This window comes from Caenorhabditis remanei, chromosome X (assembly GCF_010183535.1).
Source record: "Caenorhabditis remanei strain PX506 chromosome X, whole genome shotgun sequence".
In the NCBI taxonomy this organism is placed as follows: Eukaryota; Metazoa; Nematoda; class Chromadorea; order Rhabditida; family Rhabditidae; genus Caenorhabditis; species Caenorhabditis remanei.
The window spans coordinates 2252514-2313461 of record NC_071333.1 but is presented as its reverse complement, the minus strand read 5'-3'; the positions used below and the strand labels follow the sequence as shown (position 1 = coordinate 2313461).

The 60948-nt window shown below is 36.1% G+C and overlaps 8 protein-coding genes across 8 annotated transcripts; 5 read left to right on the top strand and 3 right to left on the bottom strand.

Moving 5' to 3' along the window:
• Positions 1-5397: 5397 nt before the first annotated feature.
• On the top strand, positions 5398-6570 carry GCK72_022464 (uncharacterized protein; the record flags this gene model as incomplete). Its single annotated transcript, XM_003096690.2, has 2 exons — positions 5398-5523; positions 6091-6570. The coding sequence occupies 2 exons, from the start codon at positions 5398-5400 to the stop codon at positions 6568-6570; spliced, it is 606 nt and encodes a 201-aa protein (XP_003096738.2).
• Positions 6571-10137: 3567 nt separating this feature from the next.
• On the top strand, positions 10138-12371 carry GCK72_022463 (uncharacterized protein; the record flags this gene model as incomplete). The annotated part of the gene is made up of 7 exons (XM_053734841.1): positions 10138-10217; positions 10273-10440; positions 10503-10655; positions 10699-10922; positions 10968-11156; positions 11204-11833; positions 11881-12371. The coding sequence occupies 7 exons, from the start codon at positions 10138-10140 to the stop codon at positions 12369-12371; spliced, it is 1935 nt and encodes a 644-aa protein (XP_053578407.1).
• Positions 12372-12466: 95 nt separating this feature from the next.
• Positions 12467-12992, bottom strand: GCK72_022462 (uncharacterized protein; the record flags this gene model as incomplete). Its single annotated transcript, XM_053734840.1, has 3 exons — positions 12467-12697; positions 12745-12864; positions 12909-12992. The coding sequence occupies 3 exons, from the start codon at positions 12990-12992 to the stop codon at positions 12467-12469; spliced, it is 435 nt and encodes a 144-aa protein (XP_053578406.1).
• Positions 12993-23668: 10676 nt separating this feature from the next.
• GCK72_022461 (uncharacterized protein) lies at positions 23669-24458 on the top strand (the record flags this gene model as incomplete). The annotated part of the gene is made up of 3 exons (XM_053734839.1): positions 23669-23831; positions 24125-24252; positions 24351-24458. 3 exons carry the CDS (start codon positions 23669-23671, stop codon positions 24456-24458), a joined length of 399 nt encoding a protein of 132 aa, XP_053578405.1.
• Positions 24459-26739: 2281 nt separating this feature from the next.
• Positions 26740-27198, bottom strand: GCK72_022460 (uncharacterized protein; the record flags this gene model as incomplete). The annotated part of the gene is made up of 3 exons (XM_053734838.1): positions 26740-26886; positions 26937-27049; positions 27144-27198. 3 exons carry the CDS (start codon positions 27196-27198, stop codon positions 26740-26742), a joined length of 315 nt encoding a protein of 104 aa, XP_053578404.1.
• Positions 27199-36352: 9154 nt separating this feature from the next.
• GCK72_022459 (uncharacterized protein) lies at positions 36353-37413 on the bottom strand (the record flags this gene model as incomplete). Its single annotated transcript, XM_003099603.2, has 3 exons — positions 36353-36470; positions 36517-37287; positions 37334-37413. 3 exons carry the CDS (start codon positions 37411-37413, stop codon positions 36353-36355), a joined length of 969 nt encoding a protein of 322 aa, XP_003099651.2.
• Positions 37414-42776: 5363 nt separating this feature from the next.
• GCK72_022458 (uncharacterized protein) lies at positions 42777-43114 on the top strand (the record flags this gene model as incomplete). The annotated part of the gene is made up of 3 exons (XM_053734837.1): positions 42777-42873; positions 42927-42980; positions 43029-43114. The coding sequence occupies 3 exons, from the start codon at positions 42777-42779 to the stop codon at positions 43112-43114; spliced, it is 237 nt and encodes a 78-aa protein (XP_053578403.1).
• Positions 43115-49805: 6691 nt separating this feature from the next.
• On the top strand, positions 49806-50069 carry GCK72_022457 (uncharacterized protein; the record flags this gene model as incomplete). Its single annotated transcript, XM_053734836.1, has 1 exon — positions 49806-50069. One exon carries the CDS (start codon positions 49806-49808, stop codon positions 50067-50069), a length of 264 nt encoding a protein of 87 aa, XP_053578402.1.
• Between the last annotated feature and the right edge of the window lie 10879 nt (positions 50070-60948).

Below are 60948 nucleotides of genomic sequence, written 5' to 3'. Positions count from 1 at the left end.
AGTTTTGAATTTTGGCGGGAATTCAAATATCCCGGAATCTTCCAGAACCTTCCAGAAAAAACTTTTGAACTTTGGAGGGAATTCAAAATTTCCCATTTTGGCGGAAATTCAAATATTCCGGAATCTTCCAGAATCTTTTAGAAAAAGTTTTGAATTTTGGCGGGAATTCAAATATCCCGGAATCTTCCAGAACCTTCCAGAAAAAACTTTTGAACTTTGGAGGGAATTCAAAATTTCCCATTTTGGCGGAAATTCAAATATTCCGGAATCTTCCAGAATCTTTTAGAAAAAGTTTTGAATTTTGGCGGGAATTCAAATATTCCGGAATCTTCCAGAAGCTTCCAGATAAAACTTTTGAACTTTGGAGGGAATTCAAAATTTCCCATTTTGGCGGAAATTCAAATATTCCGGAATCTTCCAGAATCTTTTAGAAAAAGTTTTGAATTTTGGCGGGAATTCAAATATCCCGGAATCTTCCAGAACCTTCCAGAAAAAACTTTTGAACTTTGGAGGGAATTCAAAATTTCCCATTTTGGCGGAAATTCAAATATTCCGGAATCTTCCAGAATCTTTTAGAAAAAGTTTTGAATTTTGGCGGGAATTCAAATATTCCGGAATCTTCCAGAATCTTCCAGATAAAACTTTTGAACTTTGGAGGGAATTCAAAATTTCCCATTTTGGCGGAAATTCAAATATTCCGGAATCTTCCAGAATCTTTTAGAAAAAGTTTTGAATTTTGGCGGGAATTCAAATATCCCGGAATCTTCCAGAACCTTCCAGAAAAAACTTTTGAACTTTGGAGGGAATTCAAAATTTTCCATTTTGGCGGGAATTCAAATATTCCGGAATCTTCCAGAATCTTTTAGAAAAAGTTTTGAATTTTGGCGGGAATTCAAATATTCCGGAATCTTCCAGAAGCTTCCAGATAAAACTTTTGAACTTTGGAGGGAATTCAAAATTTCCCATTTTGGCGGAAATTCAAATATTCCGGAATCTTCCAGAATCTTTTAGAAAAAGTTTTGAATTTTGGCGGGAATTCAAATATTCCGGAATCTTCCAGAATCTTCCAGAAAATCTTTTGAACTTTGGAGGGAATTCAAATTTTCCATTTTGGCGGTAATTCAAATATTCCAGAATCTTCCAGAAGCTTCCAGAAAATTTTTGAACTTTGAAGGAAATTCAAATATTCCAGAATCTTTCTAGAAAAAGAGATTCATAAGAAAATTATCATTAATCATCGTCTCAAAAGCATATTTGAGCTCAGAAAAAGGATTCCAGTTCTTGCTTAGGAACTTCATAGATCAACTAAAAATCCAGCGAAATCGCGGCGTAGCCGCGAATTTCCTGCTGGTCACGTACTAAAATACCATATGAACAGGATTTTTACATGCTGTGAGTTATAGAGGAAGAGTATCCATCCAAGTATTTTTGTGAATTATCAATGACGGTTCACACTGTTTACTACCACAGTTAAAAACTTCTTGAAACGTGTTGGCAAGAATAAAAATTGAGACATGTGTTCGACATCTTTTAGTCGATTTTAACTTTTAGCGAAGGGTAGTCCTACGACTTCAATTCCTCTCTTCTCCTCCTAATTTCAATTGATTGAACCGTTTCTCAGTTTTAACAGGGCAATGGTCTTGTACAGTAATTATTACAGAAAAGTCAAGTGACTTGGCGTTGATAGAACGCCTGCAGACATCGTCGAACGAGAACGATTCCAAATGAAAGTCATGCCCTCCCTACACAACGTATATAACTGGAATCTTCAAGACAAGTGCAAAACCATAATCTTACACTACTGCTCTTTTACTGTGCAAAAAATTAAAGCTCTACGCAAGTTCTCAGTTTCACGCGGTCAAAAAATCCACCGCCTCCATGATGTTGCGCATCCGCATGTTACATAATCGACGACGTACATTCTCACCTACTTTTGCAAAATACTTCTTGCTCACACAAATTACAGCTGTAACCTTCCTCTAACAAAATATCCTATATTCGGGGTAATACAGCGAGCTACAGCTGGACAGGAATTCGAAACTTGAAGTCAAGTCGAGAAATGGGTCCAAGTTTATTTTAGCATGAAACAACCGGAGTTTTGGCAGGAGGTTATCCGGAACGTACCCAATAAACAGCAGACTGTTGTGTACCAATATAGTCACTACGTAAGCTATCGGGCATATTTTCTGTCTGAGTAGGAATCACTTGAGTTATGGTCAAAAACTTTCTTGCCAACCTAATATTTTCACTGCTAACGTTGTCCACTTTCTCTCCATATTCGGAATTCCTCTCAATCAGACTGATTAAACATTTTCAAATAATTTAATTTTTTTCCAGCATTTACTGTCTCACTTTTATTCAATCTATAGCGTGTTTTCTGTTTGTTTATCTCTTTGTTCATTTTCCACAAGATTTTCGTTTTAACATTGCTTATATCTAATCGTTTCTAGTTAAACCGTTGTTTGTGTACTTTATTCTTGTTCATTTGTTGTAAAGAGAAAGTATCACTTTGTTCGATTGTTTTATTTTTATTGTTGTCGATCGACATACCACATCTTATGATGGGAAATCTGACGATTTACACCTATTAATCTATTTGAATAACACAATCACCTTCATATTCTGTCAAAAAAGATTATCCGTCATAAAAATGTGGTAATGAATAAAATGTGATGGTGGTGATGTGGTAAAATGTGGTGATTGACTACAATAAAAATGAACCAACTGATTATTTTATATATATATATATGTTATTTACAAAAAGGGATTTTCATTCGGAGGGCGAAGGAAATAATGTAAATTGCAATAGAGGCTCAGTTTCGAAACGGTAACGGAAATTTTGCACTGGCTCCAAATCTGGGTTTTGTTTTTGCTGAACGATCTCGTGAAAAAAGTTTTTTTTCCGTTTTTGTGGCTTCTCAGTGCAAAAATGTGCATTTTGATAACTCAGAAAAACATTTTGTGTTGAAAATCGCGCAAATTTTCCGTTCTAGTGATATATATCCTGACCGACCACTCCATCTCTACCCGGGATTCTTTCCTAGTCAGGTTTTTTTTGCTAAAAATACTTCAACGCTGTCACACTTATTGCGTCTTACTGCTCCAACTCAGATAGCCTATTCCAGTTAGACCTGTTTTCTACACTACCGCTCTAAAGGGTAAACGTTGGCTGTTTTCAGTGGAAAATGACGAAGTTTGACACTGTATTTCGCTGTCACCTGATTGTTCGATAAACTCAATTTTGTATATGCTGAACAGAACATGTCTAGCACATCATTTTTGTAATTGATTATTTTTTGTAGAGCCACTACCATGCAAGTTATAGATTCTCAAAGAGAAAAACTCCAAAATTTCGCTAATATGCTCTGAAAAAAGTCGGTTTCAGAGAGAAATCACTTTGACAACCTGTAACTTTCATGGTAGTGTTCCTACAAAAAAATGGTTGACTAAATCTTGATATTCATGATTTCTTGATAAAAAGAATGCGACACATTGACAATTTTGAGTTGAAAATTGTCAATTTGTGAGTGTGAGACGGCTTTTTTGATTTTATCACGTCACATGTTGTTTAAGGAATGTTTATGTATATCACTTGTAGATCTGCATTTTTGTAGTTGCCAACTTTTTTGTGCGAGCAAATCATAAGAAGTTTTCAATCGTCAAAGGAATTTATCGCAATTGTTGCCGTTTTTCAGTGCTAAGTGGAGAGCTTTTTCGGGCTATTTACATATACTGTCTGTAACTTTTTAGGATGTTCAAGTACAACAAAGTTGCCAACTACAAAAATGACAATGATCGTGTGATCTACACACTTCATCAAAAATCAATATTATGATACCAGCAGGGAAGTTGTTTCACACTCACATAGTTTACAAGTAGTAGCGGATTGGATGTGTTCGTAATATGTATTTATTCAAAATGGCATAACGTTCTTGAGTTATTAGGGAACGTCAGTAATATAGAATTAATTTAAAATGTTTTTTCTCCTTTTTTCGAGAATTTCGAAAGGTCCTCTTGTCCGACGTTTAAGACAAAATCTGACAACTCTAAAACTGAAGAACGTAGATTACTCTAAATATAAAATAAAAGTTTGTCACCTAATTATCACTCAAAGTATTCTTCCATTCGAAATACCCAGCGATGTGTCACTTTGGCCGGCACTCTATTTCTTCAAAGTCTTTTTTTCTCTGAGTCTCTTCTATTTTTCTTTTCCCTTCAACACGCGTCGCAGTCCCCCCCCCCCCTATCCTTCTGTTTACTCTGTTCCCTCCAAAACCATTTGAATTACAAGAACATGGTCTCCTCGCCCCTCTTTCCTCCTCCTTCCCAAAAACCAATGATGTGATAGTGTTTGCTTCCTCTCTTTTTGTCTTTCAATTCCTTCTAAGCACATTTGAATTATGAGTTTATCTCAATCACTCAGTACTTTTTTCACTCTTCTTTAAACTCGTCGATATGTTATTCAATGACTAAAAACAGTTAAATTTCATTTTTTCAACGTTTCGTCTATTTATAGAGTTCACTTACTCTTTTCTAAACTCTTCCTCCCGTAAATTTTGCCGTATTTTCAGTGATTTCGAAAAAAAAATAAAAAAATATATTGAATACACAATAAAAGTATGTTACCTAATCATCACTATCTACTTCATGACGATCATTCAAAGTATTCTCACATTCGAAATTTCAAACGTCACCGTTTCTTTTTCTCTTCTCTAGATGTCCTCCCTTCGATACGCGTTGCAGTGCCCCTCCTTGCAGCCAACTCGCTTTTCTCCCTTTTTTCTCTTCTCATTCAAAAAGGTTGGTTACTGCTGACCCGTTCCCGCCCTAACACATGCGAATCATGAGGTCATTGCAGTATACACAATCTCTCTTGTCACTCTTCTCCGTTCTGAACGTCTTTTGCCTGAGGACAGGTCATACACCAATTCCACCAAGATAGTTGGAAGTATCTTGTCTTCCCACATAGTCATATCGATTCACAAATCCCAAAAATATAATAATTCTCTCATGATTCTCATAATTTTCTAATGTTCGAAAATATTCGAAATTCTATAACTGTAAATTTTTGCTTGTCGGGATAAAAATTTTTGCTTTAAGACCAAAATATAGATAATTAATCGAATTTTAGAGAAAGCTCTCAACAAGTTGAATCTGGGAATTCCATTGAAAACTGACAAAAATCAATAATTGGAGAAGTTTCCAGAAAATTTAAGAAGGTTTCCCCATAGCCTAAGCCCCGCCCACATTTTTTCAAGAGACAATGGCCTGTGGGAAGAATCGAATTCTTCTAATCTTTCAATGACTGTCACTCGTTTTTTTTTAAATCGTTTTCTGTCCCCCTGTCCTTTCTTTTTCCCTGAATCATCCTTCTTTTCCAGAAAAATCGTTTTAATCATGGCCGCCGCCTACCCAGACGCCAAGGATATGAAGATTGTCGACATGGACAAGGAGGGTGACGGAATGAATGAAAAATTGATGAATTCTGGAGGCGATACGAAGAATTCTGAAAAGAAGATGAAGGTTGGTTAGGGTTTCGTTGCTTTTTGAGTGGAAATATGGAAATTTGACGAATGTAGACAGACAAAATTGGTTCGGAACTTGATTTTTGAGATAAAAATGACGTTTTAGAACTATTTTCTCTGTGAAAATAATAATTATTTTTTGAAAAACCTTTAATAGTTTTGAGACAATTTTATCTAAAAAAATGTTCAGTATAAAAAAGTTGCATCATTTTTTCTGAATTTTTTGAAAACGCTATTTTCAAGCAACGGAATACTGTAACTCCGATTATGTGAAAAATCCGTCAGCCAATGTATCAGATTTGAAATTTCTAGTGAAAATTTGAAGTTTTAGTTTTAAAAAAGCTCCAAAAGCTCAATTTTTCTCACCAAGAACAAAATCCCCCATCACTTTCAACCTAAAAATCTTGTTTTCCTCAAATATTTTCAAATTTTCTGACGGTGTTCACCCACAACCGGACCTACAGTAATTCAGAAGCTGAAAATTGAGTTTCTGTGTAATTCGAGAGCGGTGAACTCATTTTTTGAAGTTTCAAATCTTAAAACCCTCATTTTGCCCAATTTTCAGGCTGAAATCGTCGAGAAAAACGAGGAAAATCGTCAGAATTGGCGAAAAGGAGCAGTGAAGCTGGAGTCACAAGTCTCCAAGGACGTATTCGCGGATTCGGATGACGAGGAGGATTCAGAATCACCGATTCCGGAGGCAGCGGATTCAGAAGAAGAGAAGAAGACGCAGGAGCACCTCAAAATCATGAATATCGAATTCATGGACAAAATATTTAAGGTCGCGGCCACATTCCAAAGTACAAAGGATCGGATTGAAATGATTAAAGAGTTAGGTGATAGATATTATGAAGATGTTAAAGTTAGGCACGCCCCCCAAGTCCTCTGTTTCCCCGCCACCCCATTTACCGGTGAAGTAGTGAGTAGAAACATCCAAAAAGCTTATATTGACCCAATGCCCTCACTTAATGTTGTAGAATTCAAGAAAAGAAAAGGCGGAACTATCGATTGTAACTCGACGAAAATTCCAAAAACTGATCAATAAATTATTTATACTTCGTTTTTTCTTGTTCTCTTTCAATTTTAAGATTTTTCCAGTTCTTTCGTTGGATTTAGCTCGTTCTAAGCTTCCAAAAAATTACCCACAAGCCTATATTCCGAGCAGTTTGGGTCTCGACACAAAAACTACAGTAACCCAGGCGGTTTTCGTGATGGGACCCAATGTGATATCAGAACATATTGTAGTGGGTACTCTTCTGAAAGCTCTTTGCTAAGTTCAAAAAAAGTAATTAGGCACAAAAATCCATTGGATGACGGTAGTTTTCGTCAAAATTGATATTCGAAAAATTTCGAAATTCTATAACTTTCTTGGTTTTTCGTCTGTTGTTGAATTTTTCCGGGAAATAATCGGAACGCAGTTATATACCCAAAAAAATGGAAAAATCTTGTCCCAGACGCACTTTGGGGGGAGAAGCCGGCACGATTTACGCGGATAACTGTAGTTTTTGCGACAAGACCCAATTTTTCCAGACTTGCAAGATTCCGGGCCGGCCCGCCGGCCCGGCCCGGCCCGGCCCGGCCCGATCGGGCCGGATTTGAATTTTTGAACTTTTTTCACTACAATTTTTTGTCCAAAAATTTATTTTCTGAAAATTTTTCATATTTTTCCTGAAGTATATTTTTCAAAAACCTTCGAAACCTACAAAAAATTGTTTTTAAGAAATATTTTTCAAAAAAAATCTGGAAATTTTCGAAAAGAAAATTTGAATTTTTTTCAGTACTGAACTTCCGGGCCCACCGGGCCGGGCCGGGCCGGGCCGGGCCCTGGAAATTTTCATTCCGGCCCGGCCCGGCCCGTTGCAAGTCTGAATTTTTCTACATTTTTGTAATGAGATTCAAGTTTAGCTTTTTTTCAGCTTTCAGAAAAGTACCCACCAGCATAGGCTCCGATCATTTTGGGTTTCGACGCAAAAACCGCCTGGGTTACTGTAGTTTTCGCGGCGTCGAGGCCCAAACTGATCGGAATCTATGCTTGTGGGTACTTTTCTGAAAGCTGAGAGCGAGCTGAATTTGATTCTTAACTTCAAACTGAGAGATTCTAAAAAATGCACGATTTTAACTGAACAAAACTTATTAAACCTGAAAACAAGTAGCATTTTTACTTCTGAAAATTTGACAGTTGTTAGTTAAAAGTTTCTTTGGGTTGGGTTAGAGAGTCAGCCCTTAAGACTAAATCTGTGAACTATAAAACTGAAGAACGTAGATCACTCTCAATATACAATGAACGTATGTTACCTAATAATCACTCAATGTTCTTACATTTTATAATACCCAGCGATGTGTCACTTTGGCGGGCACTCTATTTCTTCACAGTTTTTTTTCTCTGAGTCTCTTCTATTTTTCTTTTCTCTTCGACACGCGTTGCAGTGCCCCCATACTTCTGTTTACTCTGTTCCCTCCTGAACCATACGAATCACAAGTAAATGGTCTCCTCGCCCCTCTTTCCTTCTTTTTCTTCACAAAAACTAATGATGTGATAGAGTCTGCTTCCTCTCTCCTCTTTTTTGTCTTTCAATTCCGATCTGATAGTGAGCATGTTTGAATTCATCTCAATCCCTCTGTACTTTTTCAGATCTTCAAAAAACTCGTCGATAATTTTTTTAACAGTGGAACTTGTTATTCTTTTTTTAAACGGCTGGTATGTTTATAGAGTTCGATGACTTTTTCTCATCTTCTGTTCAGTAGATTTTACCGGATTTTCATTGATTTTTTGATGTTTTTCATTATAATTAACGAAAAAACTTTATGAAAAGCAGAAATAGGAAACGGTGAAAATATGTGTTGGCACAAAAATTCCCTGCGTTTCTAGCTGCCAACTCTTCAGTTATAATTTTGAGACATACTACGAAAAAACTATGAAAATGAAAAACCTTCTCCGAATACATAATAAAAGCATGCCCCTGAATAATCACTATCTATTTCATGAAAATCATTGAAAGCATTTGCAAAATCACCATTTCGAACATTCTCACCCACTCTCTGGCGGGCACAATGTTTCTTCAATGTCTCTCTTTCTTTTTTCTCTTCTCTAGTTTTCCCCCTCAAACACGCGTCGCAGTGCCCCCCCCCCCCCCCTCTTTCCTCTTTCTTCCCCCTTTTTTCTCTTCTTTTTTTTTAAAAGTTGGTCACTGTCCACCCGTTCCTTTTTTATTTTAAATCATAAGCTTACTGCGATCTCCGTTTTTTCACCCAGAAATGTGCGGAAATAAAAATTTCGGAAATTTCGGAAATCGGAACTTTTCCGAATTTCATTTTCGGAAATTTCGGAAATTTTCAGAATTATTATTACTCCGGAAATATCGAAAACTCGGTTTTTCAAAATTTTCATAATCAACATCCAATAAATGTGCAGTAAAAACTAAACATTTTGTGAATTGTGACTCAGGTGGGACGTTTTGGCACCGTTCACATATTATGGGAATAAAAAAGTTCCGACATTTTTTACCGACGCGCAAAAGTCCCGCCACTGATCTCCGGGAACGCCCACTTATCAAAATACTACTTTTTAAATTGTTTTTTTTTTCTGTCAAATTTTATTGAAAAAGTAGTATTTTTAAAATTTTGCCCGCGAAATCAGTGTAAATAGAACTGAAACCGTGCCCAGAAATTGCAAGATGATAAGGTTCCCGGAGATCAGTAGCGGGACTTTTGCGCGTCGGAAAAAATGTCGGAACTTTTTTATTCCGATAATAGGATTTAGAGCAATTTCTTTCGATTCCGCACAAATTCTTATTTTTATCATTATGAAAATATATGGAATTTTGGAAATTTCGGAAAAACGTTTTTCCGGAAAAATTTCTCGGAAATCGGAAATTTCCGAAAGTTCCGAAAATAAAATTCGGAAATGTTCCGAGGGAAAACAGTCCCGAAAAAAGTCGGAAATTTCGGAACTTTCGGAATTTCCAGTTTCCGTTCCGCGCATCCCTGTCTTCACCCAACCCTGCACCTTTTCTCTAGAAAAGGAATGTTCTTGAAATATGTTTGTGATACATTCGAATCACTTCAATCTGGCATTTTTCAAATGGATCTTTGTCTTTTTAAGAAAGCTGATGTGTTTCTGAATCATGATTTTAAGAGATTTTCGGCTCTACCGTCCGATCGAGGTTCTTTGAAATTATCGAGGTCCTTTGAAATTATCGAGGTCCTTTGAAAATAACGAGGTCCTTTGAAATTATCGAGGTCCTTTGAAAATATCAAGGGCCTTTGAAAATATCGAGGTCCTTTGAAAATATCGAGGTCCCTTCAAAGTACAGGGGTCCTTTGAAAATATCGAGGTCCTTTGAATGTTATTTGCAAAATTTTTTTCTGTACACAGTTTTTTTTTTGAGTTGAATTTCGTTATTACATCTTCTGTACTGAAATCATTAATTTCAAACATTCAATCATCAATTTGAATGAAACGGGCCAGATGGTCGCTGGGAGTGGCAGATGGTCAAACGGCAAAATGCAACAGCGAAAGAATGAAGCAGATGTTAAATTTTCGATTCATAGCAGATGGTGATCAAGTATAAAAGCGCTGGCACAGCGGGTGAAAAATCATTGTGAAGGCAAAATGATTTTCTGTTTCATTCTGATTTTTCTTCTTCCGCATCAATTGCTTACTGTAGAGTGGAGCAATGGAACTCTTTCCAGGTAATTTTATCTGCTTTGTAAACCGTTTTGTAGAAAGTCTTTGCTTTTATTACAGATGGAAAAGAGTTCAGAAGTCGAGAGTTACAATTGTAGACCCAAGTTTGGTCACAGGACCAAACAGTCTTCTCAATCTAGCGGAGTTGACTACTAGAAACTTAGAAGAGTACATCGGAGAAATGGATCATCCAACAACTACAGAGAAAGCCCTTGAGTTTGTGGCGACGTGAGTTTAATTATCACACTATTCATTATGTCTCGCAAAATATTTTTCAATTTTTATTCCAGGTATGGATTGCTCGCAAACGAACGCGAGTGTGAACAGGACTGGTGTAGCCAGTACATGTCTCTGGTCAAGGATTCCAGTAAAAAAAATGATATGCTAGTCTGGCGCTGCTCAACATGCAAAAGCGACGGGATGTCCAGTAAAGTATCGATCAGGTGATACTTTTGTTGTTTTATTAACATTATTACTTCCTTTCAGAGAAAACTCATTTTTCGAAGGTCTCCGTATTCCGCTCCAAAAAGTATTGTACATCGCAGCTGATTGGATCGAAAATCCGACAAAAACAGCGAAGGACTCCGCTGCGTACTTCGAAACATCTGAAAACACCATTTCTGATTACCACGAATGGTTTCGGGACATGACACAGCAGTGGTGGGAAAGAGAAGCAGGAATGAACAAAAACATTATGCTCGGAGGACCAGGTTTGTGTTTACGAAAAGCAATGAACAACTTAATTTTGTGTTAAGGAACTATTGTTGAAATAGACGAAAGTGCTATGTATAAGGCTAAATACCATCGGGGCCATATGCTGCGCCGGCCTACAATATGGATATTTGGAATGCTCGAAAGAGGAACTGGAAAAGCCGCCATGTTCGTGGTACCAAGAAGAAATCGTCGAACTCTGTTTCCTTTGATCCAAGCACATGTCCGCCCACGTAAGTTGACTGAATAATAACGTGAGGGACGCAACTATTTGTTTCAGAAACTCTGATCGTCTCAGACGGGTGGAAAGCATACGGTGGTCTGAAGACACTACAACAAAAATATGATCACAAATGGGTGAATCATAAAGTTAACTTTGTGGATCCCATGGACCGTCGCGTTCACACGCAAGGAATCGAGTCGACTTGGAATGCATTCAAAAAGTCGGTGAAAAACTTTTATGGCGTGAAAAAATTCCAACTACAAGGACATCTTTTTTCGTACATGTTCCGGAGATTCCACAATAGAAAATACTTGCTCAATCGTCTGCTCATAGAGATGGCTGCATATCGTAAACAAGTAAACCCCATCAACTTCCCGCCTACCACTCCTTCCCCAAGACCTGATTGTGTTTGTGAAGACGAAGAAGACGAGGAGGAGAGTGATGAAGAAGAAGAAGAAGAAGAAGAAGAAGAAGAAGAAGAAGAGGACACAGGGACAAGAGACGCAAATGATGGTCAAGAAGATAAGAGAGATGAATTCGAAGAAGACTCCGATAACGAATCAATGCAATATAATCGACATGGAAACAATGATGATCCTTCGGACGATGAGACTGATAACACGCAAGAAGTACAAAGTCCGAATAGAAACAATTTTTTTGTTGATTCAAACAATGCACAAGCTCCAGGTATTTAAAAAATGCATTGAATTGAAGTTATTTGTTTCATTTTTTAGATGTGGAAACCTCTACCATAACCATTCGAACAACTTGGAGACAAGCGTTGTTAAATCAACAAGAAGAGTTGACAACTTCATCAGCTGTCACAAGAAAGAAAAAAACCACAAAAAAATCCACAAGCCGAACGACTAAATCAAAAAAAACTACTCGTGCACCTTCCTTTACTACGACAATGTCGACAACGCAAAAGGAGAAAACAAGACGAACCCGATCAACCACTACGACAACTGTCCCTGAGAATAATTCAAAAACTAGAGGGAGACCAGTACGTACTTCGTCCACTGCAAAACCAATCACTACTCCCACGTTCTCAACGAAAAAACAGAAGTCAACTACTACACCGAAAACCACTACCGTTGCCCCCAAAACGACTTCCGCTACAAGGAGACGGACAACTACAAAGCAGAAGGACACTCAAGTGACGGAACCTCCAACGAAAAAGCGTCAAACTCGCCCTCCTCAAAAACCTACAAAGAAAACTAATTAATTTTCAATTTCATTTCATAACTTCTATCATTTTCATTTTTAACTGAATTAACATTTATTCTTTCTCTTAATCGAATAAAAATTGCACTACAATCTTTATTTGTTCTCACTTTCATCCGCTCTCTCATCTTTTTCTTCTCTCTCTTCTTTTTCCGTTTCCTCCGTCTCCTGCTGCTGGTATTCGGCTGCTTTTATTGTCTCCTCTCCCTTCTCCTCAAATATGGAAACCGAGCGCATCGAACAGTCACCTTTGATGGTTAGAAAGTTCGCTGATGTTACTGGGTACCGGTACTCATACATTTTCAGCCACTCATCATTAATTGTAACCTAAAAAGCTTCATACATTGGAAAGGTTACAATCAGATTTATCTTACCAAAAAACCAGTATAATCGAATTTCACATCGATCAAAACCAAAGATTGAATTTCAAAAGGAAGCCTACTTCTTTCTTCATGATCCCACTTGTCCCTGATTAGGGAATTGAAGACAATAGCCTGAACTTTGAAAATTTAAACTGGTAAATTATTGTGTTACTTACATCCTCGTTGGGACGGATCGATATGTGAAGCGGGATAACCTCACTCAAAATCATACTTGGCTGGAGAATCACTGGTATGAGCATACGCTCGTTGTGTAGATAATTGACAGTAGACAAAAAGATGAAAAAGTAGAGGAACATCAGACAATATTTGACGCATTTCCACACAGTAACACGTCATCAAAGCGTCATCACCGCTGTGCCCTAAAAATCAAGCGTATAATGTCGGTCCGACCAGGGAGTCATTCAAATGAGAGATAACTTTGTGAGTGATAAAAAATCACTTGGGGCAAATTTTGAGATACTATCTCCATTTTACTACGGTAGTATCTATCATATTCTTCCTACTGGTGCAATTAATTTTTTATTTTTTCTTGATATTTCTTGAAGTTTTTACGTAATCACTAATAAGAGTTTCACGTAATCACCAATAAGTTTTTAAGCCATCATTGAAATTTTAAAACTACAGAAATATGAAATGGAGGAAAAATTAGTACTTTTATTCCGCTTGACCAAAAATTTCAACCTTTTTTTATACGTTTGACACTAAAATAGCAACTTTCAAGATTTTTCAAGTAAAAATTTCTGAAAATAACCAAATCTCATGGACGTGTTTTTTGGAATTTTCTAAAAAAAATTTCACAAATTTTATAAGCAAAACCAAAGACAAACATGAGTTTACATTGAATTTCTATTCAAAACTCTATTCCTTTTCTAGATCATGGTCAAAATGTGTTTAGAATCGCAATTAACTCACATTCTTGATGGCAAAACTGAAACACGAATGCTTCAGGAATAGTCCAAGCTTCTGACGAGTTTTACCAATTCATCAAAAACAAATACTAAAACAGTTTAGTAGAATAATAACATAATAAATACAGAATACTAGAGAAATAGACAAGAATTCATTAAAAATCAATTTAAATTCCTAACCAGAAAGGAATTTGTTAGTTGTGAGTTGGAAGGCGAGGAAAACGGCCGGCTGGGGACGAATGTTTTCTGATTTTCTAATCATCTCTTCAACGCACTCACTCTCTCAATGTTTGCGGAGCACAAATTGTTATCTATCAATCGACAGCTGTTATCTACTCGCTAGAGGGGTAGGAATGCGGAGTTTAGTTGTGTTAATGACAACAATTGTATTACACTCACGAAGAGGAGAGCAAATTTTGAAGAAGATAGAAACCAGAGTTGTACGGAATGAGATTTTTATTTCCGGAATCCGGAATCCGGAACCGGAATGAGATTTTAGATTTTCCGGAATACGGAATCCGGAACCGGAATCAAATTTTCGAAATGCAGAATCCGGAATCCGGAACCGGAATGACGAAAAAACCCGGAATTCCGGAATTTCTCGGAATCCGGAATCCGGAATGGTCCGATAAATTTGCAAGGCCAAGTCATTTTTTCGAGTGTTTTTAATGATATATAAAGTTTAAAACCACTTTTGAGGTTCAAAACCGAAAAAGAAGTAATGCAGTTGTCTTTAAAACTCAAAAAAAAAATTTAAAATTTAAACTTCAGGATTCCGGAAAAAAATTCAAAAAACCGGAATCCGGAATCCGGAATCGGAATGAAAATTTTCATTTTCCGGAATCCAGAATCCGGAACCGGAATGAACATTTTCATTTTCCGGAATCCGGAACCGGAACCGGAATGTCAAAAAAAACCCGGAATTCCGGAATCCGGATTCCGGACAACTATGATAGAAACAATGATTAGTGGGGAGGAATGCATTTTTTTTCTTTTTTCAGATAGAAGTGGTTTTATTCCCTTCACTCTCACTAAAAATTTGCCTTTCATAGAAAAAATTATATAGTTTGACGTCACAAAACGAATTGACAAATAAAGAATATTTCATGTTTTGGATTTAGAAACAACAAATCGGATATAAAGAAACATTGCATTATATCAAACATCGAAGAAAAACCAACAAAACAATGTTGAGTCAAAGAACAGAAATTACTTTTACATAGTTGAACCATCCTACTCAGATAATGATGATGCTGAATGTTCAAAAAAATCGCTTCGATTAAAAAATCAGTCAGAAGCTCCCTCTGCAAGCACCATGATTCACCCATTCCAAGACAGTTCAAGGTGCACTATAAAAATACGTTCAAAAGTGGATGAAGCTATAAAAATGTTGTCAACTACACAAATATTCTACAAAAATCACATTTTTTGTGTTTTTTTAGCACATTTTTGTAGTTGACCACATTTTCCTTGCTCCGCCTACTTTTAAGATACGCGCGTTTAAAAATTGGAAAGTGAGAGTATCACACACCCTATCCGTCCACTAATACGCCTTCAACCGATCTGACGCGTTTCTCGGCACCGCGCACGAGAAAGGCGCTAATACTAGAGCTGATTCTGTCAAAAATCAAGATTTAGGAAGACAAATGGAAAAGGTTAAAATGGTCATTAGTAGACTTCTATCAACTAGAAAACGTCTGACAACACGAAATAATGCCCCAGAACCCCGCTACTGGGACGCTCTGAAGCTAGATACAGCAGACTTGAACGAAACTCAAAATTTACGTGATTCTTAAGTTATTTGTACAATATCCAATGATAATATAGTCCTCGCAAAGTTTTCTTGTCATCTGTGGACAAAAAACGCAAAAAATTGAGACCGGGACAATAGGCATTAATTCTAGTAAAAACTAAGAGAAAAAAGGGAATTCTTCAGAATTTTTTGCTAAATAATATTTATTCCTTTCAAAAATATCTTCTTACAAAAAACGACACTGTTTTAAAGCCGCGAAATATGTTTTCGCTGACTTTTATTTTAAAAATTCGTAGAAAATTTCTTTTAAAGACAATTTCTTTCTTCAAATCTAACCACCAGCGAGGTTTTTGTACTTAAAATATCACATTAAGCAAAATATTGAAAAATCGAATATTGAAAAATCCATGAGAAACCATGTTTTTATCGAAGAAATCTGAAACCTCAGTGGAAAACTTTTAAAAACGCGTAGTGCGCCAAGCCGCGCACTGACGCGTTTCTCAAGCGGTGGGAGGCAGAAAAGTTTGGCGTATTAGTGGACGGATATACCGTGTATCATTGTTTTTCCTTTTATTTCACAATCTGTTTCACGATTCGGCCCCTTTTATGAATGTCGACTGCCAACAACTTCTCCACGGGTCTCTTTCTCCACCGAATGGCTGAGAAAAGTGAGACAGCAGAACACACGCGTCCGATTTTAATCGGCCGCGCGCGTGTGTGTGTGTACCGAAAGAGTGTGTGTGTATTGGAGAGAGAGTCAGAAAAGCATAGTAGTGCCTTCCCTCCTCGATCGTTTTCCCCCTCAATTTCATTCTTTTTCGTTACGATGACTCTCTTTTGGTTGAGTGTCTATTTTTTTAATTGATTTTTATTAAATTCTAATTATTTTCTATTATTTTGCTTGTATGCTGGTTTTTTGGTCTGAATACGGTGAGTAGCACGATATTTCATAATATACAACATAACAACACGATAATCAATAGGTGGAATAACGTTTTGACTGCATGAAATCATAAATATTTCATGAAAAAAGTGAACATTGAAAATAAAATGTTGTTTACTTCTGCTATGGGAGTCTGTGGAAATAAGTTTCCAAGATTTCGGGTTTCATTTAAAACTGAGAAATCGAATGCGCCTTTATTTTTATTTTTCGAAAATTTATCAAGATTTTTATACCAAAATTCTTAATGCATAACTACCTTTTGATTGAATTTTGAAGTATAATCAAAAATTCCGACATTTTTGGAAAAAATTCGAAACATTTCAAAATTTCCTTTTTTTAAACCCAAATCGATTACGGCCAGGCCTGCCCATAACCAATTTGGTTTATACCAGACTTGCAAAATTCCGGGCCGGCCCGGTTTCGGCCCGGATTCGAATTTTTGAACTTTTTTCACTACAATTTTTTGTCCAAAAATTGATTTTCTGAATATCTTTCATATTTTTCCTCAAGTATATTTTTCAAAAACCTTCGAAACTTACAAAAAATTGTTTTTAAGAAATATTTTTCAAAAAAAATCGGGAAATTTTCGAAAAAATATTTTAACTTTTTTCAGTACTGAACTTCCGGGCCGACCGGGCCGAGCCCTAGAAATTTTCATTCCGGTCCGGCCCGTTGCAAGTCTGGTTTATACGTGCAAAAAATTAGAAGCGTTTTTCGAAATAAGACTTTTTGTACGGGCACGAGCTAGCAAGTTGCATAACGAAAGATATCATATTTTGTTTTTTTCTGTTGAAATTATCTAAAATTGAGAGTGTGTCATCGTGACTTATCAAACTAGATGGTAATTGTTGTATGGATCGCACCGATCAAAAGCAGATCTTCATTTTTGTAGTTGACGACTTTTTAACAGGAACACTTTCTAGCTAGTAACACAGAGACACAGTAATTTTTCGCTTTATGTCTTATTTCAGCACAAAATAGGACGATTGTGAAGAACTGCTTTTGATCTGTTTGATGCATTTGAAGTTTACACGGTATCTCGCTTATACGGTGCATTCTAGAAAAAAAATTGTGCAATCTCAAGTTTACTGTCTATCAACAAACTATATTAGTTTCAGAATCGGAAATACTTGCGTCTGCGGATCAAAAATCCACCATTTGAATGCAGAGCGTCAGCCCGAATATGATGACCGAGAAAGAACAAAAAAGATAAAGTAAGTTTTGTTTTATCACAAGCCAGTAAGTCTCCACTTGTGTAGAAACACTTATGAGCACTAGAAAACAAAAACAATTTTTTTCAAGTCACGTTCCATATCCTTTCCTTGTGGACACCGAATTGTACCTTATCGTCATCATTCCCATTTTTCAGATCGGTCTACCGTTAATGCACTTCCATCAGCCTACACGATCGGTAGCTCGGAGGAATGGAATTATATCGAGCTGTGGAGAGTTACCTGAGTGCTTACACAAAGGAAGTATTCAAAAAAATAGAGGAACTTGTCGGCGAGGATCTCCTCAAATCCTGTAGAGTGGGAGCCATTCCTCTTCTCAGTGAAAGTGCTTGATGGGATATTTAGTGATCTGAATCGTGATTGCATCATACGGGAGCGAGACGAGGGAAACTTGCATATTCATACCATCTACTCTTTATTTTTAGAACTTTATGTATTTTTACCAATAAATTTGAAAAAATTCATTTCGGGTGTCCTTTTTCTAAAATTTGAACGGTTGGAACCGGGCACTCTTCTCTCCAAAGTCGTTTGAGCTTCTAGACCCACCTCCGTGTGACACTGCAGTTGCGACCTGCACGCGCGCAATTCTAGTCGCTGTTTTGTTAGTCATGCTTTCAAAATAATGAATTTTGGCACACCTAGGCTCTGACGGAGATACGTTAGTGATTTATTAACAGAATAATAATACTATATTTATTCTAATTTATGTAACTCTTCCCCTCTCAAAAACCATCAGATGAAGAAAAATTAGAAGAATGAAAAAAACACACATCAACAATTGGAAATAAATGAAATATCATGAAAATGAAATTAATCGAATAAGTATGCCATAAGTGTTTTTGAATGAATTGAAACAACCGTTTAGACATGAGCGCTTTGAGATTTATTCATTTATTTATTCAATTCAATTATTGAACACGATCACAAGTATTACGCAAAAAAGATTCCGTGGTCAAATTTCAAAGTGTTGGAAAAAAAAGAGAAAAAAGAAAAGGCTGGAATATTCTATGGTTTTGGCATAATCGTCATTGGAATACAATTGAAAAATAGCATGACGAAACTTGATTGATGAAATATTATAAAAAGATAGAATATTCCGAAGAGAGGAACAAAGTCAGTAGACGTCGGCATTCACTGAAAAATTAATTATCTCTTCAGATTTTACCATTTTTTAAAGACAATAATCTAGAGAGAAATTCAATTGCTCGCCGAAACTTCTTTCAACTCACCTCATAGAACTCATAGAAGCAGAAACAAAGAATCCAGTAACAGCGACCAACGTGATAATAGAAGTGGGAATAACCAAACCCATTCATCATTTGGAAAAAAGTTGTTCATAAGATTTTCAGAAGTTAGACAAACAAAATATAGAAGGTGGGGAATATTTGATAATCTATATGACTTTGCAATGGTATGGCAGAAAATATGTAGTAGTTGCATTCCTCCTGCACAGCATTGCGAGGCGTAGGGATCGCGGAAATGCGCTCCGTCGCACAACGGTTGGCACCGTGCCAAAAAGACTTCGCTGAGTGACAAGGATTTTTACGTTCATTTGTCGTACCTTTAATATCAACCGCGACGCGTACGCAACGCGACCCCGAAAATTCGAATCCGTTGCGTTCCTTACACCTCGTACTGCTGTGTTCCTATACTAACTGACCCGGTGTACCCTGTGACCCGACACTTCACGGGTTTGTATAGCTGTGTCTCACTTGCTTATGTTCTAGTGTCATTTTTGGATTTTGTAATGATTAATCTAGCGTGAAATTTCAACACTAACCATTAGTTACTCCGCATATTTCATCAAATACTCCAATACTAGTCGATGCTTCATTTTTCCATCCTTTCAGACATTCTTTGACTAGTGGATGTCAAAAAAACTGTAATTTTGGTGAAATTCGGCGGAATTGTTGATAAAAAAACGCGAGAAAAAAGGGGAAAATGTAAAACGACGCCGACGGAGAGAAAAAAAAACAAAAAAAAACGAATTGAAAATGCTGAAAATCGGAAGAAAAAACCGAAAATCACGTTAAAATAATGCAAATTGATAAGAAAAATTTCCTACTCAGAAATTATATCAAAAAAATTTTAGAAGAAACAGCAAAAAATTAGAGAAAAACGAAGAAAAAATGAAGTCGGAAGAAGAAAAAATTATGAAAAATAGTTTTGCTAAATAAAGCGCTAGCGGAATAACGGAGTGTCGTTGCAAAAATACTTTTTGTTCAATTTTTTGATTAAAAATGTCAAAAATAGATAAAAAATTTCACATTACAAAGTTTCGAAACAATTTTAAATATGGAAAAAATTTGAAAAATTCAGATCTCACCGCACTGATTTGTAATTTTGTCGGAAATCAAGTTCAAGTCTATAGTTTGTAAATAACTTCAGAAAACAACTTTCGATTCGGTCGCTCGACGCTAACCAAAGAGAATGAACAAAAATGAAATTTTTAACTGCAGGAAGATGCGTTTTTTGGGTTTTCTGAAAAAAAGAGAGGCAATTGAAAAGAAAATTGATGATGGTAAAACTCATACTTGTCAAATGACCGGCCGGGCCTAAAAGCTTCAGGCCGGAAAAGGTCATTGAAACCAAAAAAAACAAAAACCAAAGACCCTTCTAACACAAATTATTGATTGTTTCGAAATAATTCCTTCCTGTTGAGTCATTGTGTTCCCTTCGATTTCACAATCTGTTTAACCGCTCGGCCCCCTTTTCATGAATGTCGACTGCCAACATCCCGACTGCCCTTCTCCACAGGCATCTCTTTCGTCCGAGTAGACGAAAACAGTGATACGGCAGAGAACAACCGTCCGAATAAATATGGAAAGAGTGTGTGTATTGGAGAGAGTGCTAGAGAAGCAGAGTAGTGGCTTCCTTCCACTACCGCTTTCTTTTCTCTCCAATTCATTCGTTACGATGACGCTCTTCTGGTTGAGCAGTCTACTTTTTTATTGATTTTTATTGAAGTCTAATTATTTCCTATAATTTTGCTTGTATGGTGGTGTCGTGGGCAGAATAAGGTGAGTAGCTTGATATTTCATAACATACAACGTAACATCACGATAATCAATAAGTGGCATAGCGTTTTGAGTGCATTGAATTTGTGATATTTTATTATAAAAGTTTTACAAAGTTGTGAATTGGGTGCGGCCCGGCCCGGATTTAAGAAAAAGTATCTTTTTATTCCAATTTCTTGATGCAAAACTAGCTTTTGGTTGAATTCTGAACTGTTGTCAAAAATACCACAATTTTAGAAAAACATTCAAAAAAAATCAAAATTTCGTTCGAAATTTAGTCCAAAATATTTTTCGAACTTCAACCCCGGGTAAAGAAAAATGTCGATTTTGGCCATGCCCGGCTCATGACAATTTTGGTTTATACGTGCAAATAATCAGCGTTGTTCGAAATAAGACTTTTAGAATGGACACTTCCTTGTAAGTAGGTATCAACAGATTAATTTCTGTCTTAAATGTCTCATTTTAGTACAAAAAAGATCAATTTGAGCAGTATACCTAATCATCCCTCAGATTTCCCCACTTTCCTCATTTCCAGCTAGCGATCTCACTCAAACGACGAAACGGATGCTCAAGGTTTGTGTCGATGGGACGTCATTTGAAGACATGAGGGAATTCGTCTAGCAAGCTCAAGGGAATCTTGTGAATATGTGTAAGATTTTAGAGAAGCGTTTGAAAATATTGACGGTTTGTTCTAAAGTACATATTTTAGTGGTCATCAAGCAGCGAACGGATGAAGAGGCACGCAGCCTTGTCAACACTGCAGTCAGCAACAAAATGATTGTGGAAGACGAGAAAACGACAAACTGCGGGAGAAAAATACAGGTTTATTCCCTTCTTCATATTTTATTTTACACGAATTACACATTTTCCAGATCTTCTCAAAAAATGTGAAGTCCTCGAAATGGAAAAAAAGCAAAAGCCGTCAAACAACTTCATGAGATGTTTCTGGAACACATGCTCAGGAGAATGGAGGATGAACCAGCTTCCATGAAAAGAAAGTGGGTGACTACTTTTGTGTAAAGGTATTGGAAACTGACTGCTCAAAGTGAAGCAAAATAGTTGGAATAGATATTGAATTGTACTCAAATATACAAATAAGAGAATTTTCTCACTAAAACTGTAAAATATTATTTCAGATTGCGGAGCATTTCTGCACAACATCTCCCCATAATTTTATGATTTATTTTATTTTAATTCTGAATAAAATTTAAAATGTTAAATTTCAAGTGTCTTTTATTTTAATTTGTACGGTTGGCACTGTGTGTTCTTCGGAACTAAAATTTTCAGAAAGGAACTCGGACGCGCGTGCAAAATTTGAAGAATGGGAGAACGTCCAAAATGAGAAAAGTGTCTCGTTTCTCAGCGTCTCACCATCTCGCTGACTATAAATTATATTTTTTAAAGACGCATATCTTAACAGTGGTAAGCGTTATAGAAATATTGTCAATTACAAAAATATTCTACAAAAAATTTAGCACATTTTTGTAGTTGACCACTTTTTCATAGCTCCGCTCATTTTCAAGATACGAGCGTTCGAAATTTGGGAAATGGGAAAACGTACGAAAAGAGAAAAGTGTCTCCTTTCTCAGCGTCTCACCATCTCGCTGACTATAAATTATATTTTTTAAAGACGCATATCTTAACAGTGGTAAGCGTTATAAAAATATTGTCAATTACAAAAATATTCTACAAAAAAGTTAGCACATTTTTGTAGTTGATCACTTTTTGAGAGCTCCGCTCATTTTCAAGATACGCGCGTTCGAAATTTGGGAAATGGGAAAACGTACGGAAAGAGAAAAGTGTCTCGTTTCTCTGCGTCTCTTTTTCTTGCTGTCTCTTAATCACTATCTTTCGTTTTTTTTCTGATAATTTTTCATATTTTTTTGAAGTATATACCTTAAAAACCTTTAAAACCATTAAAATCCAATCATAATTATTTTTTTCAGTAACAAAATTCAAAGAATTCCTGATGACTCATTGTGTTGCCTTCTATTTCACAATCCCCTCTTCCCCTTCGGCCCCCTTTTCATGAATGTCGACTCTAATAACACAGCCGGCAATCTCCACGGGTCTCTTACTCCACCGCATAAAATAGAGTAGTCAGACGGGAAAAAACACGCGTCCGAATAAAACCAGAAAAAAAGTGTGTGTATTAGAAAGAGCGTTAGAGAAGCAGAGAAAGCTGTTTCCTTTTCGACCGCATGTTTTCCTCTCCACTTCATTCTTTACGATGACGCTCTTCTGGTTGAGCAGTCTACAATTTTATTGATTTTTATTGATTTCTAATTATTTTCTATTATTTTGCTTTTATGTTGGTATTGGTGTCTGAATAAAGTGAGTGGCTTGATATTTCAAAGGATATAACGTAACATCACGACAATCAATAAGAAGAATAGCGTTTTGAGTGTACAAAAGTAGTGATATTTAATTTAAAAAATTGAACTTTAAATTTTGTTCATTTCTGCTATGACAGTCTATGAAAAAAGTTTCCAAGATTTCGGGTTCTTTTAGGGCAGAAATTGAGAATTCGAAATTGCTTTTATTAACATTTTTCAAATTTTATCGAGATGGTTTATTCCAAACTTGTCGAATTTGTTAATGCCTAACTAGTGTTTAATTGAATTCGGAAGTATGATCAAAAGTTTTTAGACATTTTTGGAAAAAAATTCAAAAAAGTTTTAAAATTTTGTTCAAAATTAAAAAAAAGAACTTCAAGCCCTGGGTTGAAATCAATTTTAGACCCGGCCCATGCCAGATTTGGTTCATACGTGCAAAAATCAACAGTGTTGTTCAAAATAAGACTTTTTGTACGGGCACCAGCTAGCAAGTTACATATCGGTACAGAAAAGATATCATATTTTGGTTTTTTTTTGTGTTGAAAACCTTGAAAATTTAAAATAGCTTCAAACGAATTAAAAAAAAGAATTTGAAAACGCTTTATCTAATAATACAGATCATTCACGTTGTCTAGTCCACCCCCAACAATATTTTACAGGAAAAAGAAGGTGCCGAAATGAAGATGTGACGTTGTACGCCTTTTGAAAGCCTTGCCAACAGAACTAATGGGTTACTGCTTGGCTGAGCTCATAATAGAACAGAGTTATTTGATAGAGGATGAAGAAAAAGAAGAACTGGTAAAGAAGCAGAAGAAAGTCAAGCGATCTCACCCAATTTCGGATGGTATGGAACCGGTAAAGCAGAAGAATCTCAATTTGGAAGATCAACGTTAGTTGATTAGAATATGTACTTTTCTTAATACAATTTTGTTCCAGAAGCTGTGGATTGAAGATCCTGAATTGGCAGCGGGTCGTGCTAGAACCCCTCGACCATGACGGTAACTTTTTCAGTTAGAGGGCATAGACTATAACTTTTTTTGATTTACAGAAACTAATGAAGAAGAAGATTCAGACTCACCTCACTCAAGTTGAATAAGAAGACGAAGAAGAATTGGTGGATCCAGGAGTTGATCATGAAGGTAAGAGAAGTTGGAGAGATGAAGTAAATCCTTTTTTTTTTAGAAATTGTTCCGTATTTGAGTGATGAGAGCATGGAGCCAGAGGAAGAGTCAGCGTCAACTTGCTTGTCTGTCACAACACCAATTTTCTCGGATTCTCGAGTTCAAGAAAAAATGATGGAAGCAGCAGATGTTAGAAATTTTTTTGTTATAATCACAACTTTGTTAAAATAATTTTTTAAAGCGAATGAATGGTTTTTTAAAATATAAAATATCATTTTTGAATTCAGCTCAACAATACGATTCAAATTACTTGGTTTCATGCAATTTGGGTCTCACTACCAAAACTACAGTACCCTGTGGAGCCGCTAGCTGCCAGCCGCTTAGAAGGGGAATAAGAGAGCAGCGAGAAAAAAAAAAGGATTTACTTCATCTCTCCAACTTCTCTTACCTTCATGATCAACTCCTGGATCCACCAATTCTTCTTCGTCTTCTTATTCAACTTGAGTGAGGTGAGTCTGAATCTTCTTCTTCATTAGTTTCTGTAAATCAAAAAAAGTTATAGTCTATGCCCTCTAACTGAAAAAGTTACCGTCATGGTCGAGGGGTTCTAGCACGACCCGCTGCCAATTCAGGATCTTCAATCCACAGCTTCTGGAACAAAATTGTATTAAGAAAAGTACATATTCTAATCAACTAACGTTGATCTTCCAAATTGAGATTCTTCTGCTTTACCGGTTCCATACCATCCGAAATTGGGTGAGATCGCTTGACTTTCTTCTGCTTCTTTACCAGTTCTTCTTTTTCTTCATCCTCTATCAAATAACTCTGTTCTATTATGAGCTCAGCCAAGCAGTAACCCATTAGTTCTGTTGGCAAGGCTTTCAAAAGGCGTACAACGTCACATCTTCATTTCGGCACCTTCTTTTTCCTGTAAAATATTGTTGGGGGTGGACTAGACAACGTGAATGATCTGTATTATTAGATAAAGCGTTTTCAAATTCTTTTTTTTAATTCGTTTGAAGCTATTTTAAATTTTCAAGGTTTTCAACACAAAAAAAACCAAAATATGATATCTTTTCTGTACCGATATGTAACTTGCTAGCTGGTGCCCGTCCAAAGAGTCTTATTTTGAACAACACTGTTGATTTTTGCACGTATGAACCAAATCTGGCATGGGCCGGGTCTAAAATTGATTTCAACCCAGGGCTTGAAGTTCTTTTTTTTAATTTTGAACAAAATTTTAAAACTTTTTTGAATTTTTTTCCAAAAATGTCTAAAAACTTTTGATCATACTTCCGAATTCAATTAAACACTAGTTAGGCATTAACAAATTCGACAAGTTTGGAATAAACCATCTCGATAAAATTTGAAAAATGTTAATAAAAGCAATTTCGAATTCTCAATTTCTGCCCTAAAAGAACCCGAAATCTTGGAAACTTTTTTCATAGACTGTCATAGCAGAAATGAACAAAATTTAAAGTTCAATTTTTTAAATTAAATATCACTACTTTTGTACACTCAAAACGCTATTCTTCTTATTGATTGTCGTGATGTTACGTTATATCCTTTGAAATATCAAGCCACTCACTTTATTCAGACACCAATACCAACATAAAAGCAAAATAATAGAAAATAATTAGAAATCAATAAAAATCAATAAAATTGTAGACTGCTCAACCAGAAGAGCGTCATCGTAACGAATGAAGTGGAGAGGAAAACATGCGGTCGAAAAGGAAACAGCTTTCTCTGCTTCTCTAACGCTCTTTCTAATACACACACTTTTTTTCTGGTTTTATTCGGACGCGTGTTTTTTCCCGTCTGACTACTCTATTTTATGCGGTGGAGTAAGAGACCCGTGGAGATTGCCGGCTGTGTTATTAGAGTCGACATTCATGAAAAGGGGGCCGAAGGGGAAGAGGGGATTGTGAAATAGAAGGCAACACAATGAGTCATCAGGAATTCTTTGAATTTTGTTACTGAAAAAAATAATTATGATTGGATTTTAATGGTTTTAAAGGTTTTTAAGGTATATACTTCAAAAAAATATGAAAAATTATCAGAAAAAAAACGAAAGATAGTGATTAAGAGACAGCAAGAAAAAGAGACGCAGAGAAACGAGACACTTTTCTCTTTTCGTACGTTTTCCCATTTCCCAAATTTCGAACGCTCGTATCTTGAAAATGAGCGGAGCTATGAAAAAGTGGTCAACTACAAAAATGTGCTAAATTTTTTGTAGAATATTTTTGTAATTGACAATATTTCTATAACGCTTACCACTGTTAAGATATGCGTCTTTAAAAAATATAATTTATAGTCAGCGAGATGGTGAGACGCTGAGAAACGAGACACTTTTCTCATTTTGGACGTTCTCCCATTCTTCAAATTTTGCACGCGCGTCCGAGTTCCTTTCTGAAAATTTTAGTTCCGAAGAACACACAGTGCCAACCGTACAAATTAAAATAAAAGACACTTGAAATTTAACATTTTAAATTTTATTCAGAATTAAAATAAAATAAATCATAAAATTATGGGGAGATGTTGTGCAGAAATGCTCCGCAATCTGAAATAATATTTTACAGTTTTAGTGAGAAAATTCTCTTATTTGTATATTTGAGTACAATTCAATATCTATTCCAACTATTTTGCTTCACTTTGAGCAGTCAGTTTCCAATACCTTTACACAAAAGTAGTCACCCACTTTCTTTTCATGGAAGCTGGTTCATCCTCCATTCTCCTGAGCATGTGTTCCAGAAACATCTCATGACGTTGTTTGACGGCTTTTGCTTTTTTCCATTTCGAGGACTTCACATTTTTTGAGAAGATCTGGAAAATGTGTAATTCGTGTAAAATAAAATATGAAGAAGGGAATAAACCTGTATTTTTCTCCCGCAGTTTGTCGTTTTCTCGTCTTCCACAATCATTTTGTTGCTGACTGCAGTGTTGACAAGGCTGCGTGCCTCTTCATCCGTTTGCTGTTTGAAGACCACTAAAATATGTACTTTAGAACAAACCGTCAATATTTTCAAACGCTTCTCTAAAATCTTACGCATATTCACAAAATTCCCTTAAGCTTGCTAGACGAATTCCCTCATGTCTTCGAATGATGTCCCATCGACACAAATCTTGAGCATCCATTTCGTCGTTTGAGTGAGATGGCTAGCTGGAAATGAGGAAAGTGGGGAAATCTGAGGGATGATTAGGTATACAGCTCAAATCGATCTTTTTTGTACTAAAATAAGCCATTTAATACAGAAATTAATCTGTTGATACCTACGTACAAGGAAGTGTCCATTCTAAAAGTCTTATTTCGAACAACGCTGCCGATTATTTGCACGTATAAACCAAAATTGTCATGAGCCGGGCATGGCCAAAATCGACATTTTTCTTTACCCGGGGTTGAAGTTCGAAAAATATTTTGGACTAAATTTCGAACGAAATTTTGATTTTTTTTTGAATGTTTTTCTAAAATTGTGGTATTTTTGACAACAGTTTAGAATTCAATCAAAAGCTAGTTTTGCATCAAGAAATTGGAATAAAATATACTTTTTCTTAAATCCGGGCCGGGCCGGGCCGGACCCAATTCCCAACTTTGTAAAACTTTTATAATAAAATATCACTATTTTCAATGCACTCAAAAACGCTATGCCACTTATTGATTATCGTGATGTTACGTTGTATGTTATGAAATATCAAGCTACTCACCTTATTCTGCCCACGACACCACCATACAAGCAAAATTATAGGAAATAATTAGACTTCAATAAAAATCAATAAAAAAGTAGACTGCTCAACCAGAAGAGCGTCATCGTAACGAATGAATTGGAGAGAAAAGAAAGCGGTAGTGGAAGGAAGCCACTACTCTGCTTCTCTAGCACTCTCTCCAATACACACACTCTTTCCATATTTATTCGGACGGTTGTTCTCTGCCGTATCACTGTTTTCGTCTACTCGGACGAAAGAGATGCCTGTGGAGAAGGGCAGTCGGGATGTTGGCAGTCGACATTCATGAAAAGGGGGCCGAGCGGTTAAACAGATTGTGAAATCGAAGGGAACACAATGACTCAACAGGAAGGAATTATTTCGAAACAATCAATAATTTGTGTTAGAAGGGTCTTTGGTTTTTGTTTTTTTTGGTTTCAATGACCTTTTCCGGCCTGAAGCTTTTAGGCCCGGCCGGTCATTTGACAAGTATGAGTTTTACCATCATCAATTTTCTTTTCAATTGCCTCTCTTTTTTTCAGAAAACCCAAAAAACTCATCTTCCTGCAGTTAAAAATTTCATTTTTGTTCATTCTCTTTGGTTAGCGTCGAGCGACCGAATCGAAAGTTGTTTTCTGAAGTTATTTACAAACTATAGACTTGAACTTGATTTCCGACAAAATTACAAATCAGTGCGGTGAGATCTGAATTTTTCAAATTTTTTCCATATTTAAAATTGTTTCGAAACTTTGTAATGTGAAATTTTTTATCTATTTTTGACATTTTTAATCAAAAAATTGAACAAAAAGTATTTTTGCAACGACACTCCGTTATTCCGCTAGCGCTTTATTTAGCAAAACTATTTTTCATAATTTTTTCTTCTTCCGACTTCATTTTTTCTTCGTTTTTCTCTAATTTTTTGCTGTTTCTTCTAAAAATTTTTTGATATAATTTCTGAGTAGGAAATTTTTCTTATCAATTTGCATTATTTTAACGTGATTTTCGGTTTTTTCTTCCGATTTTCAGCATTTTCAATTCGTTTTTTTTGTTTTTTTTCTCTCCGTCGGCGTCGTTTTACATTTTCCCCTTTTTTCTCGCGTTTTTTTATCAACAATTCCGCCGAATTTCACCAAAATTACAGTTTTTTTGACATCCACTAGTCAAAGAATGTCTGAAAGGATGGAAAAATGAAGCATCGACTAGTATTGGAGTATTTGATGAAATATGCGGAGTAACTAATGGTTAGTGTTGAAATTTCACGCTAGATTAATCATTACAAAATCCAAAAATGACACTAGAACATAAGCAAGTGAGACACAGCTATACAAACCCGTGAAGTGTCGGGTCACAGGGTACACCGGGTCAGTTAGTATAGGAACACAGCAGTACGAGGTGTAAGGAACGCAACGGATTCGAATTTTCGGGGTCGCGTTGCGTACGCGTCGCGGTTGATATTAAAGGTACGACAAATGAACGTAAAAATCCTTGTCACTCAGCGAAGTCTTTTTGGCACGGTGCCAACCGTTGTGCGACGGAGCGCATTTCCGCGATCCCTACGCCTCGCAATGCTGTGCAGGAGGAATGCAACTACTACATATTTTCTGCCATACCATTGCAAAGTCATATAGATTATCAAATATTCCCCACCTTCTATATTTTGTTTGTCTAACTTCTGAAAATCTTATGAACAACTTTTTTCCAAATGATGAATGGGTTTGGTTATTCCCACTTCTATTATCACGTTGGTCGCTGTTACTGGATTCTTTGTTTCTGCTTCTATGAGTTCTATGAGGTGAGTTGAAAGAAGTTTCGGCGAGCAATTGAATTTCTCTCTAGATTATTGTCTTTAAAAAATGGTAAAATCTGAAGAGATAATTAATTTTTCAGTGAATGCCGACGTCTACTGACTTTGTTCCTCTCTTCGGAATATTCTATCTTTTTATAATATTTCATCAATCAAGTTTCGTCATGCTATTTTTCAATTGTATTCCAATGACGATTATGCCAAAACCATAGAATATTCCAGCCTTTTCTTTTTTCTCTTTTTTTTCCAACACTTTGAAATTTGACCACGGAATCTTTTTTGCGTAATACTTGTGATCGTGTTCAATAATTGAATTGAATAAATAAATGAATAAATCTCAAAGCGCTCATGTCTAAACGGTTGTTTCAATTCATTCAAAAACACTTATGGCATACTTATTCGATTAATTTCATTTTCATGATATTTCATTTATTTCCAATTGTTGATGTGTGTTTTTTTCATTCTTCTAATTTTTCTTCATCTGATGGTTTTTGAGAGGGGAAGAGTTACATAAATTAGAATAAATATAGTATTATTATTCTGTTAATAAATCACTAACGTATCTCCGTCAGAGCCTAGGTGTGCCAAAATTCATTATTTTGAAAGCATGACTAACAAAACAGCGACTAGAATTGCGCGCGTGCAGGTCGCAACTGCAGTGTCACACGGAGGTGGGTCTAGAAGCTCAAACGACTTTGGAGAGAAGAGTGCCCGGTTCCAACCGTTCAAATTTTAGAAAAAGGACACCCGAAATGAATTTTTTCAAATTTATTGGTAAAAATACATAAAGTTCTAAAAATAAAGAGTAGATGGTATGAATATGCAAGTTTCCCTCGTCTCGCTCCCGTATGATGCAATCACGATTCAGATCACTAAATATCCCATCAAGCACTTTCACTGAGAAGAGGAATGGCTCCCACTCTACAGGATTTGAGGAGATCCTCGCCGACAAGTTCCTCTATTTTTTTGAATACTTCCTTTGTGTAAGCACTCAGGTAACTCTTCACAGCTCGATATAATTCCATTCCTCCGAGCTTCCGATCGTGTAGGCTGATGGAAGTGCATTAACGGTAGACCGATCTGAAAAATGGGAATGATGACGATAAGGTACAATTCGGTGTCCACAAGGAAAGGATATGGAACGTGACTTGAAAAAAATTGTTTTTGTTTTCTAGTGCTCATAAGTGTTTCTACACAAGTGGAGACTTACTGGCTTGTGATAAAACAAAACTTACTTTATCTTTTTTGTTCTTTCTCGGTCATCATATTCGGGCTGACGCTCTGCATTCAAATGGTGGATTTTTGATCCGCAGACGCAAGTATCTCCGATTCTGAAACTAATATAGTTTGTTGATAGACAGTAAACTTGAGATTGCACAATTTTTTTTCTAGAATGCACCGTATAAGCGAGATACCGTGTAAACTTCAAATGCATCAAACAGATCAAAAGCAGTTCTTCACAATCGTCCTATTTTGTGCTGAAATAAGACATAAAGCGAAAAATTACTGTGTCTCTGTGTAACTAGCTAGCTAGGAAGTACCCCTATTAAAAAGTCGTCAACTACAAAAATGAAGATCTGCTTCTGATCCGTGCGATCCATACAACATTTACCATCTAGTTCGATGAGTCACGATGACACACTCTCAATTTTAGATACTTTCAACAGAAAAAGCAAAACATGATATCTTTCGATATGCAACTTGCTAGCTGGTGCCGGTACAAAAAGTCTTATTTTGAACAACATTTCTAATGTTTTGCACGTATAAACGAAATTAGTGATGGGGAAAAAGGGCATGGCCGAAATTGAATTTTTAGCCGGGGTTCAAAAAAAAAACGAAATTTTGAACGAAATTTCGAAACTTTTGGAATTTTTTCCAAAAATGTCGTAATATTTGATTAAACTTCCGAATTCAATCAAAAGTTAGAAATGGATTAAAAATTTTGGTATAAAAAATCTTGATAAATTTTCGAAAAATGAAAATAAAAGCGCATTCGAGTTCTCAGTTTTGAATGAAACCCGAAATCTCGGAAACTTATTTCCACAGACTCCCATAGCAGAAGTAAACAAAATTTTGTTATCAATGTTCACTTTTTTCATGAAATATTCCTAATTTTATGCAGTCAAACGGTATTCCACTTATTGATTTTCGTGGTGTTACGTTTTATAAAATATCAAGCTGCTCACCTTATTCAGACCACAAAACCAGCGTACAAGCGAAATAATAGAAAATAATTAGAATTTAATAAAAATCAAGAGACCCGTGGAGAAGTTGTCGACAGTCGACAATCATAAAAGGGGCCAAATCGTTAAGCATTTTGTGGAATAAAAGAAAGAAACACAATGATACTCTCACTTTCCAAATTTTAAACGTGCGTATCTTAAAAGTAGGCGGAGCTAAGAAAATGTGGTCAACTACAAAAATGTGCGAATGTTTTTGTAGTATATTTTTGTAGTTGACAACATTTTCATAACTCCACCCATTTTTGAGATATGAGTCTTTAAATTGGTAGTTTGCAGGCAGTTTCGGCCTGGATTCCGAAAAAACACGCTTTTCACAGCCTTTTCCGGCCCGGCAAGGCCCGGCTTCAAAAAATGGGCAAATTTTTTCAATTTTGTTTTGACATTTTTAAAATTTTTCATAGCAAATGAAATATTTTTGATGGAAACCAATGTAGTGATACCTGAGATTTTTCGAAAATTTTTCCATATTTTGAAATTTTTCGAAATCTTGTTTTTTGAAAGTTTTTTTAACGTTTGTGATATTTCAATATCTTTTTTAATATTCAATCTCGATAATCGAAAAATTGAAAAAAAAAATTTTTAATTTTGAAACGACACTCCGTTATTCCGCCAGCGCTTTGTTTAGCAAAAATTTTTTTCTTTGTTTTTTTTTGTGGAATCGTTTTTTTTTTCATTTCTCGCGAATTTTTTGCTTTTTTTTTATTTTTCCAGTATTATTTGGAAGTAAAAAATTTTATCTAACCATTTTGCATCAGTTTAAAGTGAATTTTGACTTTTAATTCACAGTTTATGTATTTTCGATTGGTTTTTCCGTTTTCCGCCTTCTATTTTCTCCGCTGGTGCTCTGTTCACATTTTTTTTTCTCGCAGTTTAGTTTCACCGAATATCATTTTTTTTAATTTTCAGAAAATGTAAGTCACTTCTCTGTGAAAATCGCATGTTGCAAAGAATTCTCGACAGAAAAATGCAGGTGAGTCGAAAATCATATTATTTTAGAAATAATTGCACTTCTTTCAAATTTTCAGGCAACTCATCGACTGATAATCGATTATTTGTTAGAAACAACAATCATTGGGCCCAGCAATCCGGACATTACCACTGGTTTGATCTTGTAAGAGGTAAACGGGAAATATAAGATAAAACTGATTCAAAATAGATAAAAGTAGCTGGTAAAACAAAAAGCATAACAAAGTTCAAAGCTTTTTCAAAACAAATTTGCAAAAAATTGCGTGGAGACGAGAGACGGAGAGTTTTTTCTTGCGCTGGTACAAACTTCCACAGTTTTGATATATTCTCGCTAATTTTCCATTTCTTTTTGATAAATTGTTATTGATAAATAGCATAAGGAAATTAAAAACGGCGAACATTTTTGTCGGCGAGAGATGATCGACTAATAGCATGAATTTGACAATTTAACACAAGTAGTCGGGTTGGGAAAGTGAGATGCGCTAGATAAATATACATAGTTAGAGTAATTGGGCTTAAAAGCTACCAGTGTTTTAGGCTATGAACTGCATTAAGAGGAGATATAGACGATGCGTGTGAGGAAAAGTAACAGTGTTAGGCTGGAGTGTTTTGAACTCACGTAGTTTGGAAATTTTTTTTGAATTGGCGAGCTTGTACGTCACCGAATATTTATTATAATAGCATTGTACAATAGCAGAACATGCCATCAGTTTCTTGTTAGAGAATTGGCATTACGCAAAGAAGAAACGCGTCACTTTATTATTTTCTGTCATTATTCAATTTGTTTCGTTTTATTTTTTAGTTTTGTTTGTTTTTCAAATTTCCCTGCACCTGTATTCGGTTTCAATTTTATTCTTTGAAGCAGAGCTTAATGGAATTTTTCCCTTTGCATTCCATCTTCCTTTTTAAAAACTTTACATCCGCCTTCGGCTTACGGCTTCCGTTGAAAATGTTTTGTTATTTCCGACTTCCGTGTAAAATGTTCAGAAAATGTTCCCATTTCCAACGAAATTTTCAGGCTGAACTTTGATGGTTTTTGGTGAAATGTTGTATGAAAACAACTCCAAGATTCGTTTTCTGTGATGGTCAGAAAAAATGTTCTTCCAATCTGTCTTTTTCAAAATTAAGTTCCGATTTCCGCTTTCAGAATCCATTTTCCGACTTCCGTTTTCAAAAAATTACATCTGTCTTCCGACTTTTGACTTCCTTTTTGAAAATTTTAGTTCCGATTTCCTTCTTCTGACTTCCGCACTAGTTTAAAACATTTTCTCACATACTGTACTATCCAAAAAACCATATCTCAAAATTGGTTTCTTGAATTTCTGGTAGATCCTTCTCTTGCCTCTGTAATGATCCATTTGCATTTTTTTCGACAAATTGATTGGAAAACACTCATAGCAGCCTGTCCTCCGCGTTCAAAACCGGCCACTGAGAAAATAGTTCAGTACATCTCGAATAATGAAAAAAATTTTATATTGTGAATTGACTGTTGTTAAAAATCCCTGAAATTTGCTGACACATCTCTGAAAATAACTAGATGAGGGCTCATTTGAACTCGAAAAAGTTATTCTGCCAATTAACTCCTCTCTTGTTTCAGAGAGAATCACCACGACGAGATAGAGCTCGAAATGGCCGGAGTACTCAAAACTCCATAGAAGGAGTCTGGGTGTTTCACGGGATGACGGTCGATGGAGCTTTGAAAAGAGGGAATGGTGAAGATGGCCAGTGGCTGTGTTCACTGGACAAATTTACAGCCATTCGGTGAAAACAATTCGACAAGAGACGAAAAATAAGGCTGCAGTCACTGGATCAATCGTCAATGGGATCAAAGACGATGTGTTTACCGCAAGCAGCCCTAAACTGAGGAATAAATTCTTCAAGACATTGTGGAAAACAATTGAGACCACTATGAATGGCCAGTGACAGCACTCACTGGCCAAATCTACAACAACGGGAGCATTGACGATGATGTGAAGAAGTACTCTTAGGAGCTGACATTCAGCGACATCACACACCCCAGCAAATGGGGTGTGTGTTGGAAGAAAAAGATAATGATAAGGAGGACGTGATAAGAAGATGGCCAGCGGCTGCTTTCGCTGGCCTAATTTTGAGCCATGAAATCACCACAGAAATTGATTCGCCCAAAAAAAGAAGAAATATGAAAAGACGCGAAACAGGCGGCACAGGAGTGGAATCAGCAACGAAAAAGAAAAACGATAACGATAAGGAGAACGTGAAAAGAAGCCAAGAGAATGAAAACAACATAAGGTGAGTTTCCTATCACTTTTGTACAAGGGTAGAGATGTGTCAGCAAAATATTGGATCTGAAAATCAATATCTTCTGTGAGACTGGCTGATGTGAGTCTTTTTTAATCGGCGCATTTGGATCGTCCCAGATAAATATGTAGAGAATTAACACATAACCGATTTTGCGATTTGGATAGTAAGCCCTGTGAGAAAATGTGTACAGTAATCACGATTGCAATCAAACGTAACCAGAAATAATTCATTCTACTAACAACGGCACTGGCTTTAAGTATTGGTCTTGAGAGACGACAAAATGTTTTGCTCTCATATTTCAACATGGAGTTCTATAAGTCAAAGCATCACCCGCGAAAGTTTTCGGACCCCACGGATCCTTCTTAGAGAGGATCCTTCCACATAAAAAGATCATAACTTGCTAGAGAGTGTCCGTACAAAAAACATTTCAACTACAAAAATAATTCTCTACTTTTGTTCTGTTTTGGTTTATACACTTACATTGTGTGGCAATCGGTGATACCATGACACACTCTCAAAGGTGGACATTCTCAAGTGAAAAAGACGGAATATCAGAGTTGCAACGGGCCGGGCCGGGCCAAAATCAGAATTTTTCCGGCCCAAATTTTTTTTTCAAAAAGTACTACAGTAGCAAGCATAAATGAGCACTCTTTCGTAGTTTCATATGTAACTCTGTTGAATCGTGACCGTTTTGCATAAACGTTTTTTCTTGAAAGAAAGCCAAAACATTCAGCAATAAGAAAGTATGTTTTTTGAAAAAATTTCCCTAACTGATTTTTTTGATAATCGAATTTTCCTGATCTTGAGTTGAAAATCCGAAAAACTACTTTTTATTTTTCTCTTGGAGAGATTGAGTTTTTTGTTTCAAAACGTTGGAAAACACTCAAATAGTCTCGTGCTAAAGCTCCAGAAGTCAAAAGTAGTGTTCGGGGAAATAATCATAACTTATCAAAAAATGCTCTAAATTGATTAATATATGTACCAAAATACGTGTTTTAAGTTTTTCTACAAACCACCATCAAAAAGTTACAATAAAAAAATAATTTTTCAAATTTTTTAACTCAAAATGTTTTTTGCTGACTATAAAACGTAGATGCCCTTCAAAAACTGTATGCTTGAGCTGTACTGTATCTTTAACTTTCAAGCCGCACAAGTGTGGTCTATTGTACCTTGTCACTATATCTAATTTCATTTTTTCTAATATGTATCGAACGTGAACGGCTCACAATTTTTGTTTTATTAACTTAAATATTAGTTATTATTGAGATCAATTTTGATACATGTGCATACCAAACGTTTACAAAACAAGAAGCTCAACAGTGCCGTCTTTGCCGTTGAAGTGAATTTTGGAGACGACTCCATCATCTCGTCGGATGTCGATTGTTCTATATATGGTTCTGTGTTTACCGAGAATACTGTAAGCATTACTATTAGGAAAGTACAGTACCTAAGGAAACTTACTCTTTCGAGAAGACATTTGGATCGACATTATTTTGGAGGGATTGCAGTCCGAATGCCGTAAAGTTACTGCTAAGTGCATTACTCTTGATTAATAAGTACTCGAGGTTTGGATATTCTCCTAGTTTCCAGCTTTCTAAGAACCACTTCATATCGTCGTCTGTTAGAGTAGACTGTTTAAGGATAATAACTGTACACTTTTTCATAACACTTAAATGAGTTGGAGTGATCCAATACGAGTGGCTAATCAGAACTGATTTGGTGTTATATGGAATAGCCTGAGACCTAGAAAATCTGTACCTCAGTTCCAAGTCTTCGGTGATTCGAAGACTTCTGAATATTTTCATTACATCTTCATCGGTCAATGAATCTGCATCAATCTCTAATGTTTCGATATCCGACTGACGGGTGATTATAAAATCAATAATTGAGTTGTGGATCTCTGCTGGCATCCACAACGATTTAAAAGAATTAATGGGGCAGCCAAAAACTTTTGTGACGTAAAACAGTACATTTTTCAATCCGATATGTGTGTTATCCCAAAAACTAGTTATCTTGTGCTCCGATTCATATGCAACATCTGCAATGATTCCCATAAACTTTCGCTTTCCTCGAAACTTGTATCCCGTTTTGAGATGGATACAGTTTACACGAAACACGTAATTGTTGATTTCGATGCAGCCAGATGAAGAATTAATGCGACTCTTAAACTTTTTTGTTCCGGCTAGAGGTACGATGGATGTCATTTTATGGGAGCATTGAGATAATTCGAATCTGAAAATAAAGTCATTGTGATGATGAAGCGTCTTATAAAACTTACAACTCGATTGGGTTTAAAAACTGCAGAACATTTTGAAGAGGCAAGGTAGGAAGGTGGAGGATTTTGAACGGTTGGGCCATTGTGATGGAAGGAGAGAATCAATAAAATGAACGGGTACTCACAGTGTCGGGAAGACTGAACAACGTTGTACACGTCCTCAGAAGACCCCAGGAGGAGACGGTCTGTGTAAATAGATCATTAAATATATAACCTTAAGAGAAGATGGTCCGGAGGAATGTACAAATGACGGTGTCTCAGCTAGTGTGTTTAACGTCGTTACTTTCCCACAAACCTCTTGGGAATTCCTATTAACCAAAACAGTGATGTGTACGCTCTCCTCTTCACACCCGTCCTCCCGTTCATCTTATTGATTCTCTCCATTCATTCCACTTCACAATGGACCAACGACCGTTCAAACTTCTCCACCTTCCTACCTTGGCTCTTAAAAATGTTCTTCAATTTTAGAATCCAATCGAGTTGTAAGTTTTATAAGACGATTCATCATCTCAATGACTATATTTTCAGACTCGAATTATTTCAATGCTCCCTGAAAGCTACATCCATCATATAATACCTTCAGCCGGCGCGAAAAAGTTTAAGTGTCGCATCAAAAGTTTATCTGACTACATTGCAATCAACAATTACATGTTTCGTGTAGAACATAACATTCTTAATTCGAAGCTTCTTGGGAACCGGAAGTTTATGGGAACCATTTCAGATGTTGCATATCAGAGTTGCGCGGAAGTGATTTTTTTCAAAAACGAAAGTCGGAAGTCGGAAGTAAAATTTTGAAAACGGAAGTCGGTAGTGAAAAATGCCCGGAAGTCGGAAGTCGGAAGTAGATTGCTTCGCAGAGATTTAAAAACTCCAAAAGAAAATATCATGAAATTTACAAAAATCAGTGAGAAACTAGTTTTTGGCTCCAAATCTGGAAGTCGGAAGTCGGAATTCCGCGCAACTCTGTTGAATATAAATCGGAACACGAGATGATCAGTTTTTGGAATAGCAAACGTAACGGATTAAAGAATGTACTGTTTCAAGTCACAAAAGTCACCGGCCAGTCGGAAATTGGAAAATTAGATTTGCTGGAGATTTTTTGACTGATGAGGATGTAATGAAGATATTCGGCAGTCTTCGAATCACCGAAGAGTTGGAACTGAGGTACAGATTCTCTCGGTCTCAGGATATTCCATATAACACCAAATCAATTCTGATTTGGAACTTGTATTGGATTACTCCAACTCATTTAAGTGTTATGAGAAAGTGTACAGTTATTATCCTTATCCGATTCACTCTAACAGACGACGATGCGAAGTGGTTTTTAGAAAGCTGGAAACTAGGAGAGTATCCAAACCTTGAGTACCTTTCAATCCACAGTAGCTCAATTAGCATTAACTTTACGGTCTTCGATCTGCCATCTCTTCATAATCCTGTCGATCCTCATTCCTTTAAGAAGCTGTAAGTTTCCATAGTTACTTTACAGTAGGCACCTAATAGTCATATTTACAGTATTCTCGGTGAACCCGGAAAAGTATATGGAGCCATCGATATTCAGCGAGCCGATGGAGCTGCCACCAAAATTCACTTTGACGTCAAAGACAGAATTGTTGACCTTCTCGTATTGTAATTTGACTACAGGGCGTTTCGAAACCACACTGGCTTCTATACGTCCCAGAACCTTGTATTTGTTATCTGTTTGCGACAGATTGTATACTGCTTCGTTCATAATAATTAATAAAAACTATATCGTTTCAACTAACCTGCCAAGTTGTGCTCCTGTTTCTGTTTTGTCTACACACTCAGAATCAGCGCGTTTCTAGCTTTCAGAAAAGTGAACGAGGTGATGGAGTACTTGTAACAATATTAAAGATTATGATCTACGATTCCTTGTTTGCAATAACTCTTCAAAATAATATTTTCGAACTTTTTGGAATTCTGAGATAATGAGGTAGGGCAACGTTGCTTCAATTCCGTCATGTGTGCTTTTTTGGTCATTTTCGACACACTCATCAGGAACCGTATTTGTATTCCCAAGGATCATCTGGTCCTGGGATCTTTCTCAAGTGATGACGTGTAGGCGTTGTTGTTGGCGAAGGGTTTCGTTATTAGTTTTTTTTCGGAATCATAACTCTTAAGCAAACCTTTTTTCATTTCATTTCTTGCTTTTTGGTACCATTCTGAAAACATTTCAGAGCAAAAAAAACATTTTTAGATTACAAGTGCCTCTTTTCAGAACAGTCGTTCTCCGAAAAGGCAACTTTGGTGTTCCGATTTTTACCAAAACCCAAAAATGAAATGAAAAACAGTTTTGACACCAGTGGTGTCGAACCCTGGTTGTCAGATTGGTACCAAAATGTCAAAAACAAAAAACAGAAAAATTTTGGCACGAGTGGGAATCGAACAGATACATCTGGAATATTTCAGAAAGTTCTAGAAGTTTATAGACTTTTCTATAAGTTTACTCCAAAAAATTTGAGCCAGTTTGGCCGCAATTTCCAGTAATTCCCAAGAGTTTCCAGAATGTTCCAGAAAATGCCAAACTTTTCCAGAACCTTCCAGAAACTTCCAGAAAAACTTTTGAACTTTGGAGGGAATTCAAAATTTTCCATTTTGGCTGGAATTCAAATATTCCGGAACCTTCCAGAAGCTTCCAGAAAAACTTTTGAATTTTGGAGGGAATTCAAATATCCCGGAATCTTCCAGAAGCTTCCAAAAAATCTTTTGAATTTTGGAGGGAATTCAAATATTCCAGAATCTTTTAGAAGCTTCCAGAAAAACTTTTGAATTTTGGAGGGAATTCAAATATCCCGGAATCTTCCAGAAGCTTCCAAAAAATATTTTGAATTTTGGAGGGAATTCAAATATTCCAGAATCTTTCAGAAGCTTCCAGAAAAACTTTTCAATTTTCGGAACGTTCCTGACTTTTGAGTCTCCGGGAGCGTCGCTGCAATTAATCTCAAATGTAAAGTTTTCATTTTGCAAGGAATTGAAGCAAAATTAGCCAGAATTAATTTTTTCCCGACTCAACTTTATTTTCCAAAATTAATTCAGTCTTAGTCCAATAACGTTTTTGAGTTAAATTTTTCAAAAAATTCAAAGATTTATTCTCGAACTGAGGGCGCGACACCGACTTCACAGTGGGTAAAGAATTTTTGTGGAAGAGCCGCGATCAGGAATATCTACATGAAGATGGTCAGAAATGTTTGTTACCGTACTTTATGTTGACCAGCAAGGGGCGCAATTAACAAAAAATCATGTAAAGATGAAAGGAAGAGTTATCGTTTCGAGGAAACGTCCAGAAATACTTTTTTGAGAAGTTGGTGTTTTAGCGTTACTGCAGTGTTGGATAAAGTTAAAACGGAGTGAAAAGGTTATATTCATGAGAAAGTGTTTGATTTTGTGAAAACGTTTCGCCGTTTTTCGATCTATTCTCAAAGTTAAGGGAAAAAAGTTTCGAGGAATTTCAGCCGTAACATCCTCAAGAAAAATAGAAGAAAAAAAGATTCATAAAAAAATTATCATTTATCATCGTCTCAAAAGCATATTTGAGTTCAGAAAAAGGATTCCTCCAGTTCCTGCTTAGGAATTTCACAAGTAAACTAAATCCAGCAAAAATCGCGGCGTAACTGCGAATTTCCTGATGGTTCTTATCTGTGTCGGTTCCGGTTAGACACGGTCAGTTACGCTGCGTGAGGTCTATACTTATCCGGGCTGAGGGATACTTCAGTAGACGCGGGTTTGAATCCTCCCGATCTAGAATACATCCAAAATTTTATAAAATATCCAAAAACAGGATCATTTCTTTTCGTATACCAGAATTTCATGAAGATATCCAAAAACGGGATAATTTCTTTTCAATTAACTTCCCCCACTAAGACAACTGACCTTCTTCACGGGCCTCTCTTCCCCCGAATGGAAGAGAACTAGCGTCTGATCAAATCCGAAAAGTGTGTGTGTATTGGATAGAGCGTTAGAGAAGCAGAGTAGTCTCTTCCCTTTTTGATCGCTCTTTCTATTTCTCAATCTGTTTCACTAATCGGCCCCTCTTTCATGAATGTCGACTGCCAACAACACAACTGACCTTCTCCACGGGCCTCTATCTCCACCGTGCGGAAAAAAAACAGTGAGACGCAGAGAACACGCGTCGGAAAGAATGCGCATGATTTGAGAGAGTGTTAGAGAATCAGAAAAACGCCTTCCTTCCTCGATCGCTTTCTTTCCTTTCCATTTCATATACGATGTTACGATGACTTTCTTCCGGTTGAATGGTCTATTTTTTGTAATTGATTTTCAATGAATTCTAATTATTTTCTATTATTTTGCTTGTTTGCTGGTATCGTCAGCTGAATAAGGTGAGTAGTTCGGTATTTCATAACATGCAACACGACAGCACAAAAATCAATATTTGGAATAACGTTTGGGCAGCATTTTAGTATAAAATTGAACATCGACATGGAAAAAGTTTTCTTGTCGAATTTCGGCTCGGCACGGATATAAGAAAACTTATTAATTTTTTGACAAAGTGTTTCGAATTAAAAGACATTTTACATTTTAAAAATCCAATATTTTAAAACAATATCTAGCTTTTGATTGAATTCCTAAGTATAGTCAAAAATTCGCCTTTTTTTCAAATAAATTCGAAAATTTTCAAAATTTCGTTCAAATTTTTTTTTGAATTTCAAACACCCGGGCCAAGACAAATGTCAATTTTGGTCATGTCCGGCAAAGACAAGTTTGGTTTATACGCCAAACAGTTAGCAGCTTGGTTCGAAATAAGACTTTTCGTACGTGCACTCAGAATCCGGAATCCGAAATTCCGGAATTCCGGGTTTTTCTCGTCATTCCAGTTCCGATTCTGGATTTCGGAAAAAGAATATTTTCATCCCGGTTCCGGATTCCGGATTCCGGTTTTTTTGAGTTTCCTATTGCCGGAATCGGGAAGTTGAATTTTTAAAATTTTTTGAGTTAAAAAGATGAATATAGTACTTCTTTTTCAGTTTTGATTCTTAAAAGAAGTTTTAAACTTTATTTATTATAAAAAAGTTTGAAAAAAGACTTGGTCGTGCAAATTCATTGAATCATTCCGAATTCCGGATTCCGAAATTCCGGAATTCCGGATTTTTTTGTCATTCCGGTTCCGGATTCCGTATTCCGGAATATTAAAAATCTCATTTCGGTTCCGGATTCCGGATTCCGAAAATCGAAAAAATCTCATTCCGTACAACTATGGTACACTCCTAAGCAAGTAACGTGTAAACAAAGTAATTTCTTTCTCAAATTTATCATTTCCATACAAAAAAAAACGGATATTGAGCTGTCTACCTAATCATTCCTCTGATTCCGTCACTTTCCAAATTTTCAGCTATCCAAGACTCCCTTGTTTGGAACAAACTGTGGAAACTGCAAGGATTACAGTAAGTCACTCTTCAACTCAGATCGGTCTATGACGTCATTAATTTCAGTCGAAAAGTATCACCACGAATTGGATGCCATAGTGGGCGAAGCAATGACCAACTTTCGAAGCTTGATAAGAATGGAATGTGAGTTTTGTGAATATCGACGTTACACTATTTTCATACTGATAATGTTTCAGATGCAGGAATCTATAACACGGATAAAACAGAGGAGGAACGAATGGTTCACATGAGTTAGTTACTTGGCCCTAATCCAGTTCAATCAAAACTTTCATTTTTAGAAGAACTCTGCCAGGAAGTTCAGCAGCATATTGCCACGAAGAAAGATAATATGCTCAGCAAGTTGCGAGAACAGAAAGACTCTTAGAAAAAGAGAGGTGAGCAATTTGTTAAACTAAAACGCCTCTAAAACATTGCTGTTTCAGAAAGAGAGATTCTGGAGCAGGAAAAGACATGGATGGATCAATATTTGGAAGCAACGGATGGTGATTTGGACGTAGAAAAAAGGTATTTGAAGCTGACGAAAAACTAAATATCAAACTCATTGATGTTTTTAGATGAATCCATCCAAACTCTGGTGAGACAGTTGAGAGCTGAAAGCGAGAAGCTGAAAGATGAGTTGGCACAAAAAAGTGAGTTTTGTTTTAATGTTAGAAAATAAGAAAATAAATTGTGTTACAGACAGGATAAAAAGTAGACACGGATTCGAGAAAGGCGTTCTGGAAGATTCTGAAGAGAACGTCGAGGAAATGAGTCGAGAGAAGTGCAACGATGCGTACAAAGCCAGTAAGTCTTGACTTGTGTAAGGTTCTGAAACTTTTGAAAGTAAATTCTAGAGTTAAGAAAATGAACTCGCCGAAATGCATACATTACAATGTGACAATGTCATATCTAACCTCAATACTCTCTTAATAATTTTAAGTATATAAAACTTCGTTTATTCCAACAAATTCGAAAAATGTTGTCACTCATAAGCTCAAAGAGAAAAAAGTAGTTTTTTCCGCTGGTTGATTGCAAATTCTTATGAAATACATAGAACAAAACATACTATACGAATTTTCTCACTAAAACTATAAAAAAATTTTCAGATCGCGGGACAATTCTACACATGATCTCCTCATAAATGTATATTTAATTTTAATTTTAACTATCATAAAAAATTTAAAATAATTAAATTTCATGTGTTTTTTTATTTGTACGGTTGACACCGTGTGCTTTTCGAAACTAAAATGTTCAAAAAGGAAGTAGGACGCGCGCCAAAAATGGGAGGGTAAGAGAGCGTGCAAAACGAGAAAGGTATCTCGTTTCTCTGCGTCTCTCCTTTTTTCTTTACCCTCGCTGTCTGTACACTACCATCGTTAAAGGCGCATATCTCAAAAGTGGGTAGAGCTATAAAAATGTTGTCAACTACAAAAATAATCAACATAAAATTTGACACATTTTTGTAGTTGAGCACTTTTTGATAGCTCCGCCCACTATTAAAATACGCTGGTTCAAATATTGGAGGGTGAGAGAGCATGCTAAAAGAAGAGAGGGTATCGTTTCTCTGCGTCTCCGAAGTGTCTCGTTTCTCTCCGGCTCGGATTTGAATTTTCGAACTTTTTTCGCTATAACTTTGTTGTTTGAAAATTTTCCTTATTTTTTTAAGTGCATTTTTCAAAAACTTTCAAAAAATCAGTCATTAGAACTTTTTTTCTAAAAAAAAACGGAATTTTTTCGAAAAAAAAGTTTTTTTTGTCAGTGTCGGAGAAATTTTGATTTCTGATCAGTAAATTGTAACCAAAACAGTCTCAAAAACCAAGGAAGTCCTGTTGAGTCATTGTGTTCCTTTCTATTTCACAATTTGTTTCACGAATCGGCCCCCTTTTTATTAACGTCGACTGTGCACAACACAACTGACCTTCTCCACGGGCATCTATCTCCACCGAGAGTGGATGAGAACAGTGAGACGCAGAGAACAAACGTCCCAATAAATACGGTAAGAATGTGTGTGATTGGAGAGAGCGTTAGAGAAGCAGAGTAGTGCCTTCCATTTTCAAACGCTTACGTTCCCCTCCACATCATTCTTCATCGACGTGTTTCTGGTTGCATGTCTTCATTGATTTTTAATGAATTCTAATTATTTTCTATTATTCTGCTTGTATGCTGGCATTGTGGGATGAATAAGGTGAGCGGCTCGATGTTTCATTAGGTACAACATAACATAATCAATATTAGGTGTAGCGTTTTGTTAAACATTTTTGGACCATGCGGTGTTCTCTCAAAAATTCGTCATATTTAAACTAATACCATGCACCGTTTTTATTTCAGATGCTTCGCTCAAGAAAAGCTCAAGAAGTCTCCACGGTTCCTAGCCAGGTGAGTATTTATTTCACAAGTAGTTGAATTCTCAGTTTCTATTACCACAGCATCAATAAATTACAGAAGAAGTCTGCTTGTCGTCCGTCAACCTCTACTCACCATTTTTCGGAAGAACTATCCGACCAAACTGAGGTTCAATCTCCAGTGAGTAGAAAAAGGGCAACGCATTCAATAAATTTTGATTTTCAGAAAGTTCGAAAGAATTCTCGAATTCAACCTGCTTCTTCGTCCACAACGCTGAAGTTCAGACGGAATATATCGCCGTCTCAATCAAAATATGTTGAAACCTTTGAATCTTTTGATTCTGAAAGCTAGGAGGATAGCGGAGCCGATTCAAATTATGAAGAACCTCTACCAAAGGTATTTTTCTTTTTCAAGTCATACGCTTTGGAAAATAATTTTTTTAGAAAAAGAACCTGATCAGAAAGAGGACAAATCTCAGAAAAGAGTCGGAATAGAAAGGAGACTCCCAAAAAATGAAGAAAAAGAAGTCGGATAAGCCTAAGAAGAAGCGAACCAGAGCACGTGATCCTCCAGTTGAGAGAACAGAGCACCAAAAAAAAGTTGCTCTCAAAACTATGGAAAAATCTATGAAGAAACGGATCGACCAACATTAGCACTAAAAAAAAATTAGCTGAAATTCTTCTCACAACGCCGAAAAGAGTAAGTATTGGAAAAAGTTATTAAAATTATCGAATATTTTTCAGATTAATCGATTTCTGAATTATCGACGAAACAAAGAACTAAACAAAAAAAAAATTGTTAAAGTCAACAAAGAAGTTAGTAAAAAACTAGAAGAAGAGTTCAAAATTAACCCAAATCCAACGACGGACAGGAAACGAGAAATCACGCAGGCCAATTCGTTGGAACTACAAACAGTGAGTTTGAAATTATGATTAGTTCATTGAACAACTGACCTCAATACCCTCTTGATAGTTCTCAATACCCTCTTGAAGTATGGTAAACTTCGTTCACCCTAACAAATTAAAAGAATGTTTTGTTACTTATAAGCGCACAATGAAAAAAAAAGTTTTTCCTCTGGTTGACATCGAATTGTAATCAGAGTTGAGCGGAATTCCGCCTTCCGCCTTCCGTCACTTTTTTCTTTCCGCTTTCCGCTTCCCGCCAAAAAAATGTTATTCCGTTTTCCGCCTTCAGCCTTCCGCTATTTTAAGATTTTTCCGCCTTCCGCCTAGCGGATATCATCTTGAAAACTTTGCTCGCCTACTCCAATGTACTGATATTTTTTGTGTTTTTTTGGCAGCAAAACTATCAGTTTTTAACGAAAAAAGCAAAACTTAACACAAACTTAACCATTTTAAGGGCTTTTTACAACAAAATAAGAATAAAATAATAATAATTTATTCATCTTTTGTTGTGCAAGAGAAAAAAAAGAAATGGGCGAAATCTATAAGAACATACAACAAGAAGGGGTGAATAAATATGTAAGATGAACTATAAGACCCGCAAAGAGTCCAGCGCTCAAATTTTTGGAAAAATGGCCTGTAATGGCAGCTGGCGGAGTCGAGACGCAAAAGTTTGTTCGGTTACGGTTTTAGGGAAGTAGGGTACGATTTTATCCCAGGTCGAAAAGTGTTTATGTAGGAATGAATTGTTTTTCTTACCGCAAAGTACTATTCTATATGGGAACCGGGGGGATAGCGCGGGTTTTACATATAAGGCAAGATTTGGGAAATGACACTGGTGGGTTACAATTTTAAAGTAGGTTTTGAGAATTAGAAGGATGCGTCTATGGTACATGGACATTTGGGATGAGATTTCTAAGCGTCGTTCATAAGGGGAAAGATGTGCATTGGATGAGGTGGGTTGGAAGGATATGTTACATCTGTGGAATACTTGACGAGAGAAGAAACGGAGGGGAGATTCAAGTTGAGATGTACTGAGAGAGTTTGAAGGGTGAAATAGTTCGCAAGCGTATTCGAGTGTTGGACGAATGAAGGAATTAAAGAGCTTGAAGTAGAACTTTATATTGTTTGAACGGAAGCTATTCAAAATTCTTCTGCAATTGAATTTAGCGCTGTTTACTATTTTTGCAATGTGAGCTTCAAACTTTAAATCACAATCGACAAGAAGACCAAGATCTCTGGCAGTATTGGCAGACGCCAGTTTAGCGTTCCCAATGAAATAATCTTTATGGGGGTTGCTTACACCAAGGTGCAAGACAACAGTTTTATTTTCCGCTAGTTGAAGTTTCCACTGATCGCACCAGTCAGAGATAACGTTGAGCGTTTCCTGGAGACTGGCGGGGTTTTCGCTGTAGATCTTAAGATCATCAGCAAATGCGATGGAATACACATCTGAGGGAAGGGACTGAATCAGATCATTGATATAAATCAAGAACAGGAATGGACCCGTTACCGTACCTTGAAGAACACCCGAGACGTTATTAAAACTATTATCTGAAATGTAGTCGTCTATTTTGACTCGAGATTCGCGGTTGGACAAAAAGGATCTTTTTCTTAAAAATGACATTTTATTCCGCCTTCTCCCTTTTGGCACTTTTTTCATTCCGCTTTCCGCCATCCGCCAAAACATTTTTGCATCCGCTTATCCGCCATTTCAAAAACTGCATTCCGCTCAACTCTGATTGTATTGAAATAGAACAAAACAAGTTTATAGAATTTTCTGACTAAAACTGTAAAATATTTTTTCAGATTGTGGAACAATTCTACACAAGATCTCCTCATTATTTTATAGTTTATTTTATTTTAACCAACTTAATAAATTTAAAAATTTAATTTCATGTGTTTTTTTTTGATACCCTGTGCTCTCCGAAACTAAAATGTTCTAAAAGGAAGTATTGTGCGCGTCAAAAATGGGAGGGTAAGAGAGCGTGCGAAAAAAGAAAGGTATCTCGTTTCTCTGCGTCTCTCCCTCTTGCTGCCTGCAAACTACCATCTTTAAAGGCGCATATCTCAAAAGTCGGTGGAGCTATAAAATTGTTGTCAACTACAAAAACAATCCATTAAAAATTTGACACATTTTTGTAGTTGACCACTTTTTGATAGCTCCGCGCACTTTGGAGATAGGCTTGTTTGAGTATTGAAACGTCTATTATTTACCTACAAAAACAAATTTCATGAAGTTTTCGTTTCGAAAAAATCGGAAAATTTTCGAAAAAAGGTTTTTTTTTCAGTATTGAACTTCTGGGTCGGAGAAATTCTAACCTCTGATTCTAAAATTGAAAACAATGTATCAAAACAGTAACAAAAGCACAGGGTCATAGAATGTCCATATGAAGCAACTGCGCTCCAAAAAATTAGAGTTAAATTATCGCGAAATTCAAAAAAAAATTATTTAATTTTTTATGTATTAAAAATTTCTATTTTTCTCTTTTTCGATGAATTAGATATTTTCTGTGCGATGTATTCACGAAAATAGCGAGAAAATGAAAGAAAAGTCAGCTTCATTCGAAAAATTTCACTCCCTATCGTTCGTCTTACTGTGTCCACGTTATGAGTCACGCATGCGGGCCGCATTATGCTGATCGGCGACTCAATTAGCATTCTGCCAAGTTGTGTGCAAACACGCTTCACTGCGCTTCCGGTTTCGCGGGAAAATTATTTGAATTTATATGGACAAAATTTGACCCTGTGAAAAGCAAACAAAGTCCTGCTGGATCATTGTGTGTCCTTCTATTTCTCTATCTTTGTCACAATCTGGCGCCGTTTTCATGAATGTCATCAAATGACTGCCATTAACACCACTGACTTTCCTCACGGGCCTCTCTCCCCCCGAATGGAAGAGAACTAGCGTCTGATCAAATACGGAAAGTGTGTGTGTATTGTAGAGAGCGTTAGAGAAGCAGAAAAACGCCTTCCCTCCTTGATCGCTCTCTTTCCTTTTCCATTTCTTATTTAAATCCACCATCGACGTGTTTCTGGTTACATGTCTTTACTGATTTTTGATGAATTCTAATTATTTTCTGTTATTCTGCTTGTCTGTTGGCATTCTGGTCTAAACAAGGTGAGTAGCTCGATATTTCATAATATTCAACGTAACATCACGATAATCAATAACTGGAATAGGGTTTTGAGTACATAGCAACTAGGAAAATTTCATTGAAAAAGTTTAACCAGCTTTTGATCAAATTTTGAATTGTAGTCAAAAAGTAGACATTTTTTAAGAATTCAAAAATTTAGAACTAAATTTTTTAAATTTCAAACCGAGAAACATTTTGATTTTGGCCATGCCTGACCCATGATAATTTTGATTTATATGTACAGTACAGTGCATTAAGATAAAGAAATTGACCATTTTCAATAGAAAGTTACCAACTTTGAGAGGGTGTTAGGGTATCACTGATTTTCTCACAAAGTAAATAATGTCTAAACCATACAAAACAAAGATAATGCTTCATTTTTGTAGTTGACTTCTTTTTTATACAAGCACTATCTAGCAAGTTACGTATAGACAAAGTTATTTTTGAGTAATTTTCGAGCTGTCCCCTCAAAATGACTATCACTCTCTAAAAAGTGTACGTAGAAAAAAGTTGTCAACTAGAAAAATGAAGCGCTACTTCTGTTCTGTATGGTGTATATATAATTTACATTGAGGGACAATCAGTGATACTGTCAATGTTGAACATTTTCAACTGCAAAACGCCAAATTGTATATCTTACTCCACGGTACTGTAATTCTCTACTGTATCTAATAATTTTCCGATTTAATTTCAAATGGCGGATACTGAGGAGAAGAGTGCGTTGTACACTGCTCTCAATGTAAAAGGATTCCTCAACGCAAAAAACCCGTCGACGAAAGACCAGCTGAGGATCGAGAAAAAGTTTTGGCCTTCCGCAAACAGCAGAAGGCAAGACTCATCGATGAGACGTCGTCAAGAAGGACATCGGAACCAACGAATGGATTCTGGAGATGACGGGAAACAATTATATTTGGAGTCGGAAGTCAAGGACAGATCAGAAATGGAGAGTGAAACATAATTTTATAATTTATTATATCTTAACCAACTGAATAAATTAAAAAAATTAAATTTCATGTGTCTTTTTTTCTTTAATTTGTATGGTGGCAACGTGTGCTCTTCGGAACTAAACTTTCTAAAAAGGAAGTCGCGCGTTTTAAATGGGAGGGTAAGAAAACGTGCGAAAAAAAAGTGTCTCGTTTCTCCGTGTCTCACCCTCTTGCTGCCTCCAAACAATCATTTTTAAAGACGCATATCTCAAAAGTGGGTGGAACTATAAAAATGTTGAGTGCAGTCCTCGCACATGGAACTCCAATTCCTATACCTAATGAAGTTAATAAGAATATTATGAATATCAGGAATTTTAAGAATTTTGAGGAAAAGGCATGTTCGGAGGACGCCAGTGCAGTCCTCGCTCATGGGACTCCGATTCCTATTCCTAATAAAGTTAATAAGAATTTTATGAATATTAAGAATTTTAATAATTTTCAGGAAAACGCATGTTCGGAGGACGCGAGTGCATTCCTCGCTCATGGGACTCCAATTCCTATACCTAATAAAGTTAATAAGAATTTTATGAATATTAAGAATTTTAATAATTTTCAGGAAAACGCATGTTCGGAGGACGCGAGTGCATTCCTCGCTCATGGGACTCCAATTCCTATACCTAATAAAACTAATAAGAATTTTATGAATATTAAGAATTTTAATAATTTTCAGGAAAACGCATGTTCGGAGGACGCGAGTGCATTCCTCGCTCATGGGACTCCAATTCCTATACCTAATAAAGTTAATAAGAATTTTATGAATATTAAGAATTTTAATAATTTTCAGGAAAACGCATGTTCGGAGGACGCGAGTGCATTCCTCGCTCATGGGACTCCAATTCCTATACCTAATAAAGTTAATAAGAATTTTATGAATATTAAGAATTTTAAGAATTTTCAGGAAAAGGCATGTTCGGAGGACGCGAGTGCAGTCCTCGCTCATGGGACTCCAATTCCTATACCTAATAAAGTTAATAAGAATTTTATGAATATTAAGAATTTTAATAATTTTCAGGAAAAGGCATGTTCGGAGGACGCGAGTGCAGTCCTCGCTCATGGGACTCCAATTCCTATACCTAATAAAGTTAATAAGAATTTTTAGAATATTAAGAATTTTAAGAATTTTGAGGAAAAGGCATGTTCGGAGGACGCGAGTGCAGTCCTCGCTCATGGGACTCCAATTCCTATACCTAATAAAGTTAATAAGAATTTTATGAATATTAAGAATTTTAAGAATTTTCAGGAAAAGGCATGTTCGGAGGACGCGAGTGCATTCCTCGCTTATGGGACTCCAATTCCTATACCTAATAAAGTTAATAAGAATTTTTAGAACTTTAAGAATGTTAAGAATTACCAGGAAAAGGCATGTTCGGAGGACGCGAGTGCATTCCTCGCTCATGGGACTCCAATTCCTATACCTAATAAAGTTAATAAGAATTTTTAGAATATTAAGAATTTTAAGAATTTTGAGGAAAAGGCATGTTCGGAGGACGCGAGTGCATTCCTCGCTCATGGGACTCCAATTCCTATACCTAATAAAGTTAATAAGAATTTTATGAATATTAAGAATTTTAATAATTTTCAGGAAAAGGCATGTTCGGAGGACGCGAGTGCATTCCTTGCTCATGGGACTCCAATTCCTATACCTAATAAAGTTAATAAGAATTTTTAGAACTTTAAGAATGTTAAGAATTACCAGGAAAAGGCATGTTCGGAGGACGCGAGTGCAGTCCTCGCTCATGGGACTCCAATTCCTATACCTAATAAAGTTAATAAGAATTTTTAGAATATTAAGAATTTTAAGAATTTTGAGGAAAAGGCATGTTCGGAGGACGCGAGTGCAGTCCTCGCTCATGGGACTCCAATTCCTATACCTAATAAAGTTAATAAGAATTTTATGAATATTAAGAATTTTAAGAATTTTCAGGAAAAGGCATGTTCGGAGGACGCGAGTGCATTCCTCGCTTATGGGACTCCAATTCCTATACCTAATAAAGTTAATAAGAATTTTTAGAACTTTAAGAATGTTAAGAATTACCAGGAAAAGGCATGTTCGGAGGACGCGAGTGCATTCCTCGCTCATGGGACTCCAATTCCTATACCTAATAAAGTTAATAAGAATTTTTAGAATATTAAGAATTTTAAGAATTTTGAGGAAAAGGCATGTTCGGAGGACGCGAGTGCATTCCTCGCTCATGGGACTCCAATTCCTATACCTAATAAAGTTAATAAGAATTTTATGAATATTAAGAATTTTAATAATTTTCAGGAAAAGGCATGTTCGGAGGACGCGAGTGCATTCCTTGCTCATGGGACTCCAATTCCTATACCTAATAAAGTTAATAAGAATTTTTAGAACTTTAAGAATGTTAAGAATTTTGAGGAAAAGGCATGTTCGGAGGACGCGAGTGCATTCCTTGCTCATGGGACTCCAATTCCTATACCTAATAAAGTTAATAAGAATTTTTAGAACTTTAAGAATGTTAAGAATTACCAGGAAAAGGCATGTTCGGAGGACGCGAGTGCATTCCTCGCTCATGGGACTCCAATTCCTATACCTAATAAAGTTAATAAGAATTTTTAGAACTTTAAGAATGTTAAGAATTACCAGGAAAAGGCATGTTCGGAGGACGCGAGTGCATTCCTCGCTCATGGGACTCCAATTCCTATACCTAATAAAGTTAACAAGAATTTTTAGAACTTTAAGAATTTTAAGAATTTTCAGGAAAAGGCATGTTCGGAGGACGCGAGTGCAGTCCTCGCTCATGGGACTCCAATTCCTATACCTAATAAAGTTAATAAGAATTTTATGAATATTAAGAATTTTAAGAATTTTCAGGAAAAGGCATGTTCGGAGGACGCGAGTGCATTCCTCGCTCATGGGACTCCAATTCCTATACCTAATAAAGTTAATAAGAATTTTATGAATATTAAGAATTTTAAGAATTTTCAGGAAAAGGCATGTTCGGAGGACGCGAGTGCATTCCTCGCTTATGGGACTCCAATTCCTATACCTAATAAAGTTAATAAGAATTTTTAGAATATTAAGAATTTTAATAATTTTCAGGAAAAGGCATGTTCGGAGGACGCGAGTGCAGTCCTCGCTCATGGGACTCCAATTCCTATACCTAATAAAGTTAATAAGAATTTTTAGAATATTAAGAATTTTAAGAATTTTGAGGAAAAGGCATGTTCGGAGGACGCGAGTGCATTCCTTGCTCATGGGACTCCAATTCCTATACCTAATAAAGTTAATAAGAATTTTATGAATATTAAGAATTTTAAGAATTTTGAGGAAAAGGCATGTTCGGAGGACGCGAGTGCATTCCTCGCTCATGGGACTCCAATTCCTATACCTAATAAAGTTAATAAGAATTTTATGAATATTAAGAATTTTAAGAATTTTCAGGAAAAGGCATGTTCGGAGGACGCGAGTGCATTCCTTGCTCATGGGACTCCAATTCCTATACCTAATAAAGTTAATAAGAATTTTTAGAACTTTAAGAATGTTAAGAATTTTGAGGAAAAGGCATGTTCGGAGGACGCGAGTGCATTCCTTGCTCATGGGACTCCAATTCCTATACCTAATAAAGTTAATAAGAATTTTTAGAACTTTAAGAATGTTAAGAATTACCAGGAAAAGGCATGTTCGGAGGACGCGAGTGCATTCCTCGCTCATGGGACTCCAATTCCTATACCTAATAAAGTTAATAAGAATTTTTAGAACTTTAAGAATGTTAAGAATTTTGAGGAAAAGGCATGTTCGGAGGACGCGAGTGCATTCCTCGCTCATGGGACTCCAATTCCTATACCTAATAAAGTTAATAAGAATTTTTAGAACTTTAAGAATGTTAAGAATTACCAGGAAAAGGCATGTTCGGAGGACGCGAGTGCATTCCTCGCTCATGGGACTCCAATTCCTATACCTAATAAAGTTAAAAAGAATTTTTAGAATATTAAGAATTTTAAGAATTTTGAGGAAAAGGCATGTTCGGAGGACGCGAGTGCATTCCTCGCTCATGGGACTCCAATTCCTATACCTAATAAAGTTAATAAGAATTTTATGAATATTAAGAATTTTAAGAATTTTGAGGAAAAGGCATGTTCGGAGGACGCGAGTGCATTCCTTGCTCATGGGACTCCAATTCCTATACCTAATAAAGTTAATAAGAATTTTTAGAACTTTAAGAATGTTAAGAATTTTGAGGAAAAGGCATGTTCGGAGGACGCGAGTGCATTCCTCGCTCATGGGACTCCAATTCCTATACCTAATAAAGTTAATAAGAATTTTTAGAACTTTAAGAATGTTAAGAATTACCAGGAAAAGGCATGTTCGGAGGACGCGAGTGCATTCCTCGCTCATGGGACTCCAATTCCTATACCTAATAAAGTTAAAAAGAATTTTTAGAATATTAAGAATTTTAAGAATTTTGAGGAAAAGGCATGTTCGGAGGACGCGAGTGCATTCCTCGCTCATGGGACTCCAATTCCTATACCTAATAAAGTTAATAAGAATTTTATGAATATTAAGAATTTTAAGAATTTTCAGGAAAAGGCATGTTCGGAGGACGCGAGTGCATTCCTTGCTCATGGGACTCCAATTCCTATACCTAATAAAGTTAATAAGAATTTTTAGAACTTTAAGAATGTTAAGAATTTTGAGGAAAAGGCATGTTCGGAGGACGCGAGTGCATTCCTCGCTCATGGGACTCCAATTCCTATACCTAATAAAGTTAATAAGAATTTTTAGAACTTTAAGAATTTTAAGAATTTTGAGGAAAAGGCATGTTCGGAGGACGCGAGTGCATTCCTTGCTCATGGGACTCCAATTCCTATACCTAATAAAGTTAATAAGAATTTTATGAATATTAAGAATTTTAAGAATTTTCAGGAAAAGGCATGTTCGGAGGACGCGAGTGCATTCCTTGCTCATGGGACTCCAATTCCTATACCTAATAAAGTTAATAAGAATTTTTAGAACTTTAAGAATGTTAAGAATTTTGAGGAAAAGGCATGTTCGGAGGACGCGAGTGCATTCCTCGCTCATGGGACTCCAATTCCTATACCTAATAAAGTTAATAAGAATTTTTAGAACTTTAAGAATGTTAAGAATTACCAGGAAAAGGCATGTTCGGAGGACGCGAGTGCATTCCTCGCTCATGGGACTCCAATTCCTATACCTAATAAAGTTAAAAAGAATTTTTAGAATATTAAGAATTTTAAGAATTTTGAGGAAAAGGCATGTTCGGAGGACGCGAGTGCATTCCTCGCTCATGGGACTCCAATTCCTATACCTAATAAAGTTAATAAGAATTTTATGAATATTAAGAATTTTAAGAATTTTCAGGAAAAGGCATGTTCGGAGGACGCGAGTGCATTCCTTGCTCATGGGACTCCAATTCCTATACCTAATAAAGTTAATAAGAATTTTTAGAACTTTAAGAATGTTAAGAATTTTGAGGAAAAGGCATGTTCGGAGGACGCGAGTGCATTCCTTGCTCATGGGACTCCAATTCCTATACCTAATAAAGTTAATAAGAATTTTTAGAACTTTAAGAATTTTAAGAATTTTGAGGAAAAGGCATGTTCGGAGGACGCGAGTGCATTCCTTGCTCATGGGACTCCAATTCCTATACCTAATAAAGTTAATAAGAATTTTATGAATATTAAGAATTTTAAGAATTTTCAGGAAAAGGCATGTTCGGAGGACGCGAGTGCATTCCTTGCTCATGGGACTCCAATTCCTATACCTAATAAAGTTAATAAGAATTTTTAGAACTTTAAGAATTTTAAGAATTTTGAGGAAAAGGCATGTTCGGAGGACGCGAGTGCATTCCTTGCTCATGGGACTCCAATTCCTATACCTAATAAAGTTAATAAGAATTTTTAGAACTTTAAGAATTTTAAGAATTTTGAGGAAAAGGCATGTTCGGAGGACGCGAGTGCATTCCTTGCTCATGGGACTCCAATTCCTATACCTAATAAAGTTAATAAGAATTTTTAGAACTTTAAGAATGTTAAGAATTTTGAGGAAAAGGCATGTTCGGAGGACGCGAGTGCATTCCTTGCTCATGGGACTCCAATTCCTATACCTAATAAAGTTAATAAGAATTTTTAGAACTTTAAGAATTTTAAGAATTTTGAGGAAAAGGCATGTTCGGAGGACGCGAGTGCATTCCTTGCTCATGGGACTCCAATTCCTATACCTAATAAAGTTAATAAGAATTTTATGAATATTAAGAATTTTAAGAATTTTGAGGAAAAGGCATGTTCGGAGGACGCGAGTGCATTCCTTGCTCATGGGACTCCAATTCCTATACCTAATAAAGTTAATAAGAATTTTTAGAACTTTAAGAATTTTAAGAATTTTGAGGAAAAGGCATGTTCGGAGGACGCGAGTGCATTCCTTGCTCATGGGACTCCAATTCCTATACCTAATAAAGTTAATAAGAATTTTTAGAACTTTAAGAATTTTAAGAATTTTGAGGAAAAGGCATGTTCGGAGGACGCGAGTGCATTCCTTGCTCATGGGACTCAAATTCCTATACCTAATAAAGTTAATAAGAATTTTATGAATATTAAGAATTTTAAGAATTTTGAGGAAAAGGCATGTTCGGAGGACGCGAGTGCATTCCTCGCTCATGGGACTCCAATTCCTATACCTAATAAAGTTAATAAGAATTTTATGAATATTAAGAATTTTAAGAATTTTGAGGAAAAGGCATGTTCGGAGGACGCGAGTGCATTCCTCGCTCATGGGACTCCAATTCCTATACCTAATAAAGTTAATAAGAATTTTATGAATATTAAGAATTTTAAGAATTTTGAGGAAAAGGCATGTTCGGAGGACGCGAGTGCATTCCTCGCTCATGGGACTCCAATTCCTATACCTAATAAAGTTAATAAGAATTTTATGAATATTAAGAATTTTAAGAATTTTCAGGAAAAGGCATGTTCGGAGGACGCGAGTGCATTCCTCGCTCATGGGACTCCAATTCCTATACCTAATAAAACTAATAAGAATTTTTAGAACTTTAAGAATTTCAAGAATTTTGAGGAAAAGGCATGTTCGGAGGACGCGAGTGCATTCCTCGCTCATGGGACTCCAATTCCTATACCTAATAAAGTTAATAAGAATTTTATGAATATTAAGAATTTTAAGAATTTTGAGGAAAAGGCATGTTCGGAGGACGCGAGTGCATTCCTCGCTCATGGGACTCCAATTCCTATACCTAATAAAGTTAATAAGAATTTTATGAATATTAAGAATTTTAAGAATTTTCAGGAAAAGGCATGTTCGGAGGACGCGAGTGCATTCCTCGCTCATGGGACTCCAATTCCTATACCTAATAAAGTTAATAAGAATTTTATGAATATTAAGAATTTTAATAATTTTCAGGAAAACGCATGTTCGGAGGACGCGAGTGCATTCCTCGCTCATGGGACTCCAATTCCTATACCTAATAAAGTTAATAAGAATTTTTAGAACTTTAAGAATTTCAAGAATTTTGAGGAAAAGGCATGTTCGGAGGACGCGAGTGCAGTCCTCGCTCATGGGACTCCAATTCCTATACCTAATAAAGTTAATAAGAATTTTTAGAATATTAAGAATTTTAAGAATTTTGAGGAAAAGGCATGTTCGGAGGACGCGAGTGCATTCCTCGCTCATGGGACTCCAATTCCTATACCTAATAAAGTTAATAAGAATTTTATGAATATTAAGAATTTTAAGAATTTTCAGGAAAAGGCATGTTCGGAGGACGCGAGTGCAGTCCTCGCTCATGGGACTCCAATTCCTATACCAAATAAAGTTAATAAGAATTTTTAGAACTTTAAGAATTTCAAGAATTTTGAGGAAAAGGCATGTTCGGAGGACGCGAGTGCAGTCCTCGCTCATGGGACTCAAATTCCTATACCTAATAAAGTTAATAAGAATTTTTAGAATATTAAGAATTTTAAGAATTTTGAGGAAAAGGCATGTTCGGAGGACGCGAGTGCATTCCTCGCTCATGGGACTCAAATTCCTATACCTAATAAAGTTAATAAGAATTTTTAGAATATTAAGAATTTTAAGAATTTTGAGGAAAAGGCATGTTCGGAAGACGCGAGTGCATTCCTCGCTCATGGGACTCCAATTCCTATACCTAATAAAGTTAATAAGAATTTTATGAATATTAAGAATTTTAATAATTTTCAGGAAAACGCATGTTCGGAGGACGCGAGTGCATTCCTCGCTCATGGGACTCCAATTCCTATACCTAATAAAGTTAATAAGAATTTTATGAATATTAAGAATTTTAAGAATTTTCAGGAAAAGGCATGTTCGGAGGACGCGAGTGCAGTCCTCGCTCATGGGACTCCAATTCCTATACCTAATAAAGTTAATAAGAATTTTTAGAATATTAAGAATTTTAAGAATTTTGAGGAAAAGGCATGTTCGGAGGACGCGAGTGCATTCCTCGCTCATGGGACTCAAATTCCTATACCTAATAAAGTTAATAAGAATTTTATGAATATTAAGAATTTTAATAATTTTCAGGAAAACGCATGTTCGGAGGACGCGAGTGCATTCCTCGCTCATGGGACTCCAATTCCTATACCTAATAAAGTTAATAAGAATTTTATGAATATTAAGAATTTTAATAATTTCAGGAAAACGCATGTTCGGAGGACGCGAGTGCAGTCCTCGCTCATGGGACTTCCAATTCCTATACCTAATAAAGTTAATAAGAATTTTTAGAATATTAAGAATTTTAAGAATTTTGAGGAAAAGGCATGTTCGGGAGGACGCGAGTGCATTCCTCGCTCATGGGACTCAAATTCCTATACCTAATAAAGTTAATAAGAATTTTAGAATATTAAGAATTTTAATAATTTTCAGGAAAACGCATGTTCGGAGGACGCGAGTGCATTCCTCGCTCATGGGACTCCAATTCCTATACCTAATAAAGTTAATAAGAATTTTATGAATATTAAGAATTTTAAGAATTTCAGGAAAAGGCATGTTTCGGAGCGAGTGCATTTTAGAATATTAAGAATTTTAAGAATTTTGAGGAAAAGGCATGTTCGGAGGACGCGAGTGCATTCCTCGCTCATGGGACTCCAATTCCTATACCTAATAAAGTTAATAAGAATTTTATGAATATTAAGAATTTTAATAATTTTCAGGAAAACGGCATGTTCGGAGGACGCGAGTGCATTCCTCGCTCATGGGACTCCAATTCCTATACCTAATAAAGTTAATAAGAATTTTATGAATATTAAGAATTTTAATAATTTTCAGGAAAACGCATGTTCGGAGGACGCGAGTGCAGTCCTCGCTCATGGGACTCCAATTCCTATACCTAATAAAGTTAATAAGAATTTTTAGAATATTAAGAATTTTAAGAATTTGCAGGAAAAGGCATGTTCGGAGGACGCGAGTGCATTCCTCGCTCATGGGACTCAATTCCTATACCTAATAAAGTTAATAAGAATTTTTAGAATATTAAGAATTTAAGAATTTTCAGGAAAAGGCATGTTCGGAGGACGCGAGTGCATTCCTCGCTCAGGGACTCCAATTCCTATACCTAATAAAGTTAATAAGAATTTTTAGAATATTAAGAATTTTAAGAATTTTGAGGAAAGGCATGTTCGGAGGACGCGAGTGCATTCCTCGCTCATGGGACTCCAATTCCTATACCTAATAAAGTTAATAAGAATTTTAGAATTTAAGAATGTTAAGAATTTTTGAGGAAAAGGCATGTTCGGAGGACGCGAGTGCATTCCTCGCTCATGGGACTCCAATTCCTATACTAATAAAGTTAATAAGAATTTTAGAATATAAGAATTAAGAATTTGAGGAAAAGGCATGTTCGGAGGACGCGAGTGCATTCCTCGCTCATGGGACTCCAATTCCTATACCTAATAAAGTTAAAGAATTTTTAGAACTTTAAGAATTTAAGAATTTTGAGGAGGAAAGGCATGTTCGGAGGACGCGAGTGCATTCTCGCTCATGGGACTCCAATTCCATACCTAATAAAGTTAATAAGAATTTTTAGAACTTTAAGAATTTCAAGAATTTTGAGGAAAAGGCATGTTCGGAGGACGCGAGTGCAGTCCTCGCTCATGGGACTCCAATTCCTATACCTAATAAAGTTAATAAGAATTTTTAGAATATTAAGAATTTTAAGAATTTTGAGGAAAAGGCATGTTCGGAGGACGCGAGTGCATTCCTCGCTCATGGGACTCAAATTCCTATACCTAATAAAGTTAATAAGAATTTTATGAATATTAAGAATTTTAAGAATTTTGAGGAAAAGGCATGTTCGGAGGACGCGAGTGCATTCCTCGCTCATGGGACTCCAATTCCTATACCTAATAAAGTTAATAAGAATTTTATGAATATTAAGAATTTTAAGAATTTTCAGGAAAAGGCATGTTCGGAGGACGCGAGTGCATTCCTTGCTCATGGGACTCCAATTCCTATACCTAATAAAGTTAATAAGAATTTTTAGAACTTTAAGAATGTTAAGAATTTTGAGGAAAAGGCATGTTCGGAGGACGCGAGTGCATTCCTTGCTCATGGGACTCCAATTCCTATACCTAATAAAGTTAATAAGAATTTTTAGAACTTTAAGAATGTTAAGAATTTACCAGGAAAAGGCATGTTCGGAGGACGCGAGTGCATTCCTCGCTCATGGGACTCCAATTCCTATACCTAATAAAGTTAATAAGAATTTTAGAACTTTAAGAATGTTAAGAATTTTGAGGAAAAGGCATGTTCGGAGGACGCGAGTGCATTCCTCGCTCATGGGACTCCAATTCCTATACCTAATAAAGTTAATAAGAATTTTTAGAACTTTAAGAATGTTA